A 58,490-nucleotide genomic window follows, 5' to 3' on the forward strand; every position below is an offset into this window, starting at 1 on the left:
TGACTCCCAGAGTGTCTTGGAGAAAGCTCTGAACAGTCTCTGCGTACTCGAGAGAGCGGTGCAGCGCACATTCAGTCGGCCTGCAGCGACGAGGCAGAGACCAACGGGCCAGCAGCACCAATTCCAGGCTGCCTGGGGTCATCCAGAGCCCTGGTCAAGGACCCAGTCCAAAGGCAAAAGTTCTGTGGTGTTATTTATTTAAACAGTCGCGCGCCGATGAAAAAAGCCCGTTGAGTGTTATAGCTCACCCGGTAGAGCGGGCGCTCTTACCGCGGTAGGCCGGGGTTCGAATCCACCTTTCGGCATATTTCATTTAGCCAAGGATTTTGCCTTGCATTCCCCTTGTGTTTAAAAGGGCGTTTTCATTTCCCCCTTAAACCTCTGTGCGCAGTAGGTGGGATTGGTTATTTGTTCCCCCTTGTACGTCCGCGTACAGGAAAGGGGTGATTTTAGTTCTTATGAGCAGTATTTTTGTTTATACCTTTGAGCCAGCGAGTGCATATATCCCCATTGACTACTGGGGGCAGGTGGATACTCAGTCTCAAATCCTGGCCGCCATTCGTGGTCTGGCAGACAGGGTGAGTAGAATGGAGGCTCAGAGAGCAGCTCCACTGACTGCGGCTTGTTCGGAGGGGATCTCCCCTAGGGACTTGCCGGCATATGGAGAACATCAGGCCGATCACCCTGATGCTATATCACTCTATGCACAGGGTTCTCCCTTGGAGGACGAGGGTCACCCAGAGATTGCTGAAGAGTCACATTGCCTTAGCCTATCTCACACAGGTGAATCTGCGTCCGTAGACGATGGTACTGGCGATTCTGTTCCCAGTGATGTGTTTTCAAAGGTTTTGAGTGCGGCTAAGATTATGGGCCTTTCAATTCCAATCGAAACCCCTAGCTCATCGGAGGGAGTCTGGGCCGGCATCTCGCAGTCTCGCCCCTCAGTGACTATTCCTGCAGCCGAGGATTATTGTCAGATGTTAAGGAGGTCATGGAATAATCCTGGTAGCGCCCCTCAGTTTAATTCGGGGTGCGGGAGGCTAGCCAAGGCACAGTACCCCCATGAGTCCGGTTTGGGCGATATGCCGCCTGTAGAGAGGGAAATGGCAGCTTTAACCCCTCTAGGCCCAGATAAGGTGACCACTAATCCACACTGTCCTCGTAAGGAGTGCAAGAAGACAGACCACTTGGTTTGTAGGTCCTATAATGCAGCCGCCCGCGCGGCGCGTGCAGGAAATGCACTCGCTCTCTTGTTAGCAGCGCTCAGAAGGACCGCTAGTGCGGGTGATCAGGACACCAGAAACCTGATAGATGCGGCACTGTCCACACACTCTCAGCTTACTCGTGACATCGGTTCCGCTATGTCGTCAGCCATGATGGCCCGCAGACAGATCTGGCTAGCTCAGACAACCCTCCCCGAGAACATCAGGAAGGAGCTCAGCAACATGCCGGTGGTACCGGGTAGAGTCTTTCACTCTGACTCCCAGAGTGTCTTGGAGAAAGCTGAACAGTCTCTGCGTACTCGAGAGAGCGTGCAGCGCACATTCAGTCGGCCTGCAGCGACGAGGCAGAGACCAACGGGCCAGCAGCACCAATTCCAGGCTGCCTGGGGTCATCCAGAGCCCTGGATGCGTGGCAGGCGCCAGGGCTCAGGTGCACAAAGTTCGGGTGATGCTGCAGGAAGACTGCGACTGCAGCATCAAGGGTTTCAGCCCCGGCGTACAGCAAGAGGGGCTCCTCAAAGGAGACGCCCCCCCAAAGGTCCAGGGACCCAGGGGGCCTCTGCATAGGAGTGGTGGGGAAGCCGCCAAGGTTCACTCCCAGCTACGCCTGGACAGCTGGGAGAAGGAAGTCTCAGACCCCTGGGTAGTGGCTACTGTTGCAAGGGGTTACAGAATTCAATTTCGGCGGCGGCCCCCACCTTTTTCCAGGGTCCAGATGACGTTTGTCAAGGACCCATTCCAGGCAAAAGTTCTGTCCGAGGAGATTGCAATCCTCCTTCAGAAGAACGTAATTGCGAAGGTAAGGCCCAGCGAACAGCAAGCTGGCTTTTATTCAACATATTTCCTTGCTCCCAAAAAGGATGGTGGGATACGTCCCATCCTGGACCTCCAGCGCCTAAATACCTACATAAAGGTTCTGCCGTTCAGAATGCTGCACACACGGCACATTCTAGAGTCGATAGAGCAAGGGGAACGGTTCACCACTATCGATCTAAAAGACGCGTACTTCCACGTCCCCATTTGTCGATCTGTCACCACTCCAGAGTGCAGGCTTAAAGATCCTGCCACACCTGGACGACTGGCTGGTCTGCGCTTCATCTCGCGAACAGGTCATGCAGCATACCGGGAGGGTCTTAGCTCATGTCCAATCCCTTGGTTTCAGGGTGAACTTAAAGAAAAGCAACCTCGAACCGAGGCAGGAAACAGTATTCTTGGGGCTTTGCCTGAACTCACTTGTGATGAAGGCGTCCCTTACCCCTCAGAGGGTTGCGAGAATCCTAACGGTCTTGCGTATCTTCCGACTGGGCAAACGCCTACAGTTGCTTCACTTTCAGAGACTGCTGGGGTTGATATCATTAGCAGTGTTGGTGATTCCGCTGGGCCTGCTCAGGGCTCGGCCCCTGCAGCGGTGGCTGAATGCGTTCAACCTCCATCCACGGAGGGACAGGCATGTGAAGCTCAGAGTGACTCAGTCATGTCAGAGAGCTCTGAGCCCATGGAGGGACCGCAAGTTGCTCACACAAGGTGTACCCTTGGGCAATCTGCCTTCAAGGAGGACTTTGGTGTTCACAGATGCCTCCAGGACAGGCTGGGGAGCAGTCTGGGAGGGCAGAATGGCGAGAGGTGTTTGGAAACCTCCATGGGACACCGAACACATCACGAGTGGCCGAAGCTTTTTTTTCTAAAAAATGTATAAAAAAAAGTCTGAAAAGTATTCGAAAAAAAAAAGTCTGAAAAATGTTGGAAAAAAAAGTCTGAAAAATGTCCGGAAAACAAAAGTCCGAAAAATGTCAAGAAAAGTTTAAAAAATATATATAAAAAAAAAGTCTGAAAAGTTTTCGAAAAAAAAAGTCTGAAAAATGTTTGAAAAAAAAAAGTCTGAAAAAAAAGTCTGAAAAGTATTTGAAAAAAAATGTCTGAAAAATGTCCAGAAGCAAAAGTCTGAAAAATGTCTGAAAAATGGCTTAAAAAATTGTATGTAAAAAAAAAAAGTCTGAAAAATGTCTTGACACAAAAGTCTGAAAAATGGCAAGAAAAGTCTGAAAATATGTATAAAAAAAAAAGTCTGAAAAATATTCGAAAAAAGAAAAAGTCTGAAAAATGTCCAAAAAAAAGTCTGAAAATGTCTGAAACAAATGTTTGTTTGAAAAATACTGGAAAAAAAAACTGAAAAAAAGTTTGAAAAATGTCTGAAAAAAAGGTTTTGAAAAATGTCTGAAAAAAAAGTCTAAAAAAGTTTGAGAAAATCAAGCAATGTCTGAAAAGGTAAAAAAAAAAAAAAAAAAAAAAAAAAAAAGTCTGAAAATGTCCGAACACAAAAGTCTGAAAAATGTTAAGAAAAGTTTGAAAAATATATATATAAAAAAAAAGTCTGAAAATTATTTGAAAAAAAAAGTCTGAAAAAGTCCAGAAGCAAAAGTCTGAAAAATGTCTGAAAAAGGTCTAAAAAATGTTATGTAAAAAAAAAAAATCTGAAAAAGTCCAGAAGCAAAAGTCTGAAAGATGTCTTTAAAATATTTGAAAAAAAAAATCTGAAAAATGTCCAGACACAAAAGTCTGAAAAATGTCCAGAAAAGTCTGAAAATTATATATATATATATATATATAAAAAAATGTCTGAAAAATATATAAAAAAAAAGTCTGAAAACTGTCCAGAAGCAAAAGTCTGAAAAATGTCCAGAAGCAAAAGTCTGAAAAATGTCTGAAAAAAGGTCTAAATGTCCAGAGCAAAAGTCTGAAAAATGTCTGAAAAAAGGTCTAAAAAATGTTATGTAAAAAAAAAAAAGTCTGAAAAATGTCCGGACACAAAAGTCTTAAAAAATGTCAAAAATCTGAAAATATATATAAAAAAAAGTCTGAAAAAATATCCGTAAAAAAAAAATGTTTCAAAAATATCTGAAAAAAAGGTTTGAAAAATGTCTGAAAAAAATGTCTAAAAAAAGTTTGAAAAATGTTGGAAAAGAAAAGTCTAAACAATGTCTGAAAAAGGTAAAAAAAAAAAAAAAAAAGTCTGAAAAATGTCTGACACAAAAGTCTGAAAAATGTCAAGAAAAGTCTGAAGATTATATATATATATATATATAAAAAAAGTCTGAAAAATGTCCAGAAGCAAAAGTCTGAAAAATGTCTGAAAAAAAGGTCTAAAAGATGTTATGTAAAAAAAAAAGGTCTATAGCATGTTAGGTATGTTAGGAATGTTAGCTTAGTATAGTACGTGATGAAAAAAGTCGTGTTAAAAAAAAAAAAAAAAAAGTCAATAGTATAGCATGTTAGGTATGTTAGGAATGTTAGCCAAGTATAGTGCGTGATGAAAAGATTTCGTGATAAGTCAGGATGTTAGGTTAGGTTTTTTAAAAAAAAAAAATTTAAAAAAAAGTACGTCATGTAAAATGTCAGTTAGGAATGTTTGGAAAATGTAATAAAAAACAATGTATTTTCACTTTTTGGACATCAGTGTAATTTTGGATGTTAGCAGTGGACTTTTCACCATCATTTGAAAAGTAAATGGTTACGTCACAATATATAGTTTCAGTGCCTTGCTTTTGGCACACTTCAGCACAGTGGAAGCTTGAGAGTAAAACCAGGTCTTCTGGTTCAGGGCCAGTCTCCCAAATCACTGTACCAACCTGCTGTATGGAGTATAATCATTTGCATTGAACACAATTGTATGAATCATAAATCTTTAATAAATAAATAAAATTAAATGTTATCAGATCTCAACCCTGTTTAAGCTGCATTGAAAAGGTGAACTATCTGCTGCTCTTAAAGCTTCTGAGCTCAATATACAAAGTGAATCCTTTGGTTTATTTCCATTGCTTATTTCATTTTTCATTTCATTTCAAAATTTATTTCAAGCATGTAGAATACAAAAAAAAATAAGGAAAAAGAATGATCATACCAACAAGTGGACAGTCAGAAACAAGTAGTATTTATATACAATGAAAAGTAAATGATTGATGCCTTGATTTACATATTCGAAAAGGAGTGAGAAGAAGTATAAACTTATTTAATCCCACCCCTTCTCCATAAGTCAATTATTAATTATTAACCAGCTTCCTTATTGAGCCATACATATACTCTAATTACATTTTCCTGAATTTGTCTAACTATACTTTTTATTATTTATAATTATTGTAACTATAATTATTACCTTTAATCTGTGTCTTACAGAAATATAAATGAATTACTGATGTAATTATCCTTATCAAAATTTAAATTTGTTATCAATCCAGAATACCAAATCATTACTTATAATATGACTTTATCACAATACCAATTCATTACTGATATATTTATCTTAATCATATTGACTATTTGTTATCTTTTCTCCCAGTAGACCACTTACACACCAAAAACTGACAATTACCTGATATTTTTCAGGTGGAATTTCATTCATTCATTTCATTCTCACTGTAAGAGCCAAAACATGATGTATGATGTATGCTGGCATACAGAGGTTGTAGTGTAATTCACTTTTAGGAACACTAGGTGGCGCTGTGTTAATTGATTGACCCAGCCACGGGTATATAGGTAAGGAGGTGTGTTGTTGGCGTCAGGGTTTAGCCCGGAAGGGCAAAGGGTTTTGACCGCAGGGACGCTGAATTGTTTGCCGTGTTGTTATTGTTTACTCGTTGCTATGGTAACTGGACTTGCTTCTTTAATACCATATTAAGAATAAATGAACTGTTATTGTAAAACCAACGAGCGGACTCAGGATCACTTTTGTACAGCACAACAGACAACTAAAGGTACCATCTACAGCGAAAAGCGCGTCAGTCCAGGGCTAATCACCTCAGTAGCTACAGTTGTAGACTTTAGCTCCTACACTCACTGTGCAATATCATTTTCCACTGGTGCACTTTTGTTAATAGTTTGTTTATTGTCAATACTGTATATACTGCTCCTATTTTTATACTTCCTTCTATTTAAATGGTTCGTATTTTGTTACACTTTGTTTAGCTCTTCTTTTTTTTTACCGTGTTAGCTGATGCAACTTGTTTTTTCAAATAGTAAGAAGAAATAGTTAGCTTGTGTTAAGCTGCACATGGCAGGTGTTGGATAACGTTTCATTTCATTTCAAAATTTATTTCCAACATGTAGAATACAAAAAAAAGAAAGAAAAAAAGGATCATACCAACAAGTGGACAGTCAGAAACAAGTAGTATTTACATGCAATGAAAAGCATAAGAAAAATACATTTTCAAACACTTGATGCCTTGATTTACATATTCCAAAAGGAGTGAGAAGAAGTATAAACTTATTTAATCACACCCCTTCTCCATAAATCAATTATTAATCATTAACTTTAGTGATGTAAAATGTCATAGTGTAGTATAGTATTTAGTATGTCATCAAAATGTCATCAAAAAATGTATAGCATAGTACATCCGAAAAATGGCATTGTAAAAGTCATGAAAACTAGATTTATATAGTATGTCAAAAATGGCACTAGTGGGCGCCTGGCTAGCTCAGTTGGTACAGCGGGCGCCCATGTATGGCTAAGGCTGAGCCTTAGCCGCGGTCGACCCGGGTTCGAATCCGGACCTGTGGACCTTTGCCGCATCTCTCTCTCTCTGTTTCCCCTCATTCCATGACTCTTAGTCACCAAAAAAAAAAAAAGGTCTATAGCATGTTAGGTATGTTAGGAATGTTAGCTTAGTATAGTGCGTGATGAAAAAAGTCGTGTTAAAAAAAAAAAAAAAAAAAGTCAATAGTATAGCATGTTAGGTATGTTAGGAATGTTAGCCAAGATAGTGCGTGATGAAAAGATTTCGTGATAAGTCAGGATGTTAGGTTAGTTTTTTTAAAAAAAAAAAAAATTTAAAAAAAAGTACGTCATGTAAAATGTCAGTTAGGAATGTTAGGAAAATGTAATAAAAAACAATGTATTTTCACTTTTTGGACATCAGTGTAATTTTGGATGTTAGCAGTGGACTTTTCACCATCATTTGAAAAGTAAATGGTTACGTCACAATATATAGTTTCAGTGCCTTGCTTTTGGCACACTTCAGCACAGTGGAAGCTTGAGAGTAAAACCAGGTCTTCTGGTTCAGGGCCAGTCTCCCAAATCACTGTACCAACCTGCTGTATGGAGTATAATCATTTGCATTGAACACAATTGTATGAATCATAAATCTTTAATAAATAAATAAAATTAAATGTTATCAGATCTCAACCCTGTTTAAGCTGCATTGAAAAGGTGAACTATCTGCTGCTCTTAAAGCTTCTGAGCTCAATATACAAAGTGAATCCTTTGGTTTATTTCCATTGCTTATTTCATTTTTCATTTCATTTCAAAATTTATTTCAAGCATGTAGAATACAAAAAAAAAAAAAAAAAATAAGGAAAAAGAATGATCATACCAACAAGTGGACAGTCAGAAACAAGTAGTATTTATATACAATGAAAAGTAAATTGTCAACATTTGATGCCTTGATTTACATATTCGAAAAGGAGTGAGAAGAAGTATAAAGTTATTTAATCCCACCCCTTTTCCATAAGTCAATTATTAATTATTAACCAGCTTCCTTATTGAGCCATACATATACTCTAATTACATTTACAGGTTTGAAAAATGTCTGAAAAAAATGTCTAAAAAAAGTTTGAAAAATGTTGGAAAAGAAAAGTCTAAACAATGTCTGAAAAAGGTAAAAAAAAAAAAAAAAAAGTCTGAAAAATGTCTGACACAAAAGTCTGAAAGATTTGAAAAAAAAAGTCTGAAAAATGTTATTTAAAAAAAAAAAGTCCAGAAGCAAACGTCTGAAAAATGTCTTGAAAATATTTGAAAAAAAAGTAAAAAAAAAAAATCTGAAAAATGTCCAGAAAAGTCTGAAAAATATATTTAAAAAAAAGTCTGAAAAATGTCCAAAAGCAAAAGTCTGAAAAATGTCTGAAAAAAGTCTGAAAAATATATATTAAAAAAAAAAAAGTCTGAAAATTATTTGAAAAAAAAAGTCTGAAAAAGTCCAGAATCAAAAGTCTTAAAGATGTCTTTAAAATATTTGAAAAAAAAAAGTCTGAAAAATGTCCGGACACAAAAGTCTGAAAAATGTCAAGAAAAGTCTGAAAATTATATATATATATATATATAAAAAAAAGTCTGAAAAGTATTCGAAAAAAAAAACGTCTGAAAAATGTTGGAAAAAAAAGTCTGAAAAATGTTGGAAAAAAAAGTCTGAAAAATGTCCGGACACAAAAGTCTGAAAAATGTCAAGAAAAGTCTGAAAATTATATATATATATATATATAAAAAAAGTCTGAAAAGTATTCGAAAAAAAAAAGTCTGAAAAATGTCCAGAAGCAAAAGTCTGAAAAATGTCTGAAAAAAGGTCTAAAAAATGTTATGTAAAAAAAAAAAAGTCTTAAAAAATGTCAAAAGTCTGAAAATATATATAAAAAAAAGTCTGAAAAAATATCCGTAAAAAAAAAAGGTTTGAAAAATGTCTGAAAAAAATGTCTAAAAAAAGTTTGAAAAATGTTGGAAAAGAAAAGTCTAAACAATGTCTGAAAAAGGTAAGGTAAGGTTAGAGTCTTTCACTCTGACTCCCAGAGTGTCTTGGAGAAAGCTCTGAACAGTCTCTGCGTACTCGAGAGAGCGTGCAGCGCACATTCAGTCGGCCTGCAGCGACGAGGCAGAGACCAACGGGCCAGCAGCACCAATTCCAGGCTGCCTGGGGTCATCCAGAGCCCTGGTCAAGGACCCAGTCCAAAGGCAAAAGTTCTGTGGTGTTATTTATTTAAACAGTCGCGCGCCGATGAAAAAAGCCCGTTGAGTGTTATAGCTCACCCGGTAGAGCGGGCGCTCTTACCGCGGTAGGCCGGGGTTCGAATCCACCTTTCGGCATATTTCATTTAGCCAAGGATTTTGCCTTGCATTCCCCTTGTGTTTAAAAGGGCGTTTTCATTTCCCCCTTAAACCTCTGTGCGCAGTAGGTGGGATTGGTTATTTGTTCCCCCTTGTACGTCCGCGTACAGGAAAGGGGTGATTTTAGTTCTTATGAGCAGTATTTTTGTTTATACCTTTGAGCCAGCGAGTGCATATATCCCCATTGACTACTGGGGGCAGGTGGATACTCAGTCTCAAATCCTGGCCGCCATTCGTGGTCTGGCAGACAGGGTGAGTAGAATGGAGGCTCAGAGAGCAGCTCCACTGACTGCGGCTTGTTCGGAGGGGATCTCCCCTAGGGACTTGCCGGCATATGGAGAACATCAGGCCGATCACCCTGATGCGTGGCAGGCGCCAGGGCTCAGGTGCACAAAGTTCGGGTGATGCTGCAGGAAGACTGCGACTGCAGCATCAAGGGTTTCAGCCCCGGCGTACAGCAAGAGGGGCTCCTCAAAGGAGACGCCCCCCCAAAGGTCCAGGGACCCAGGGGGCCTCTGCATAGGAGTGGTGGGGAAGCCGCCAAGGTTCACTCCCAGCTACGCCTGGACAGCTGGGAGAAGGAAGTCTCAGACCCCTGGGTAGTGGCTACTGTTGCAAGGGGTTACAGAATTCAATTTCGGCGGCGGCCCCCACCTTTTTCCAGGGTCCAGATGACGTTTGTCAAGGACCCATTCCAGGCAAAAGTTCTGTCCGAGGAGATTGCAATCCTCCTTCAGAAGAACGTAATTGCGAAGGTAAGGCCCAGCGAACAGCAAGCTGGCTTTTATTCAACATATTTCCTTGCTCCCAAAAAGGATGGTGGGATACGTCCCATCCTGGACCTCCAGCGCCTAAATACCTACATAAAGGTTCTGCCGTTCAGAATGCTGCACACACGGCACATTCTAGAGTCGATAGAGCAAGGGGAACGGTTCACCACTATCGATCTAAAAGACGCGTACTTCCACGTCCCCATTTGTCGATCTGTCACCACTCCAGAGTGCAGGCTTAAAGATCCTGCCACACCTGGACGACTGGCTGGTCTGCGCTTCATCTCGCGAACAGGTCATGCAGCATACCGGGAGGGTCTTAGCTCATGTCCAATCCCTTGGTTTCAGGGTGAACTTAAGAAAAGCAACCTCGAACCGAGGCAGGAAACAGTATTCTTGGGGCTTTGCCTGAACTCACTTGTGATGAAGGCGTCCCTTACCCCTCAGAGGGTTGCGAGAATCCTAACGGTCTTGCGTATCTTCCGACTGGGCAAACGCCTACAGTTGCTTCACTTTCAGAGACTGCTGGGGTTGATATCATTAGCAGTGTTGGTGATTCCGCTGGGCCTGCTCAGGGCTCGGCCCCTGCAGCGGTGGCTGAATGCGTTCAACCTCCATCCACGGAGGGACAGGCATGTGAAGCTCAGAGTGACTCAGTCATGTCAGAGAGCTCTGAGCCCATGGAGGGACCGCAAGTTGCTCACACAAGGTGTACCCTTGGGCAATCTGCCTTCAAGGAGGACTTTGGTGTTCACAGATGCCTCCAGGACAGGCTGGGGAGCAGTCTGGGAGGGCAGAATGGCGAGAGGTGTTTGGAAACCTCCATGGGACACCGAACACATCACGAGTGGCCGAAGCTTTTTTTTCTAAAAAATGTATAAAAAAAAGTCTGAAAAGTATTCGAAAAAAAAAAAGTCTGAAAAATGTTGGAAAAAAAAGTCTGAAAAATGTCCTGGAAAACAAAAGTCCGAAAAATGTCAAGAAAAGTTTAAAAAATATATATAAAAAAAAAGTCTGAAAAGTTTTCGAAAAAAAAAGTCTGAAAAATGTTTGAAAAAAAAAAGTCTGAAAAAAAAGTCTGAAAAGTATTTGAAAAAAAATGTCTGAAAAATGTCCAGAAGCAAAAGTCTGAAAAATGTCTGAAAAATGGCTTAAAAAATTGTATGTAAAAAAAAAAGTCTGAAAAATGTCTTGACACAAAAGTCTGAAAAATGGCAAGAAAAGTCTGAAAATATGTATAAAAAAAAAAAAGTCAATAGTATAGCATGTTAGGTATGTTAGGAATGTTAGCCAAGATAGTGCGTGATGAAAAGATTTCGTGATAAGTCAGGATGTTAGGTTAGTTTTTTTAAAAAAAAAAAAATTTAAAAAAAAGTACGTCATGTAAAATGTCAGTTAGGAATGTTAGGAAAATGTAATAAAAAACAATGTATTTTCACTTTTTGGACATCAGTGTAATTTTGGATGTTAGCAGTGGACTTTTCACCATCATTTGAAAAGTAAATGGTTACGTCACAATATATAGTTTCAGTGCCTTGCTTTTGGCACACTTCAGCACAGTGGAAGCTTGAGAGTAAAACCAGGTCTTCTGGTTCAGGGCCAGTCTCCCAAATCACTGTACCAACCTGCTGTATGGAGTATAATCATTTGCATTGAACACAATTGTATGAATCATAAATCTTTAATAAATAAATAAAATTAAATGTTATCAGATCTCAACCCTGTTTAAGCTGCATTGAAAAGGTGAACTATCTGCTGCTCTTAAAGCTTCTGAGCTCAATATACAAAGTGAATCCTTTGGTTTATTTCCATTGCTTATTTCATTTTTCATTTCATTTCAAAATTTATTTCAAGCATGTAGAATACAAAAAAAAAAAAAAAAATAAGGAAAAAGAATGATCATACCAACAAGTGGACAGTCAGAAACAAGTAGTATTTATATACAATGAAAAGTAAATTGTCAACATTTGATGCCTTGATTTACATATTCGAAAAGGAGTGAGAAGAAGTATAAAGTTATTTAATCCCACCCTTTTCCATAAGTCAATTATTAATTATTAACCAGCTTCCTTATTGAGCCATACATATACTCTAATTACATTTACAGGTTTGAAAAATGTCTGAAAAAAATGTCTAAAAAAAGTTTGAAAAATGTTGGAAAAGAAAAGTCTAAACAATGTCTGAAAAAGGTAAAAAAAAAAAAAAAGTCTGAAAAATGTCTGACACAAAAGTCTGAAAGATTTGAAAAAAAAGTCTGAAAAATGTTATTTAAAAAAAAAGTCCAGAAGCAAACGTCTGAAAAATGTCTTGAAAATATTTGAAAAAAAAGTAAAAAAAAAAAGTCTGAAAATTATTTGAAAAAAAAAGTCCTGAAAAAAGATTCCAGAAGCAAAAGTCTGAAAAAGTATGAAAAAAGGTCTAAAAAGTATATAAAAAAATAAATATCTGAAAAAGTCACAGAAGCAAAAGTCTGAAAGATGTCTTTAAAATATTTGAAAAAAAAAAATCTGAAAAATGTCCAGACACAAAAGTCTGAAAAATGTCCAGAAAAGTCTGAAAAATTATATATATATATATATATATATAAAAAAATGTCTGAAAAATATATAAAAAAAAAAGTCTGAAAACTGTCCAGAAGCAAAAGTCTGAAAAATGTCCAGAAGCAAAAGTCTGAAAAATGTCTGAAAAAAAGGTCTAAAAATGTTATGTAAAAAAAAAAAGTCTGAAAAATGTCCGGACACAAAAGTCTTAAAAAATGTCAAAAATCTGAAAATATATATAAAAAAAAGTCTGAAAAAAATATCCGTAAAAAAAAAATGTTTCAAAAATATCTGAAAAAAGGTTTGAAAAATGTCCTGAAAAAAATGTCTAAAAAAAAGTTTTGAAAAATGTTGGAAAAGAAAAGTCTAAACAATGTCTGAAAAAGGTAAGGTAAGGTTAGAGTCTTTCACTCTGACTCCCAGAGTGTCTTGGAGAAAGCTCTGAACAGTCTCTGCGTACTCGAGAGAGCGTGCAGCGCACATTCAGTCGGCCTGCAGCGACGAGGCAGAGACCAACGGGCCAGCAGCACCAATTCCAGGCTGCCTGGGGTCATCCAGAGCCCTGGTCAAGGACCCAGTCCAAGGCAAAAGTTCTGTGGTGTTATTTATTTAAACAGTCCGCGCGCCGATGAAAAAAAGCCCGTTGAGTGTTATAGCTCACCCGGTAGAGCGGGCGCTCTTACCGCGGTAGGCCGGGTGTCGAATCCACCTTTCGGCATATTTCATTTAGCCAAGGATTTTGCCTTGCATTCCCCTTGTGTTTAAAAGGGCGTTTTCATTTCCCCCTTAAACCTCTGTGCGCAGTAGGTGGGATTGGTTATTTGTTCCCCCTTGTACGTCCGCGTACAGGAAAGGGGTGATTTTAGTTCTTATGAGCAGTATTTTTGTTTATACCTTTGAGCCAGCGAGTGCATATATCCCCATTGACTACTGGGGGCAGGTGGATACTCAGTCTCAAATCCTGGCCGCCTAGGGACTTGCCGGCATATGGAGAACATCAGGCCGATCACCCTGATGCTATATCACTCTATGCACAGGGTTCTCCCTTGGAGGACGAGGGTCACCCAGAGATTGCTGAAGAGTCACATTGCCTTAGCCTATCTCACACAGGTGAATCTGCGTCCGTAGACGATGGTACTGGCGATTCTGTTCCCAGTGATGTGTTTTCAAAGGTTTTGAGTGCGGCTAAGATTATGGGCCTTTCAATTCCAATCGAAACCCCTAGCTCATCCGAGGGAGTCTGGGCCGGCATCTCGCAGTCTCGCCCCTCAGTGACTATTCCTGCAGCCGAGGATTATTGTCAGATGTTAAGGAGGTCATGGAATAATCCTGGTAGCGCCCCTCAGTTTAATTCGGGGTGCGGGAGGCTAGCCAAGGCACAGTACCCCCCATGAGTCCGGTTTGGGCGATATGCCGCCTGTAGAGAGGGAAATGGCAGCTTTAACCCCTCTAGGCCCAGATAAGGTGACCACTAATCCACACTGTCCTCGTAAGGAGTGCAAGAAGACAGACCACTTGGTTTGTAGGTCCTATAATGCAGCCGCCCGCGCGGCGCGTGCAGGAAATGCACTCGCTCTCTTGTTAGCAGCGCTCAGAAGGACCGCTAGTGCGGGTGATCAGGACACCAGAAACCTGATAGATGCGGCACTGTCCACACACTCTCAGCTTACTCGTGACATCGGTTCCGCTATGTCGTCAGCCATGATGGCCCGCAGACAGATCTGGCTAGCTCAGACAACCCTCCCCGAGAACATCAGGAAGGAGCTCAGCAACATGCCGGTGGTACCGGGTAGAGTCTTTCACTCTGACTCCCAGAGTGTCTTGGAGAAAGCTGAACAGTCTCTGCGTACTCGAGAGAGCGTGCAGCGCACATTCAGTCGGCCTGCAGCGACGAGGCAGAGACCAACGGGCCAGCAGCACCAATTCCAGGCTGCCTGGGGTCATCCAGAGCCCTGGATGCGTGGCAGGCGCCAGGGCTCAGGTGCACAAAGTTCGGGTGATGCTGCAGGAAGACTGCGACTGCAGCATCAAGGGTTTCAGCCCCGGCGTACAGCAAGAGGGGCTCCTCAAAGGAGACGCCCCCCCAAAGGTCCAGGGACCCAGGGGGCCTCTGCATAGGAGTGGTGGGGAAGCCGCCAAGGTTCACTCCCAGCTACGCCTGGACAGCTGGGAGAAGGAAGTCTCAGACCCCTGGGTAGTGGCTACTGTTGCAAGGGGTTACAGAATTCAATTTCGGCGGCGGCCCCCACCTTTTTCCAGGGTCCAGATGACGTTTGTCAAGGACCCATTCCAGGCAAAAGTTCTGTCCGAGGAGATTGCAATCCTCCTTCAGAAGAACGTAATTGCGAAGGTAAGGCCCAGCGAACAGCAAGCTGGCTTTTATTCAACATATTTCCTTGCTCCCAAAAAGGATGGTGGGATACGTCCCATCCTGGACCTCCAGCGCCTAAATACCTACATAAAGGTTCTGCCGTTCAGAATGCTGCACACACGGCACATTCTAGAGTCGATAGAGCAAGGGGAACGGTTCACCACTATCGATCTAAAAGACGCGTACTTCCACGTCCCCATTTGTCGATCTGTCACCACTCCAGAGTGCAGGCTTAAAGATCCTGCCACACCTGGACGACTGGCTGGTCTGCGCTTCATCTCGCGAACAGGTCATGCAGCATACCGGGAGGGTCTTAGCTCATGTCCAATCCCTTGGTTTCAGGGTGAACTTAAAGAAAAGCAACCTCGAACCGAGGCAGGAAACAGTATTCTTGGGGCTTTGCCTGAACTCACTTGTGATGAAGGCGTCCCTTACCCCTCAGAGGGGTTGCGAGAATCCTAACGGTCTTGCGTATCTTCCGACTGGGCAAACGCCTACAGTTGCTTCACTTTCAGAGACTGCTGGGGTTGATATCATTAGCAGTGTTGGTGATTCCGCTGGGCCTGCTCAGGGCTCGGCCCCTGCAGCGGTGGCTGAATGCGTTCAACCTCCATCCACGGAGGGACAGGCATGTGAAGCTCAGAGTGACTCAGTCATGTCAGAGAGCTCTGAGCCCATGGAGGGACCGCAAGTTGCTCACACAAGGTGTACCCTTGGGCAATCTGCCTTCAAGGAGGACTTTGGTGTTCACAGATGCCTCCAGGACAGGCTGGGGAGCAGTCTGGGAGGGCAGAATGGCGAGAGGTGTTTGGAAACCTCCATGGGACACCGAACACATCACGAGTGGCCGAAGCTTTTTTTCTAAAAAATGTATAAAAAAAATTCTTAAAATTATTCGAAAAAAAAAAGTCTGAAAAATGTTGGAAAAAAAAGTCTGAAAAATGTCCGGAAAACAAAAGTCCGAAAAATGTCAAGAAAAGTTTAAAAAATATATATAAAAAAAAAAGTCTGAAAAGTTTTCGAAAAAAAAAGTCTGAAAAATGTTTGAAAAAAAAAAGTCTGAAAAAAAAGTCTGAAAAGTATTTGAAAAAAAATGTCTGAAAAATGTCCAGAAGCAAAAGTCTGAAAAATGTCTGAAAAATGGCTTAAAAAATTGTATGTAAAAAAAAAAAGTCTGAAAAATGTCTTGACACAAAAGTCTGAAAAATGGCAAGAAAAGTCTGAAAATATGTATAAAAAAAAAAGTCTGAAAAATATTCGAAAAAAGAAAAAGTCTGAAAAATGTCCAAAAAAAAGTCTGAAAATGTCTGAAACAAATGTTTGTTTGAAAAATACTGGAAAAAAAAACTGAAAAAAAGTTTGAAAAATGTCTGGAAAAAAAGGTTTGAAAAATGTCTGAGAAAAAAGTCTAAAAAAAGTTTGAGAAAATCAAGCAATGTCTGAAAAGGTAAAAAAAAAAAAAAAAAGTCTGAAAAATGTCCGAACACAAAAGTATGAAAAATGTTAAGAAAAGTTTGAAAAATATATATATAAAAAAAAAAGTCTGAAAATTATTTGAAAAAAAAAGTCTGAAAAAGTCCAGAAGCAAAAGTCTGAAAAATGTCTGAAAAAAGGTCTAAAAAATGTTATGTAAAAAAAAAAAATCTGGAAAAAGTCCAGAAGCAAAAGTCTGAAAGATGTCTTTAAAATATTTAAAAAATAAAATCTGAAAAATGTCCAGACACAAAGTCTGAAAAATGTCCAGAAAAGTCTGAAAATTATATATATATATATATATATATAAAAAAATGTCTGAAAAATATATAAAAAAAAAGTCTGAAAACTGTCCAAGAAGCAAAAGTCTGAAAAATGTCCAGAAGCAAAAGTCTGAAAAATGTCTGAAAAAAGGTCTAAAAAATGTTATGTAAAAAAAAAAGTCTTAAAAAATGTCAAAAGTCTGAAAATATATATAAAAAAAAGTCTGAAAAATATCCGTAAAAAAAAAAGGTTTGAAAAATGTCTGAAAAAAATGTCTAAAAAAGTTTGAAAAATGTTGGAAAAGAAAAGTCTAAACAATGTCTGAAAAAGGTAAGGTAAGGTTAGAGTCTTTCACTCTGACTCCCAGAGTGTCTTGGAGAAAGCTCTGAACAGTCTCTGCGTACTCGAGAGAGCGTGCAGCGCACATTCAGTCGGCCTGCAGCGACGAGGCAGAGACCAACGGGCCAGCAGCACCAATTCCAGGCTGCCTGGGGTCATCCAGAGCCCTGGTCAAGGACCCAGTCCAAAGGCAAAGTTCTGTGGTGTTATTTATTTAAACAGTCGCCGCGCTGATGAAAAAAGCCCTGTTGAGTGTTATAGCTCACCGGTAGATCGGGCGCTCTTACCGCGGTAGGCCGGGGTTCGAATCCACCTTTCGGCATATTTCATTTAGCCAAGGATTTTGCCTTGCATTCCCCTTGTGTTTAAAGGGCGTTTTCATTTCCCCCTTAAACCTCTGTGCGCAGTAGTGTGGGATTGGTTATTTGTTCCCCCTTGTACGTCCGCGTACAGGAAAGGGGTGATTTTAGTTCTTATGAGCAGTATTTTTGTTTATACCTTTGAGCCAGCGAGTGCATATATCCCCATTGACTACTGGGGGCAGGTGGATACTCAGTCTCAAATCCTGGCCGCCATTCGTGGTCTGGCAGACAGGGTGAGTAGAATGGAGGCTCAGAGAGCAGCTCCACTGACTGCGGCTTGTTCGGAGGGGATCTCCCTAGGGACTTGCGGCATATGGAGAACATCAGGCCGATCACCCTGGATGCTATATCACTCTATGCACAGGGTTCTCCCTTGGAGGACGAGGGTCACCCAGAGATTGCTGAAGAGTCACATTGCCTTAGCCTATCTCACACAGGTGAATCTGCGTCCGTAGACGATGGTACTGGCGATTCTGTTCCCAGTGATGTGTTTTCAAAGGTTTTGAGTGCGGCTAAGATTATGGGCCTTTCAATTCCAATCGAAACCCCTAGCTCATCCGAGGGAGTCTGGGCCGGCATCTCGCAGTCTCGCCCCTCAGTGACTATTCCTGCAGCCGAGGATTATTGTCAGATGGTATAAGGAGGGTCATGGAATAATCCTGGTAGCGCCCCTCAGTTTAATTCGGGGTGCGGGAGGGCTAGCCAAGGCACAGTACCCCCATTGAGTCCGGTTTGGGCGATATGCCGCCTGTAGAGAGGGAAATGGCAGCTTTAACCCCTCTAGGCCCAGATAAGGTGACCACTAATCCACACTGTCCTCGTAAGGAGTGCACGAAGACAGACCACTTGGTTGTAGGTCCTATAATGCAGCCGCCCCGCGCGGCGCGTGCAGGAAATGCACTCGCTCTCTTGTTAGCAGCGCTCAGAGAGGACCGCTAGTGCGGGTGATCAGGACACCAGAAACCTGATAGATGCGGCACTGTCCACACACTCTCAGCTTACTCGTGACATCGGGCGTCTCTGCGTACTCGAGAGAGCGTGCAGCGCACATTCAGTCGGCCTGCAGCGACGAGGCAGAGACCAACGGGCCAGCAGCACCATTCCAGGCTGCCTGGGGTCATCCAGAGCCCTGGATGCGTGGCAGGCGCCAGGGCTCAGGTGCACAAAGTTCGGGTGATGCTGCAGGAAGACTGCGACTGCAGCATCAAGGGTTTCAGCCCCGGCGTACAGCAAGAGGGGCTCCTCAAGGAGACGCCCCCCCCAAAGGTCCAGGGACCCAGGGGGCCTCTGCATAGGAGTGGTGGGGAAGCCGCCAAGGTTCACTCCCAAGCTACGCCTGGACAGCTGGGAGAAGGAAGTCTCAGACCCCTGGGTAGTGGCTACTGTTGCAAGGGGTTACAGAATTCAATTTCGGCGGCGGCCCCCACCTTTTTCCAGGGTCCAGATGACGTTTGTCAAGGACCCATTCCAGGCAAAAGTTCTGTCCGAGGAGATTGCAATCCTCCTTCAGAAGAACGTAATTGCGAAGGTAAGGCCCAGCGAACAGCAAGCTGGCTTTTATTCAACATATTTCCTTGCTCCCAAAAAGGATGGTGGGATACGTCCCATCCTGGACCTCCAGCGCCTAAATACCTACATAAAGGTTCTGCCGTTCAGAATGCTGCACACACGGCACATTCTAGAGTCGATAGAGCAAGGGGAACGGTTCACCACTATCGATCTAAAAGACGCGTACTTCCACGTCCCCATTTGTCGATCTGTCACCACTCCAGAGTGCAGGCTTAAAGATCCTGCCACACCTGGACGACTGGCTGGTCTGCGCTTCATCTCGCGAACAGGTCATGCAGCATACCGGGAGGGTCTTAGCTCATGTCCAATCCCTTGGTTTCAGGGTGAACTTAAAGAAAAGCAACCTCGAACCGAGGCAGGAAACAGTATTCTTGGGGCTTTGCCTGAACTCACTTGTGATGAAGGCGTCCCTTACCCCTCAGAGGGTTGCGAGAATCCTAACGGTCTTGCGTATCTTCCGACTGGGCAAACGCCTACAGTTGCTTCACTTTCAGAGACTGCTGGGGTTGATATCATTAGCAGTGTTGGTGATTCCGCTGGGCCTGCTCAGGGCTCGGCCCCTGCAGCGGTGGCTGAATGCGTTCAACCTCCATCCACGGAGGGACAGGCATGTGAAGCTCAGAGTGACTCAGTCATGTCAGAGAGCTCTGAGCCCATGGAGGGACCGCAAGTTGCTCACACAAGGTGTACCCTTGGGCAATCTGCCTTCAAGGAGGACTTTGGTGTTCACAGATGCCTCCAGGACAGGCTGGGGAGCAGTCTGGGAGGGCAGAATGGCGAGAGGTGTTTGGAAACCTCCATGGGACACCGAACACATCACGAGTGGCCGAAGCTTTTTTTTCTAAAAAATGTATAAAAAAAAGTCTGAAAAGTATTCGAAAAAAAAAGTCTGAAAAATGTTGGAAAAAAAAGTCTGAAAAATGTCCGGAAAACAAAAGTCCGAAAAATGTCAAGAAAAGTTTAAAAAATATATATAAAAAAAAAAGTCTGAAAAGTTTTCGAAAAAAAAAGTCTGAAAAATGTTTGAAAAAAAAAAGTCTGAAAAAAAAGTCTGAAAAGTATTTGAAAAAAAAATGTCTGAAAAAATTACAGAAGCAAAAGTATGAAAAATGTCTGAAAAATGGCTTAAAAAAATTTTATGTAAAAAAAAAAAGTCTGAAAAATGTCTTGACACAAAAGTCTGAAAAATGGCAAGAAAAGTCTGAAAATATGTATAAAAAAAAAAAGTCTGAAAAATATTCGAAAAAAGAAAAAGTCTGAAAAATGTCCAAAAAAAAGTCTGAAAATGTCTGAAACAAATGTTTGTTTGAAAAATACTGGAAAAAAAAACTGAAAAAAAGTTTGAAAAATGTCTGGAAAAAAAGGTTTGAAAAATGTCTGAGAAAAAAGTCTAAAAAAAGTTTGAGAAAATCAAGCAATGTCTGAAAAGGTAAAAAAAAAAAAAAAAAAAAAAAAAAAAAGTCTGAAAAATGTCCGAACACAAAAGTCTGAAAAATGTTAAGAAAAGTTTGAAAAATATATATATAAAAAAAAAAGTCTGAAAATTATTTGAAAAAAAAAAGTCTGAAAAAGTCCAGAAGCAAAAGTCTGAAAAATGTCTGAAAAAAGGTCTAAAAAATGTTATGTAAAAAAAAAAAAATCTGAAAAAGTCCAGAAGCAAAAGTCTGAAAGATGTCTTTAAAATATTTAAAAAATAAAATCTGAAAAATGTCCAGACACAAAAGTCTGAAAAATGTCCAGAAAAGTCTGAAAATTATATATATATATATATATATATAAAAAAATGTCTGAAAAATATATAAAAAAAAAGTCTGAAAACTGTCCAGAAGCAAAAGTCTGAAAAATGTCCAGAAGCAAAAGTCTGAAAAATGTCTGAAAAAAGGTCTAAAAAATGTTATGTAAAAAAAAAAAGTCTTAAAAATGTCAAAAGTCTGAAAATATATATAAAAAAAAGTCTGAAAAAATATCCGTAAAAAAAAAGGTTTGAAAAATGTCTGAAAAAAATGTCTAAAAAAAGTTTGAAAAATGTTGGAAAAGAAAAGTCTAAACAATGTCTGAAAAAGGTAAGGTAAGGTTAGAGTCTTTCACTCTGACTCCCAGAGTGTCTTGGAGAAAGCTCTGAACAGTCTCTGCGTACTCGAGAGAGCGTGCAGCGCACATTCAGTCGGCCTGCAGCGACGAGGCAGAGACCAACGGGCCAGCAGCACCAATTCCAGGCTGCCTGGGGTCATCCAGAGCCCTGGATGCGTGGCAGGCGCCAGGGCTCAGGTGCACAAAGTTCGGGTGATGCTGCAGGAAGACTGCGACTGCAGCATCAAGGGTTTCAGCCCCGGCGTACAGCAAGAGGGGCTCCTCAAAGGAGACGCCCCCCCAAAGGTCCAGGGACCCAGGGGGCCTCTGCATAGGAGTGGTGGGGAAGCCGCCAAGGTTCACTCCCAGCTACGCCTGGACAGCTGGGAGAAGGAAGTCTCAGACCCCTGGGTAGTGGCTACTGTTGCAAGGGGTTACAGAATTCAATTTCGGCGGCGGCCCCCACCTTTTTCCAGGGTCCAGATGACGTTTGTCAAGGACCCATTCCAGGCAAAAGTTCTGTCCGAGGAGATTGCAATCCTCCTTCAGAAGAACGTAATTGCGAAGGTAAGGCCCAGCGAACAGCAAGCTGGCTTTTATTCAACATATTTCCTTGCTCCCAAAAAGGATGGTGGGATACGTCCCATCCTGGACCTCCAGCGCCTAAATACCTACATAAAGGTTCTGCCGTTCAGAATGCTGCACACACGGCACATTCTAGAGTCGATAGAGCAAGGGGAACGGTTCACCACTATCGATCTAAAAGACGCGTACTTCCACGTCCCCATTTGTCGATCTGTCACCACTCCAGAGTGCAGGCTTAAAGATCCTGCCACACCTGGACGACTGGCTGGTCTGCGCTTCATCTCGCGAACAGGTCATGCAGCATACCGGGAGGGTCTTAGCTCATGTCCAATCCCTTGGTTTCAGGGTGAACTTAAAGAAAAGCAACCTCGAACCGAGGCAGGAAACAGTATTCTTGGGGCTTTGCCTGAACTCACTTGTGATGAAGGCGTCCCTTACCCCTCAGAGGGTTGCGAGAATCCTAACGGTCTTGCGTATCTTCCGACTGGGCAAACGCCTACAGTTGCTTCACTTTCAGAGACTGCTGGGGTTGATATCATTAGCAGTGTTGGTGATTCCGCTGGGCCTGCTCAGGGCTCGGCCCCTGCAGCGGTGGCTGAATGCGTTCAACCTCCATCCACGGAGGGACAGGCATGTGAAGCTCAGAGTGACTCAGTCATGTCAGAGAGCTCTGAGCCCATGGAGGGACCGCAAGTTGCTCACACAAGGTGTACCCTTGGGCAATCTGCCTTCAAGGAGGACTTTGGTGTTCACAGATGCCTCCAGGACAGGCTGGGGAGCAGTCTGGGAGGGCAGAATGGCGAGAGGTGTTTGGAAACCTCCATGGGACACCGAACACATCACGAGTGGCCGAAGCTTTTTTTTCTAAAAAATGTATAAAAAAAAGTCTGAAAAGTATTCTAAAAAAAAAAGTCTGAAAAATGTTGGAAAAAAAAGTCTGAAAAATGTCCGGAAAACAAAAGTCCGAAAAATGTCAAGAAAAGTTTAAAAAATATATATAAAAAAAAAAAGTCTGAAAAGTTTTCGAAAAAAAAAGTCTGAAAAATGTTTGAAAAAAAAAAGTCTGAAAAAAAGTCTGAAAAGTATTTGAAAAAAAATGTCTGAAAAATGTCCAGAAGCAAAAGTCTGAAAAATGTCTGAAAAATGGCTTAAAAAATTGTATGTAAAAAAAAAAAGTCTGAAAAATGTCTTGACACAAAAGTCTGAAAAATGGCAAGAAAAGTCTGAAAATATGTATAAAAAAAAAAAGTCTGAAAAATATTCGAAAAAAGAAAAAGTCTGAAAAATGTCCAAAAAAAAGTCTGAAAATGTCTGAAACAAATGTTTGTTTGAAAAATACTGGAAAAAAAAACTGAAAAAAAGTTTGAAAAATGTCTGGAAAAAAAGGTTTGAAAAATGTCTGAGAAAAAAGTCTAAAAAAAGTTTGAGAAAATCAAGCAATGTCTGAAAAGGTAAAAAAAAAAAAAAAAAAAAAAAAAAATTCTGAAAAATGTCCGAACACAAAATTCTGAAAAATGTTAAGAAAAGTTTGAAAAATATATATATATAAAAAAAAAGTCTGAAAATTATTTGAAAAAAAAAGTCTGAAAAAGTCCAGAAGCAAAAGTCTGAAAAATGTCTGAAAAAAGGTCTAAAAAATGTTATGTAAAAAAAAAAATCTGAAAAAGTCCAGAAGCAAAAGTCTGAAAGATGTCTTTAAAATATTTAAAAAATAAAATCTGAAAAATGTCCAGACACAAAAGTCTGAAAAATGTCCAGAAAAGTCTGAAAATTATATATATATATATATATATATAAAAAAATGTCTGAAAAATATATAAAAAAAAAGTCTGAAAAACTGTCCAGAAGCAAAAGTCTGAAAAATGTCCAGAAGCAAAAGTCTGAAAAATGTCTGAAAAAAGGTCTAAAAAATGTTATGTAAAAAAAAAAGTCTTAAAAAATGTCAAAAGTCTGAAATATATATAAAAAAAGTCTGAAAAAATATCCGTAAAAAAAAAAAGGTTTGAAAAATGTCTGAACAAAAAATTTCTAAAAAAAGTTTGAAAAATGTTGGAAAAGAAAAGTCTAAACAATGTCTGAAAAGGTAAGGTAAGGTTAGAGTCTTTCACTCTGACTCCCAGAGTGTCTTGGAGAAAGCTCTGAACAGTCTCTGCGTACTCGAGAGAGCGTGCAGCGCACATTCAGTCGGCCTGCAGCGACGAGGCAGAGACCAACGGGCCAGCAGCACCAATTCCAGGCTGCCTGGGGTCATCCAGAGCCCTGGTCAAGGACCCAGTCCAAAGGCAAAAGTTCTGTGGGGTTATTTATTTAAACAGTCGCGCGCCGATGAAAAAAGCCCGTTGAGTGTTATAGCTCACCCGGTAGAGCGGGCGCTCTTACCGCGGTAGGCCGGGGTTCGAATCCACCTTTCGGCATATTTCATTTAGCCAAGGATTTTGCCTTGCATTCCCCTTGTGTTTAAAAGGGCGTTTTCATTTCCCCCTTAAACCTCTGTGCGCAGTAGGTGGGATTGGTTATTTGTTCCCCCTTGTACGTCCGCGTACAGGAAAGGGGTGATTTTAGTTCTTATGAGCAGTATTTTTGTTTATACCTTTGAGCCAGCGAGTGCATATATCCCCATTGACTACTGGGGGCAGGTGGATACTCAGTCTCAAATCCTGGCCGCCATTCGTGGTCTGGCAGACAGGGTGAGTAGAATGGAGGCTCAGAGAGCAGCTCCACTGACTGCGGCTTGTTCGGAGGGGATCTCCCCTAGGGACTTGCCGGCATATGGAGAACATCAGGCCGATCACCCTTAATTCGGGGTGCGGGAGGCTAGCCAAGGCACAGTACCCCCATGAGTCCGGTTTGGGCGATATGCCGCCTGTAGAGAGGGAAATGGCAGCTTTAAACCCCTCTAGGCCCAGATAAGGTGACCACTAATCCACACTGTCCTCGTAAGGAGTGCAAGAAGACAGACCACTTGGTTTGTAGGTCCTATAATGCAGCCGCCCGCGCGGCGCGTGCAGGAAATGCACTCGCTCTCTTGTTAGCAGCGCTCAGAAGGACCGCTAGTGCGGGTGATCAGGACACCAGAAACCTGATAGATGCGGCACTGTCCACACACTCTCAGCTTACTCGTGACATCGGTTCCGCTATGTCGTCAGCCATGATGGCCCGCAGACAGATCTTGGCTAGCTCAGACAACCCTCCCCGAGAACATCAGGAAGGAGCTCAGCAACATGCCGGTGGTACCGGGTAGAGTCTTTCACTCTGACTCCCAGAGTGTCTTGGAGAAAGCTGAACAGTCTCTGCGTGATGCGTGGCAGGCGCCAGGGCTCAGGTGCACAAAGTTCGGGTGATGCTGCAGGAAGACTGCGACTGCAGCATCAAGGGTTTCAGCCCCGGCGTACAGCAAGAGGGGCTCCTCAAAGGAGACGCCCCCCCAAAGGTCCAGGGACCCAGGGGGCCTCTGCATAGGAGTGGTGGGGAAGCCGCCAAGGTTCACTCCCAGCTACGCCTGGACAGCTGGGAGAAGGAAGTCTCAGACCCCTGGGTAGTGGCTACTGTTGCAAGGGGTTACAGAATTCAATTTCGGCGGCGGCCCCCACCTTTTTCCAGGGTCCAGATGACGTTTGTCAAGGACCCATTCCAGGCAAAAGTTCTGTCCGAGGAGATTGCAATCCTCCTTCAGAAGAACGTAATTGCGAAGGTAAGGCCCAGCGAACAGCAAGCTGGCTTTTATTCAACATAGTTCCTTGCTCCCAAAAAGGATGGTGGGATACGTCCCATCCTGGACCTCCAGCGCCTAAATACCTACATAAAGGTTCTGCCGTTCAGAATGCTGCACACACGGCACATTCTAGAGTCGATAGAGCAAGGGGAACGGTTCACCACTATCGATCTAAAAGACGCGTACTTCCACGTCCCCATTTGTCGATCTGTCACCACTCCAGAGTGCAGGCTTAAAGATCCTGCCACACCTGGACGACTGGCTGGTCTGCGCTTCATCTCGCGAACAGGTCATGCAGCATACCGGGAGGGTCTTAGCTCATGTCCAATCCCTTGGTTTCAGGGTGAACTTAAAGAAAAGCAACCTCGAACCGAGGCAGGAAACAGTATTCTTGGGGCTTTGCCTGAACTCACTTGTGATGAAGGCGTCCCTTACCCCTCAGAGGGTTGCGAGAATCCTAACGGTCTTGCGTATCTTCCGACTGGGCAAACGCCTACAGTTGCTTCACTTTCAGAGACTGCTGGGGTTGATATCATTAGCAGTGTTGGTGATTCCGCTGGGCCTGCTCAGGGCTCGGCCCCTGCAGCGGTGGCTGAATGCGTTCAACCTCCATCCACGGAGGGACAGGCATGTGAAGCTCAGAGTGACTCAGTCATGTCAGAGAGCTCTGAGCCCATGGAGGGACCGCAAGTTGCTCACACAAGGTGTACCCTTGGGCAATCTGCCTTCAAGGAGGACTTTGGTGTTCACAGATGCCTCCAGGACAGGCTGGGGAGCAGTCTGGGAGGGCAGAATGGCGAGAGGTGTTTGGAAACCTCCATGGGACACCGAACACATCACGAGTGGCCGAAGCTTTTTTTTTCTAAAAAATGTATAAAAAAAAGTCTGAAAAGTATTCGAAAAAAAAAATTCTGAAAAATGTTGGAAAAAAAAGTCTGAAAAATGTCCGGAAAACAAAAGTCCGAAAAATGTCAAGAAAAGTTTAAAAAATATATATAAAAAAAAAAGTCTGAAAAGTTTTCGAAAAAAAAAGTCTGAAAAATGTTTGAAAAAAAAAAGTCTGAAAAAAAAGTCTGAAAAGTATTTGAAAAAAAATGTCTGAAAAATGTCCAGAAGCAAAAGTCTGAAAAATGTCTGAAAAATGGCTTAAAAAATTGTATGTAAAAAAAAAAAGTCTGAAAAATGTCTTGACACAAAAGTCTGAAAAATGGCAAGAAAAGTCTGAAAATATGTATAAAAAAAAAAAGTCTGAAAAATATTCGAAAAAAGAAAAAGTCTGAAAAATGTCCAAAAAAAAGTCTGAAAATGTCTGAAACAAATGTTTGTTTGAAAAATACTGGAAAAAAAACTGAAAAAAAGTTTGAAAAATGTCTGGAAAAAAAGGTTTGAAAAATGTCTGAGAAAAAAGTCTAAAAAAAGTTTGAGAAAATCAAGCAATGTCTGAAAAGGTAAAAAAAAAAAAAAAAAGTCTGAAAAATGTCCGAACACAAAAGTCTGAAAAATGTTAAGAAAAGTTTGAAAAATATATATATAAAAAAAAAAGTCTGAAAATTATTTGAAAAAAAAAGTCTGAAAAAGTCCAGAAGCAAAAGTCTGAAAAATGTCTGAAAAAAGGTCTAAAAAATGTTATGTAAAAAAAAAAATCTGAAAAAGTCCAGAAGCAAAAGTCTGAAAGATGTCTTTAAAATATTTAAAAAATAAAATCTGAAAAATGTCCAGACACAAAAGTCTTAAAAATGTCCATAAAAGTCTGAAAATTATATATATATATATATATATATAAAAAAATGTCTGAAAAATATATAAAAAAAAAAGTCTGAAAACTGTCCAGAAGCAAAAGTCTGAAAAATGTCCAGAAGCAAAAGTCTGAAAAATGTCTGAAAAAAGGTCTAAAAAATGTTATGTAAAAAAAAAAAGTCTTAAAAAATGTCAAAAGTCTGAAAATATATATAAAAAAAAGTCTGAAAAAATATCCGTAAAAAAAAAAGGTTTGAAAAATGTCTGAAAAAAATGTCTAAAAAAAGTTTGAAAAATGTTGGAAAAGAAAAGTCTAAACAATGTCTGAAAAAGGTAAGGTAAGGTTAGAGTCTTTCACTCTGACTCCCAGAGTGTCTTGGAGAAAGCTCTGAACAGTCTCTGCGTACTCGAGAGAGCGTGCAGCGCACATTCAGTCGGCCTGCAGCGACGAGGCAGAGACCAACGGGCCAGCAGCACCAATTCCAGGCTGCCTGGGGTCATCCAGAGCCCTGGATGCGTGGCAGGCGCCAGGGCTCAGGTGCACAAAGTTCGGGTGATGCTGCAGGAAGACTGCGACTGCAGCATCAAGGGTTTCAGCCCCGGCGTACAGCAAGAGGGGCTCCTCAAAGGAGACGCCCCCCCAAAGGTCCAGGGACCCAGGGGGCCTCTGCATAGGAGTGGTGGGGAAGCCGCCAAGGTTCACTCCCAGCTACGCCTGGACAGCTGGGAGAAGGAAGTCTCAGACCCCTGGGTAGTGGCTACTGTTGCAAGGGGTTACAGAATTCAATTTCGGCGGCGGCCCCCACCTTTTTCCAGGGTCCAGATGACGTTTGTCAAGGACCCATTCCAGGCAAAAGTTCTGTCCGAGGAGATTGCAATCCTCCTTCAGAAGAACGTAATTGCGAAGGTAAGGCCCAGCGAACAGCAAGCTGGCTTTTATTCAACATATTTCCTTGCTCCCAAAAAGGATGGTGGGATACGTCCCATCCTGGACCTCCAGCGCCTAAATACCTACATAAAGGTTCTGCCGTTCAGAATGCTGCACACACGGCACATTCTAGAGTCGATAGAGCAAGGGGAACGGTTCACCACTATCGATCTAAAAGACGCGTACTTCCACGTCCCCATTTGTCGATCTGTCACCACTCCAGAGTGCAGGCTTAAAGATCCTGCCACACCTGGACGACTGGCTGGTCTGCGCTTCATCTCGCGAACAGGTCATGCAGCATACCGGGAGGGTCTTAGCTCATGTCCAATCCCTTGGTTTCAGGGTGAACTTAAAGAAAAGCAACCTCGAACCGAGGCAGGAAACAGTATTCTTGGGGCTTTGCCTGAACTCACTTGTGATGAAGGCGTCCCTTACCCCTCAGAGGGTTGCGAGAATCCTAACGGTCTTGCGTATCTTCCGACTGGGCAAACGCCTACAGTTGCTTCACTTTCAGAGACTGCTGGGGTTGATATCATTAGCAGTGTTGGTGATTCCGCTGGGCCTGCTCAGGGCTCGGCCCCTGCAGCGGTGGCTGAATGCGTTCAACCTCCATCCACGGAGGGACAGGCATGTGAAGCTCAGAGTGACTCAGTCATGTCAGAGAGCTCTGAGCCCATGGAGGGACCGCAAGTTGCTCACACAAGGTGTACCCTTGGGCAATCTGCCTTCAAGGAGGACTTTGGTGTTCACAGATGCCTCCAGGACAGGCTGGGGAGCAGTCTGGGAGGGCAGAATGGCGAGAGGTGTTTGGAAACCTCCATGGGACACCGAACACATCACGAGTGGCCGAAGCTTTTTTTTCTAAAAAATGTATAAAAAAAAGTCTGAAAAGTATTCGAAAAAAAAAAGTCTGAAAAATGTTGGAAAAAAAAGTCTGAAAAATGTCCGGAAAACAAAAGTCCGAAAAATGTCAAGAAAAGTTTAAAAAATATATATAAAAAAAAAAGTCTGAAAAGTTTTCGAAAAAAAAAGTCTGAAAAATGTTTGAAAAAAAAAAGTCTGAAAAAAAAGTCTGAAAAGTATTTGAAAAAAAATGTCTGAAAAATGTCCAGAAGCAAAAGTCTGAAAAATGTCTGAAAAATGGCTTAAAAAATTGTATGTAAAAAAAAAAAGTCTGAAAAATGTCTTGACACAAAAGTCTGAAAAATGGCAAGAAAAGTCTGAAAATATGTATAAAAAAAAAAAGTCTGAAAAATATTCGAAAAAAGAAAAAGTCTGAAAAATGTCCAAAAAAAAGTCTGAAAATGTCTGAAACAAATGTTTGTTTGAAAAATACTGGAAAAAAAACTGAAAAAAAGTTTGAAAAATGTCTGGAAAAAAAGGTTTGAAAAATGTCTGAAAAAAAAGTCTAAAAAAAGTTTGAGAAAATCAAGCAATGTCTGAAAAGGTAAAAAAAAAAAAAAAAAAAAAAAAAAAAGTCTGAAAAATGTCCGAACACAAAAGTCTGAAAAATGTTAAGAAAAGTTTGAAAAATATATATATAAAAAAAAAAGTCTGAAAATTATTTGAAAAAAAAAGTCTGAAAAAGTCCAGAAGCAAAAGTCTGAAAAATGTCTGAAAAAAGGTCTAAAAAATGTTATGTAAAAAAAAAAAATCTGAAAAAGTCCAGAAGCAAAAGTCTGAAAGATGTCTTTAAAATATTTAAAAAATAAAATCTGAAAAATGTCCAGACACAAAAGTCTGAAAAATGTCCAGAAAAGTCTGAAAATTATATATATATATATATATATATAAAAAAATGTCTGAAAAATATATAAAAAAAAAAGTCTGAAAACTGTCCAGAAGCAAAAGTCTGAAAAATGTCCAGAAGCAAAAGTCTGAAAAATGTCTGAAAAAAGGTCTAAAAAATGTTATGTAAAAAAAAAAAAGTCTTAAAAAATGTCAAAAGTCTGAAAATATATATAAAAAAAAGTCTGAAAAAATATCCGTAAAAAAAAAAGGTTTGAAAAATGTCTGAAAAAAATGTCTAAAAAAAGTTTGAAAAATGTTGGAAAAGAAAAGTCTAAACAATGTCTGAAAAAGGTAAGGTAAGGTTAGAGTCTTTCACTCTGACTCCCAGAGTGTCTTGGAGAAAGCTCTGAACAGTCTCTGCGTACTCGAGAGAGCGTGCAGCGCACATTCAGTCGGCCTGCAGCGACGAGGCAGAGACCAACGGGCCAGCAGCACCAATTCCAGGCTGCCTGGGGTCATCCAGAGCCCTGGATGCGTGGCAGGCGCCAGGGCTCAGGTGCACAAAGTTCGGGTGATGCTGCAGGAAGACTGCGACTGCAGCATCAAGGGTTTCAGCCCCGGCGTACAGCAAGAGGGGCTCCTCAAAGGAGACGCCCCCCCAAAGGTCCAGGGACCCAGGGGGCCTCTGCATAGGAGTGGTGGGGAAGCCGCCAAGGTTCACTCCCAGCTACGCCTGGACAGCTGGGAGAAGGAAGTCTCAGACCCCTGGGTAGTGGCTACTGTTGCAAGGGGTTACAGAATTCAATTTCGGCGGCGGCCCCCACCTTTTTCCAGGGTCCAGATGACGTTTGTCAAGGACCCATTCCAGGCAAAAGTTCTGTCCGAGGAGATTGCAATCCTCCTTCAGAAGAACGTAATTGCGAAGGTAAGGCCCAGCGAACAGCAAGCTGGCTTTTATTCAACATATTTCCTTGCTCCCAAAAAGGATGGTGGGATACGTCCCATCCTGGACCTCCAGCGCCTAAATACCTACATAAAGGTTCTGCCGTTCAGAATGCTGCACACACGGCACATTCTAGAGTCGATAGAGCAAGGGGAACGGTTCACCACTATCGATCTAAAAGACGCGTACTTCCACGTCCCCATTTGTCGATCTGTCACCACTCCAGAGTGCAGGCTTAAAGATCCTGCCACACCTGGACGACTGGCTGGTCTGCGCTTCATCTCGCGAACAGGTCATGCAGCATACCGGGAGGGTCTTAGCTCATGTCCAATCCCTTGGTTTCAGGGTGAACTTAAAGAAAAGCAACCTCGAACCGAGGCAGGAAACAGTATTCTTGGGGCTTTGCCTGAACTCACTTGTGATGAAGGCGTCCCTTACCCCTCAGAGGGTTGCGAGAATCCTAACGGTCTTGCGTATCTTCCGACTGGGCAAACGCCTACAGTTGCTTCACTTTCAGAGACTGCTGGGGTTGATATCATTAGCAGTGTTGGTGATTCCGCTGGGCCTGCTCAGGGCTCGGCCCCTGCAGCGGTGGCTGAATGCGTTCAACCTCCATCCACGGAGGGACAGGCATGTGAAGCTCAGAGTGACTCAGTCATGTCAGAGAGCTCTGAGCCCATGGAGGGACCGCAAGTTGCTCACACAAGGTGTACCCTTGGGCAATCTGCCTTCAAGGAGGACTTTGGTGTTCACAGATGCCTCCAGGACAGGCTGGGGAGCAGTCTGGGAGGGCAGAATGGCGAGAGGTGTTTGGAAACCTCCATGGGACACCGAACACATCACGAGTGGCCGAAGCTTTTTTTTCTAAAAAATGTATAAAAAAAAGTCTGAAAAGTATTCGAAAAAAAAAAGTCTGAAAAATGTTGGAAAAAAAAGTCTGAAAAATGTCCGGAAAACAAAAGTCCGAAAAATGTCAAGAAAATTTTAAAAAATATATATAAAAAAAAAAGTCTGAAAAGTTTTCGAAAAAAAAAGTCTGAAAAATGTTTGAAAAAAAAAAGTCTGAAAAAAAAGTCTGAAAAGTATTTGAAAAAAAATGTCTGAAAAATGTCCAGAAGCAAAAGTCTGAAAAATGTCTGAAAAATGGCTTAAAAAATTGTATGTAAAAAAAAAAAGTCTGAAAAATGTCTTGACACAAAAGTCTGAAAAATGGCAAGAAAAGTCTGAAAATATGTATAAAAAAAAAAAGTCTGAAAAATATTCGAAAAAAGAAAAAGTCTGAAAAATGTCCAAAAAAAAGTCTGAAAATGTCTGAAACAAATGTTTGTTTGAAAAATACTGGAAAAAAAACTGAAAAAAAGTTTGAAAAATGTCTGGAAAAAAAGGTTTGAAAAATGTCTGAGAAAAAAGTCTAAAAAAAGTTTGAGAAAATCAAGCAATGTCTGAAAAGGTAAAATAAAAAAAAAAATACTGAAAAAAGTCCGAACACAAAAGTCTGAAAAATGTTAAGAAAAGTTTGAAAAATATATATATATAAAAAAAAAGTCTGAAAATTATTTGAAAAAAAAAGTCTGAAAAAGTCCAGAAGCAAAAGTCTGAAAAATGTCTGAAAAAAGGTCTAAAAAATGTTATGTAAAAAAAAAAAATCTGAAAAAGTCCAGAAGCAAAAGTCTGAAAGATGTCTTTAAAATATTTAAAAAATAAAATCTGAAAAATGTCCAGACACAAAAGTCTGAAAAATGTCCAGAAAAGTCTGAAAATTATATATATATATATATATATATAAAAAAATGTCTGAAAAATATATAAAAAAAAAAGTCTGAAAACTGTCCAGAAGCAAAAGTCTGAAAAATGTCCAGAAGCAAAAGTCTGAAAAATGTCTGAAAAAAGGTCTAAAAAATGTTATGTAAAAAAAAAAAGTCTTAAAAAATGTCAAAAGTCTGAAAATATATATAAAAAAAAGTCTGAAAAAATATCCGTAAAAAAAAAAGGTTTGAAAAATGTCTGAACAAAAAATTTCTAAAAAAAGTTTGAAAAATGTTGGAAAAGAAAAGTCTAAACAATGTCTGAAAAAGGTAAGGTAAGGTTAGAGTCTTTCACTCTGACTCCCAGAGTGTCTTGGAGAAAGCTCTGAACAGTCTCTGCGTACTCGAGAGAGCGTGCAGCGCACATTCAGTCGGCCTGCAGCGACGAGGCAGAGACCAACGGGCCAGCAGCACCAATTCCAGGCTGCCTGGGGTCATCCAGAGCCCTGGTCAAGGACCCAGTCCAAAGGCAAAAGTTCTGTGGTGTTATTTATTTAAACAGTCGCGCGCCGATGAAAAAAGCCCGTTGAGTGTTATAGCTCACCCGGTAGAGCGGGCGCTCTTACCGCGGTAGGCCGGGGTTCGAATCCACCTTTCGGCATATTTCATTTAGCCAAGGATTTTGCCTTGCATTCCCCTTGTGTTTAAAAGGGCGTTTTCATTTCCCCCTTAAACCTCTGTGCGCAGTAGGTGGGATTGGTTATTTGTTCCCCCTTGTACGTCCGCGTACAGGAAAGGGGTGATTTTAGTTCTTATGAGCAGTATTTTTGTTTATACCTTTGAGCCAGCGAGTGCATATATCCCCATTGACTACTGGGGGCAGGTGGATACTCAGTCTCAAATCCTGGCCGCCATTCGTGGTCTGGCAGACAGGGTGAGTAGAATGGAGGCTCAGAGAGCAGCTCCACTGACTGCGGCTTGTTCGGAGGGGATCTCCCCTAGGGACTTGCCGGCATATGGAGAACATCAGGCCGATCACCCTGATGCGTGGCAGGCGCCAGGGCTCAGGTGCACAAAGTTCGGGTGATGCTGCAGGAAGACTGCGACTGCAGCATCAAGGGTTTCAGCCCCGGCGTACAGCAAGAGGGGCTCCTCAAAGGAGACGCCCCCCCAAAGGTCCAGGGACCCAGGGGGCCTCTGCATAGGAGTGGTGGGGAAGCCGCCAAGGTTCACTCCCAGCTACGCCTGGACAGCTGGGAGAAGGAAGTCTCAGACCCCTGGGTAGTGGCTACTGTTGCAAGGGGTTACAGAATTCAATTTCGGCGGCGGCCCCCACCTTTTTCCAGGGTCCAGATGACGTTTGTCAAGGACCCATTCCAGGCAAAAGTTCTGTCCGAGGAGATTGCAATCCTCCTTCAGAAGAACGTAATTGCGAAGGTAAGGCCCAGCGAACAGCAAGCTGGCTTTTATTCAACATATTTCCTTGCTCCCAAAAAGGATGGTGGGATACGTCCCATCCTGGACCTCCAGCGCCTAAATACCTACATAAAGGTTCTGCCGTTCAGAATGCTGCACACACGGCACATTCTAGAGTCGATAGAGCAAGGGGAACGGTTCACCACTATCGATCTAAAAGACGCGTACTTCCACGTCCCCATTTGTCGATCTGTCACCACTCCAGAGTGCAGGCTTAAAGATCCTGCCACACCTGGACGACTGGCTGGTCTGCGCTTCATCTCGCGAACAGGTCATGCAGCATACCGGGAGGGTCTTAGCTCATGTCCAATCCCTTGGTTTCAGGGTGAACTTAAAGAAAAGCAACCTCGAACCGAGGCAGGAAACAGTATTCTTGGGGCTTTGCCTGAACTCACTTGTGATGAAGGCGTCCCTTACCCCTCAGAGGGTTGCGAGAATCCTAACGGTCTTGCGTATCTTCCGACTGGGCAAACGCCTACAGTTGCTTCACTTTCAGAGACTGCTGGGGTTGATATCATTAGCAGTGTTGGTGATTCCGCTGGGCCTGCTCAGGGCTCGGCCCCTGCAGCGGTGGCTGAATGCGTTCAACCTCCATCCACGGAGGGACAGGCATGTGAAGCTCAGAGTGACTCAGTCATGTCAGAGAGCTCTGAGCCCATGGAGGGACCGCAAGTTGCTCACACAAGGTGTACCCTTGGGCAATCTGCCTTCAAGGAGGACTTTGGTGTTCACAGATGCCTCCAGGACAGGCTGGGGAGCAGTCTGGGAGGGCAGAATGGCGAGAGGTGTTTGGAAACCTCCATGGGACACCGAACACATCACGAGTGGCCGAAGCTTTTTTTTCTAAAAAATGTATAAAAAAAAGTCTGAAAAGTATTCGAAAAAAAAAAGTCTGAAAAATGTTGGAAAAAAAAGTCTGAAAAATGTCCGGAAAACAAAAGTCCGAAAAATGTCAAGAAAAGTTTAAAAAATATATATAAAAAAAAAAGTCTGAAAAGTTTTCGAAAAAAAAAGTCTGAAAAATGTTTGAAAAAAAAAAGTCTGAAAAAAAAGTCTGAAAAGTATTTGAAAAAAAATGTCTGAAAAATGTCCAGAAGCAAAAGTCTGAAAAATGTCTGAAAAATGGCTTAAAAAATTGTATGTAAAAAAAAAAAGTCTGAAAAATGTCTTGACACAAAAGTCTGAAAAATGGCAAGAAAAGTCTGAAAATATGTATAAAAAAAAAAAGTCTGAAAAATATTCGAAAAAAGAAAAAGTCTGAAAAATGTCCAAAAAAAAGTCTGAAAATGTCTGAAACAAATGTTTGTTTGAAAAATACTGGAAAAAAAACTGAAAAAAAGTTTGAAAAATGTCTGGAAAAAAAGGTTTGAAAAATGTCTGAGAAAAAAGTCTAAAAAAAGTTTGAGAAAATCAAGCAATGTCTGAAAAGGTAAAAAAAAAAAAAAAAGTCTGAAAAATGTCCGAACACAAAAGTCTGAAAAATGTTAAGAAAAGTTTGAAAAATATATATATAAAAAAAAAAGTCTGAAAATTATTTGAAAAAAAAAGTCTGAAAAAGTCCAGAAGCAAAAGTCTGAAAAATGTCTGAAAAAAGGTCTAAAAAATGTTATGTAAAAAAAAAAAATCTGAAAAAGTCCAGAAGCAAAAGTCTGAAAGATGTCTTTAAAATATTTAAAAAATAAAATCTGAAAAATGTCCAGACACAAAAGTCTGAAAAATGTCCAGAAAAGTCTGAAAATTATATATATATATATATATATATATAAAAAAATGTCTGAAAAATATATAAAAAAAAAGTCTGAAAACTGTCCAGAAGCAAAAGTCTGAAAAATGTCCAGAAGCAAAAGTCTGAAAAATGTCTGAAAAAAGGTCTAAAAAATGTTATGTAAAAAAAAAGTCTTAAAAAATGTCAAAAGTCTGAAAATATATATAAAAAAAAGTCTGAAAAAATATCCGTAAAAAAAAAAGGTTTGAAAAATGTCTGAAAAAAATGTCTAAAAAAAGTTTGAAAAATGTTGGAAAAGAAAAGTCTAAACAATGTCTGAAAAAGGTAAAAAAAAAAAAAAAAAAGTCTGAAAAATGTCTGACACAAAAGTCTGAAAAATGTCAAGAAAAGTCTGAAGATTATATATATATATATATATAAAAAAAGTCTGAAAAATGTCCAGAAGCAAAAGTCTGAAAAATGTCTGAAAAAAGGTCTAAAAGATGTTATGTAAAAAAAAAAGGTCTATAGCATGTTAGGTATGTTAGGAATGTTAGCTTAGTATAGTGCGTGATGAAAAAAGTCGTGTTAAAAAAAAAAAAAAAAAAAGTCAATAGTATAGCATGTTAGGTATGTTAGGAATGTTAGCCAAGTATAGTGCGTGATGAAAAGATTTCGTGATAAGTCAGGATGTTAGGTTAGGTTTTTTAAAAAAAAAAAATTTAAAAAAAAGTACGTCATGTAAAATGTCAGTTAGGAATGTTTGGAAAATGTAATAAAAAACAATGTATTTTCACTTTTTGGACATCAGTGTAATTTTGGATGTTAGCAGTGGACTTTTCACCATCATTTGAAAAGTAAATGGTTACGTCACAATATATAGTTTCAGTGCCTTGCTTTTGGCACACTTCAGCACAGTGGAAGCTTGAGAGTAAAACCAGGTCTTCTGGTTCAGGGCCAGTCTCCCAAATCACTGTACCAACCTGCTGTATGGAGTATAATCATTTGCATTGAACACAATTGTATGAATCATAAATCTTTAATAAATAAATAAAATTAAATGTTATCAGATCTCAACCCTGTTTAAGCTGCATTGAAAAGGTGAACTATCTGCTGCTCTTAAAGCTTCTGAGCTCAATATACAAAGTGAATCCTTTGGTTTATTTCCATTGCTTATTTCATTTTTCATTTCATTTCAAAATTTATTTCAAGCATGTAGAATACAAAAAAAAATAAGGAAAAAGAATGATCATACCAACAAGTGGACAGTCAGAAACAAGTAGTATTTATATACAATGAAAAGTAAATGATTGATGCCTTGATTTACATATTCGAAAAGGAGTGAGAAGAAGTATAAACTTATTTAATCCCACCCCTTCTCCATAAGTCAATTATTAATTATTAACCAGCTTCCTTATTGAGCCATACATATACTCTAATTACATTTTCCTGAATTTGTCTAACTATACTTTTTATTATTTATAATTATTGTAACTATAATTATTACCTTTAATCTGTGTCTTACAGAAATATAAATGAATTACTGATGTAATTATCCTTATCAAAATTTAAATTTGTTATCAATCCAGAATACCAAATCATTACTTATAATATGACTTTATCACAATACCAATTCATTACTGATATATTTATCTTAATCATATTGACTATTTGTTATCTTTTCTCCCAGTAGACCACTTACACACCAAAAACTGACAATTACCTGATATTTTTCAGGTGGAATTTCATTCATTCATTTCATTCTCACTGTAAGAGCCAAAACATGATGTATGATGTATGCTGGCATACAGAGGTTGTAGTGTAATTCACTTTTAGGAACACTAGGTGGCGCTGTGTTAATTGATTGACCCAGCCACGGGTATATAGGTAAGGAGGTGTGTTGTTGGCGTCAGGGTTTAGCCCGGAAGGGCAAAGGGTTTTGACCGCAGGGACGCTGAATTGTTTGCCGTGTTGTTATTGTTTACTCGTTGCTATGGTAACTGGACTTGCTTCTTTAATACCATATTAAGAATAAATGAACTGTTATTGTAAAACCAACGAGCGGACTCAGGATCACTTTTGTACAGCACAACAGACAACTAAAGGTACCATCTACAGCGAAAAGCGCGTCAGTCCAGGGCTAATCACCTCAGTAGCTACAGTTGTAGACTTTAGCTCCTACACTCACTGTGCAATATCATTTTCCACTGGTGCACTTTTGTTAATAGTTTGTTTATTGTCAATACTGTATATACTGCTCCTATTTTTATACTTCCTTCTATTTAAATGGTTCGTATTTTGTTACACTTTGTTTAGCTCTTCTTTTTTTTTACCGTGTTAGCTGATGCAACTTGTTTTTTCAAATAGTAAGAAGAAATAGTTAGCTTGTGTTAAGCTGCACATGGCAGGTGTTGGATAACGTTTCATTTCATTTCAAAATTTATTTCCAACATGTAGAATACAAAAAAAAGAAAGAAAAAAAGGATCATACCAACAAGTGGACAGTCAGAAACAAGTAGTATTTACATGCAATGAAAAGCATAAGAAAAATACATTTTCAAACACTTGATGCCTTGATTTACATATTCCAAAAGGAGTGAGAAGAAGTATAAACTTATTTAATCACACCCCTTCTCCATAAATCAATTATTAATCATTAACTTTAGTGATGTAAAATGTCATAGTTTAGTATAGTATTTAGTATGTCATCAAAATGTCATCAAAAAATGTATAGCATAGTACATCCGAAAAATGGCATTGTAAAAGTCATGAAAACTAGATTTATATAGTATGTCAAAAATGGCAATAGTGGGCGCCTGGCTAGCTCAGTTCGTACAGCGGGCGCCCATGTATGGCTAAGGCTGAGTCTTAGCCGCGGTCGACCCGGGTTCGAATCCGGACCTGTGGACCTTTGCCGCATCTCTCTCTCTCTGTTTCCCCTCATTCCATGACTCTTAGTCACCAAAAAAAAAAAAAGGTCTATAGCATGTTAGGTATGTTAGGAATGTTAGCTTAGTATAGTGCGTGATGAAAAAAGTCGTGTTAAAAAAAAAAAAAAAAAGTCAATAGTATAGCATGTTAGGTATGTTAGGAATGTTAGCCAAGATAGTGCGTGATGAAAAGATTTCGTGATAAGTCAGGATGTTAGGTTAGTTTTTTTAAAAAAAAAAAATTTAAAAAAAAGTACGTCATGTAAAATGTCAGTTAGGAATGTTAGGAAAATGTAATAAAAAACAATGTATTTTCACTTTTTGGACATCAGTGTAATTTTGGATGTTAGCAGTGGACTTTTCACCATCATTTGAAAAGTAAATGGTTATGTCACAATATATAGTTTCAGTGCCTTGCTTTTGGCACACTTCAGCACAGTGGAAGCTTGAGAGTAAAACCAGGTCTTCTGGTTCAGGGCCAGTCTCCCAAATCACTGTACCAACCTGCTGTATGGAGTATAATCATTTGCATTGAACACAATTGTATGAATCATAAATCTTTAATAAATAAATAAAATTAAATGTTATCAGATCTCAACCCTGTTTAAGCTGCATTGAAAAGGTGAACTATCTGCTGCTCTTAAAGCTTCTGAGCTCAATATACAAAGTGAATCCTTTGGTTTATTTCCATTGCTTATTTCATTTTTCATTTCATTTCAAAATTTATTTCAAGCATGTAGAATACAAAAAAAAAAAAAAAAAAATAAGGAAAAAGAATGATCATACCAACAAGTGGACAGTCAGAAACAAGTAGTATTTATATACAATGAAAAGTAAATTGTCAACATTTGATGCCTTGATTTACATATTCGAAAAGGAGTGAGAAGAAGTATAAAGTTATTTAATCCCACCCCTTTTCCATAAGTCAATTATTAATTATTAACCAGCTTCCTTATTGAGCCATACATATACTCTAATTGCATTTACAGGTTTGAAAAATGTCTGAAAAAAATGTCTAAAAAAAGTTTGAAAAATGTTGGAAAAGAAAAGTCTAAACAATGTCTGAAAAAGGTAAAAAAAAAAAAAAAAAGTCTGAAAAATGTCTGACACAAAAGTCTGAAAGATTTGAAAAAAAAGTCTGAAAAATGTTATTTAAAAAAAAAAGTCCAGAAGCAAACGTCTGAAAAATGTCTTGAAAATATTTGAAAAAAAAGTAAAAAAAAAAAATCTGAAAAATGTCCAGAAAAGTCTGAAAAATATATTTAAAAAAAAGTCTGAAAAATGTCCAAAACCAAAAGTCTGAAAAATGTCTGAAAAAAGTCTGAAAAATATATATTAAAAAAAAAAAAGTCTGAAAATTATTTGAAAAAAAAAGTCTGAAAAAGTCCAGAATCAAAAGTCTTAAAGATGTCTTTAAAATATTTGAAAAAAAAAAGTCTGAAAAATGTCCGGACACAAAAGTCTGAAAAATGTCAAGAAAAGTCTGAAAATTATATATATATATATATAAAAAAAAGTCTGAAAAGTATTCGAAAAAAAAACGTCTGAAAAATGTTGGAAAAAAAAGTCTGAAAAATGTTGGAAAAAAAAGTCTGAAAAATGTCCGGACACAAAAGTCTGAAAAATGTCAAGAAAAGTCTGAAAATTATATATATATATATATATAAAAAGTCTGAAAAGTATTCGAAAAAAAAAAGTCTGAAAAATGTCCAGAAGCAAAAGTCTGAAAAATGTCTGAAAAAAGGTCTAAAAAATGTTATGTAAAAAAAAAAAGTCTTAAAAAATGTCAAAAGTCTGAAAATATATATAAAAAAAAGTCTGAAAAAATATCCGTAAAAAAAAAAGGTTTGAAAAATGTCTGAAAAAAATGTCTAAAAAAAGTTTGAAAAATGTTGGAAAAGAAAAGTCTAAACAATGTCTGAAAAAGGTAAGGTAAGGTTAGAGTCTTTCACTCTGACTCCCAGAGTGTCTTGGAGAAAGCTCTGAACAGTCTCTGCGTACTCGAGAGAGCGTGCAGCGCACATTCAGTCGGCCTGCAGCGACGAGGCAGAGACCAACGGGCCAGCAGCACCAATTCCAGGCTGCCTGGGGTCATCCAGAGCCCTGGTCAAGGACCCAGTCCAAAGGCAAAAGTTCTGTGGTGTTATTTATTTAAACAGTCGCGCGCCGATGAAAAAAAGCCTGTTGAGTGTTATAGCTCACCCGGTAGAGCGGGCGCTCTTACCGCGGTAGGCCGGGGTTCGAATCCACCTTTCGGCATATTTCATTTAGCCAAGGATTTTGCCTTGCATTTCCCTTGTGTTTAAAAGGGCGTTTTCATTTCCCCCTTAAACCTCTGTGCGCAGTAGGTGGGATTGGTTATTTGTTCCCCCTTGTACGTCCGCGTACAGGAAAGGGGTGATTTTAGTTCTTATGAGCAGTATTTTTGTTTATACCTTTGAGCCAGCGAGTGCATATATCCCCATTGACTACTGGGGGCAGGTGGATACTCAGTCTCAAATCCTGGCCGCCATTCGTGGTCTGGCAGACAGGGTGAGTAGAATGGAGGCTCAGAGAGCAGCTCCACTGACTGCGGCTTGTTCGGAGGGGATCTCCCCTAGGGACTTGCCGGCATATGGAGAACATCAGGCCGATCACCCTGATGCTATATCACTCTATGCACAGGGTTCTCCCTTGGAGGACGAGGGTCACCCAGAGATTGCTGAAGAGTCACATTGCCTTAGCCTATCTCACACAGGTGAATCTGCGTCCGTAGACGATGGTACTGGCTATTCTGTTCCCAGTGATGTGTTTTCAAAGGTTTTGAGTGCGGCTAAGATTATGGGCCTTTCAATTCCAATCGAAACCCCTAGCTCATCGGAGGGAGTCTGGGCCGGCATCTCGCAGTCTCGCCCCTCAGTGACTATTCCTGCAGCCGAGGATTATTGTCAGATGTTAAGGAGGTCATGGAATAATCCTGGTAGCGCCCCTCAGTTTAATTCGGGGTGCGGGAGGCTAGCCAAGGCACAGTACCCCCATGAGTCCGGTTTGGGCGATATGCCGCCTGTAGAGAGGGAAATGGCAGCTTTAACCCCTCTAGGCCCAGATAAGGTGACCACTAATCCACACTGTCCTCGTAAGGAGTGCAAGAAGACAGACCACTTGGTTTGTAGGTCCTATAATGCAGCCACCCGCGCGGCGCGTGCAGGAAATGCACTCGCTCTCTTGTTAGCAGCGCTCAGAAGGACCGCTAGTGCGGGTGATCAGGACACCAGAAACCTGATAGATGCGGCACTGTCCACACACTCTCAGCTTACTCGTGACATCGGTTCCGCTATGTCGTCAGCCATGATGGCCCGCAGACAGATCTGGCTAGCTCAGACAACCCTCCCCGAGAACATCAGGAAGGAGCTCAGCAACATGCTGGTGGTACCGGGTAGAGTCTTTCACTCTGACTCCCAGAGTGTCTTGGAGAAAGCTGAACAGTCTCTGCGTACTCGAGAGAGCGTGCAGCGCACATTCAGTCGGCCTGCAGCGACGAGGCAGAGACCAACGGGCCAGCAGCACCAATTCCAGGCTGCCTGGGGTCATCCAGAGCCCTGGATGCGTGGCAGGCGCCAGGGCTCAGGTGCACAAAGTTCGGGTGATGCTGCAGGAAGACTGCGACTGCAGCATCAAGGGTTTCAGCCCCGGCGTACAGCAAGAGGGGCTCCTCAAAGGAGACGCCCCCCCAAAGGTCCAGGGACCCAGGGGGCCTCTGCATAGGAGTGGTGGGGAAGCCGCCAAGGTTCACTCCCAGCTACGCCTGGACAGCTGGGAGAAGGAAGTGTCAGACCCCTGGGTAGTGGCTACTGTTGCAAGGGGTTACAGAATTCAATTTCGGCGGCGGCCCCCACCTTTTTCCAGGGTCCAGATGACGTTTGTCAAGGACCCATTCCAGGCAAAAGTTCTGTCCGAGGAGATTGCAATCCTCCTTCAGAAGAACGTAATTGCGAAGGTAAGGCCCAGCGAACAGCAAGCTGGCTTTTATTCAACATATTTCCTTGCTCCCAAAAAGGATGGTGGGATACGTCCCATCCTGGACCTCCAGCGCCTAAATACCTACATAAAGGTTCTGCCGTTCAGAATGCTGCACACACGGCACATTCTAGAGTCGATAGAGCAAGGGGAACGGTTCACCACTATCGATCTAAAAGACGCGTACTTCCACGTCCCCATTTGTCGATCTGTCACCACTCCAGAGTGCAGGCTTAAAGATCCTGCCACACCTGGACGACTGGCTGGTCTGCGCTTCATCTCGCGAACAGGTCATGCAGCATACCGGGAGGGTCTTAGCTCATGTCCAATCCCTTGGTTTCAGGGTGAACTTAAAGAAAAGCAACCTCGAACCGAGGCAGGAAACAGTATTCTTGGGGCTTTGCCTGAACTCACTTGTGATGAAGGCGTCCCTTACCCCTCAGAGGGTTGCGAGAATCCTAACGGTCTTGCGTATCTTCCGACTGGGCAAACGCCTACAGTTGCTTCACTTTCAGAGACTGCTGGGGTTGATATCATTAGCAGTGTTGGTGATTCCGCTGGGCCTGCTCAGGGCTCGGCCCCTGCAGCGGTGGCTGAATGCGTTCAACCTCCATCCACGGAGGGACAGGCATGTGAAGCTCAGAGTGACTCAGTCATGTCAGAGAGCTCTGAGCCCATGGAGGGACCGCAAGTTGCTCACACAAGGTGTACCCTTGGGCAATCTGCCTTCAAGGAGGACTTTGGTGTTCACAGATGCCTCCAGGACAGGCTGGGGAGCAGTCTGGGAGGGCAGAATGGCGAGAGGTGTTTGGAAACCTCCATGGGACACCGAACACATCACGAGTGGCCGAAGCTTTTTTTTCTAAAAAATGTATAAAAAAAAGTCTGAAAAGTATTCGAAAAAAAAAAGTCTGAAAAATGTTGGAAAAAAAAGTCTGAAAAATGTCCGGAAAACAAAAGTCCGAAAAATGTCAAGAAAAGTTTAAAAAATATATATAAAAAAAAAAGTCTGAAAAGTTTTCGGAAAAAAAAGTCTGAAAAATGTTTGAAAAAAAAAAGTCTGAAAAAAAAGTCTGAAAAGTATTTGAAAAAAAATGTCTGAAAAATGTCCAGAAGCAAAAGTCTGAAAAATGTCTGAAAAAAAGGTCTAAAAAATGTTATGTAAAAAAAAAAAAAGTCTGAAAAATGTCCGGACACAAAAGTCTTAAAAAATGTCAAAAGTCTGAAAATATATATTAAAAAAAGTCTGAAAACATATCCGTAAAAAAAAAAAGGTTTGAAAAAGGTTTGAAAAATGTCTGAAAAAAATGTCTAAAAAAAAAATTCTGAAAAATGTCCGGAAAACAAAAGTCCGAAAAATGTCAAGAAAAGTTTAAAAAATATATATAAAAAAAAAAGTCTGAAAAGTTTAAGAAAAAAAAAGTCTGAAAAATGTTTGAAAAAAAAAAAGTCTGAAAAAAAAGTAAGAAAAGTATTTGAAAAAAAATGTCTGAAAAATGTCCAGAAGCAAAAGTCTGAAAAATGTCTGAAAAAAGGTTTAAAAAAAAAAAGTCTGAAAAATGTCTTGACACAAAAGTCTGAAAAATGTCAAGAAAAGTCTGAAAATATGTATAAAAAAAAAAGTCTGAAAAATATTCGAAAAAAAAAAATGAAAAAGTCTGAAAAATGTCCCGAAAAATGTCTGAAACAAATGTCTGTTTGAAAAATACTGGAAAAAAAGACTGAAAAAATGTTTGAAAAATGTCTTAAAAAAAAGGTTTGAAAAATGTCTGAAAAAAAAGTCTAAAAAAAGTTTGAGAAAATCTAAACAATGTCTGAAAAGTTAAAAAAAAAAAAAAAAAAAAAAAAAAAAGTCTGAAAAATGTCCGAACACAAAAGTCTGAAAAATGTTAAGAAAAGTCTGAAAAATATATATATATAAAAAAAAGTCTGAAAATTATTTGAAAAAAAAAGTCTGAAAAAGTCCAGAAGCAAAAGTCTGAAAGATGTCCAGAAGGAAAAAGTCTGAAAAATGTCTGAAAAAAGGTCTAAAAAATTGTATTGTAAAAAAAATTCTGAAAAATGTCCAGAAGCAAAAGTCTGAAAAATGTCTGAAAAAAGGTCTAAAAAATGTTATGTAAAAAAAAAAATTCTGAAAAATGTCCGGAAAACAAAAGTCCGAAAAATGTCAAGAAAAGTTTAAAAAATATATATAAAAAAAAAGTCTGAAAAGTTTTCGAAAAAAAAGTCTGAAAAATGTTTGAAAAAAAAAAGTCTGAAAAAAAAGTCTGAAAAGTATTTGAAAAAAAATGTCTGAAAAATGTCTGAAAAAAGTTTTAAAAAATTGTATGTAAAAAAAAATGTCTGAAAAATGTCTTGACATAAAAGTCTTCAAAATGACATGAAAAGTCTGAAAATATGTATAAAAAAAAAAAGTCTGAAAAATTTTCGAAAAAAAAAATGAAAAAGTCTGAAAAATGTCCCAAATAAAGTCTGAAAAATGTCTGAAACAAATGTCTGTTTGAAAATTACTGGAAAAAAAGACTGAAAAAAAGTTGGAAAAATGTTGGAAAAAAAATTCTGAAAAAATATCCGTGAAAAAAAAGGTTTGAAAAATGTCTGAAAAAAAAGTCTAAAAAAAGTTTGAGAAAATCTAAACAATGTCTGAAAAGGTAAAAAAAAAAAAAAAAAAAAAAAATCTGAAAAATTTCCGAACTCAAAAGTCTGAAAAATGTTAAGAAAAGTCTGAAAAATATATATATAAAAAAAAAAAGTCTGAAAATTATTTGAAAAAAAAAGTCTGAAAAAGTCCAGAAGCAAAAGTCTGAAAGATGTTTTTAAAATATTTGAAAAAAAAAAGTCTGAAAAATGTCTGGACACAAAAGTCTGAAAAATGTCCAGAAAAGTCTGAAAATGATATATATATATAAAAAAAAGTCTGAAAAATATATTTAAAAAAAAGTCTGAAAACTGTCCAGAAGCAAAAGTCTGAAAAATGTCTAGAAGCAAAAGTCTGAAAAATGTCTGAAAAAAGGTCTAAAAAATTGTATGTAAAAAAAAATTCTGAAAAATGTCCAGAAAAGTCTGAAAAATATATATATATAAAAACAAGTCTGAAAAGTATTTGAAAAAAAATGTCTGAAAAATGTCCAGAAGCAAAAGTCTGAAAAATGTCTGAAAAAAGGTTTAAAAAATTGTATGTAAAAAAAAAAAGTCTGAAAAATGTCTTGACACAAAAGTCTGAAAAATGGCAAGAAAAGTCTGAAAATATGTATTAAAAAAAAAAGTCTGAAAAATATTCGAAAAAAAAAATGAAAAAGTCTGAAAAATGTCCCAAAAAAAGTCTGAAAAATGTCTGAAACAAATGTCTGTTTGAAAAATGTTGGAAAAAAAAGTTTGAAAAAATATCCGTGAAAAAAAAGGTTTAAAAAATGTCTGAAAAAAAAGTCTAAAAAAAGTTTGAGAAAATCTAAACAATGTCTGAAAAGGTAAAAAAAAAAAAAAAAAAAATAATCTGAAAAATGTCCGACAAAAAAAAAATTCTGAAAAATGTCCAGAAAACAAAAGTCCAAAAAATGTCAAGAAAAGTTTAAAAAAAATATATAAAAAAAAAAGTCTGAAAAGTTTTCGAAAAAAAAAAGTCTGAAAAAAGGTCTAAAAAATGTTATGTAAAAAAAACAAATCTGAAAAATGTCCGGACACAAAAGTCTGAAAAATGTCAAGAAAAGTCTGAAAAATATATTTAAAAAAAAAAGTCTGAAAAATATTCGAAAAAAAAGTCTGAAAACTGTTTGAAAAAAAAGTCTAAAAAAAAGATTGAAAAATGTTGGAAAAGAAAAGTCTAAACAATGTCTGGAAAAAAGGTAAAAAAAAAAAAAAAAATGTCTGAAAAATGTCCCCAAAAAAGTCTGAGAAAAAAAAAGCTTGAAAAATGTCTGAAAAAAAAGTCTGAAAAATGTCTGAAAAAATGTCTGAAATTTTTTTTTTTAAAATGCTGGAAAAGAAGACTGAAAAAAAGTTTGAAAAAATATCCGTGAAAAAAAAGGTTTAAAAAATGTCTGAAAAAAAAGTCTAAAAAAAGTTTGAGAAAATCTAAACAATGTCTGAAAAGGTAAAAAAAAAAATAAATAAATAATCTGAAAAATGTCCGACAAAAAAAAAATTCTGAAAAATGTCCGGAAAACAAAAGTCCAAAAAATGTCAAGAAAAGTTTAAAAAAAATATATAAAAAAAAAAGTCTGAAAAGTTTTCGAAAAAAAAAAGTCTGAAAAAAGGTCTAAAAAATGTTATGTAAAAAAAACAAATCTGAAAAATGTCCGGACACAAAAGTCTGAAAAATGTCAAGAAAAGTCTGAAAAATATATATAAAAAAAAAAGTCTGAAAAATATTCGAAAAAAAAGTCTGAAAACTGTTTGAAAAAAAAGTCTAAAAAAAAGATTGAAAAATGTTGGAAAAGAAAAGTCTAAACAATGTCTGGAAAAAAGGTAAAAAAAAAAAAAAAATGTCTGAAAAATGTCCCCAAAAAAGTCTGAGAAAAAAAAAGTTTGAAAAATGTCTGAAAAAAAAGTCTGAAAAATGTCTGAAAAAATGTCTGAAATTTTTTTTTTTAAAATGCTGGAAAAGAAGACTGAAAAAAAGTTTGAAAAATGTTGGAAAAGAAAAGTCTAAACAATGTCTGAAAAAGGTAAAAAAATATCCGTAATAAAATGCATTTTCCAGCTAATCCAAGGGGATATTAAGTCGTTTATTACGTTTAAGAAAAAGGAGAATCTTCTCAACCCATAAAGGGACACTTAATCCTTCAGTTTATCAGAAACATTTACATTCAAAATCAACAATTTTGGAGATACTGTAAGTGATTTTCACTGGACAGGAAGGGTATGAAGTTGTAATCTGAAAAGTAAAAATAACTTCCAAACAAATGAGGTTGAGAAAAAATTACAATAGTTGCTTTTGAGATGTAGGCTACTGAATTAGAAGTCTAAAGTTGCATAAAAGGGGAAAGGAAGGTAGCCGACCTCAAATTTGTACAGTACTTGAGTAAATTAATAAATAGCTAGTTTCAGTCTCTTGAAGACAGAAACAACAGGGGTCAACCTCAAACCAAAATCTTTTTAAAGTTTCTACAGCTGCATAGTATCTTCTTTAGCCTTGGGAGAATCTGGTAATTTTAAATATTTTGAATAATTATCTGAGATTGTTATACTGTTGTCACTTGTTTCGGATTTGCGCGTCTTATAGCTATAATAATGAAAAAAATAAATTTTATATTTTCCCCTATATCCTTTATTACACTTCCTATAATTGATGAGCATCTGACTAATTTCTAATAGTTCTGTTGTTCCACAAGGTGGAGCCATGTGGAGTAAAGTTATGGGTGAATATCATCTTCTAGTATCGTAGAATTTATGAAATTCTGACAACTCATAACAAAACATTTTTCATGAATATTTTTCTGGCTGACATAAAGGCTTTTATAGATTCAAACTCAGGACTTTTCAAACCTCCTTTGTTATATTCTCTGACCATTTGGCATTTGTATGTAATGCTACATATTTGGTACTCTATCTAATCCCATTCTTTTCCCTGTAGTATTTCTACTTCACAATGTTAGTCATAACATGGTTTTATTATAAATTCTGTCATGCAAATTGACATATTAAATGACACAAATCTGACAAAGACTTAGTTTCCAAAGGTGGTTTCATTGTACATTCAGTTCATAAAAGTTCTGTAAAAAATGTGACATCCACCCAATTATTTAATAACTCTTACTGATTAATTCTAATCTGAAATACAAAGGTAGTTCTGTGTCCTCACATTAAGGATTTAAATCTTTAACATTATTTATTAATAGTAGGATTTAGAGTGGTCATTTAAGTATAATTACAAACTATTACCTAATTCTTACAACAGTTACCCAGTTAAAACAAAATTCACACATTCCTGTGATCTGATTCGGTGTACTTCTGAACGAATCTTCCAGGGCAACAACCAAAAGCCAATATACCAACATGTGTATCATCCAGAATGGCATTCTGAAGTGCACCAGGAGCAAAAACAGGACACATGCATCATAGAAATGTTTACATAAGCATTAATATTTTAAAAGTCAAAGCTCTTGAGTCAATCATCCCATTGTTATTGCTGGTGCATCTACAGATGGACTCGAGCTGACATGTGACATACAGTCAGATAAGAAATAACAGATTCCCGTCTCTCCGATTCTATGTCATCTATATACTTATTTTGTTTAATGTTTTTAATTAAACTGCCAACAAACATCTTCAGACTACAGTTCTACATGTGAATTTAGTTTCAGGGCTTCAAACAAACTAGACATTTAATAAAGAACATGTATCCATGTCATATCTCAGTAGTACAATCGTCTCCTTAAATTTTTAATAATTTAGGACTTGATTTCTGTATGGCTACTGCCCGTAAAATTTAAGAGGAAAAAATAGATCAAATACTCTAGAATTTAACTTTATGCACACAACTATGAATAAACACAAACCATTGCAGAAAAAACCCATTACAGTTGCAGTCAAAAACATAATTGCCTTCATCACTTCAGTATCACCTTGTAAAGGTGGACACATGCCAGGAGTGCACATATGGCGCTTGCCCTTGAGAGATTTTGGCTAACCAGTCAGTGATCCGCAAGTTCCCCTCAGTACGAGGGTCTTTTAATGGAACAAAGACCATGCGTTCAGCATTTTTGTACTCCTGTGCTACACGACAAGTAGCATCATGCATGCTGAAACGGAAGCAATATTTGTCTGCATGTCCAGGGTTCTCTGGACTGAGTCTTTTAGCACAGATCCAGGACGGACTTGTTGATCACAGGGTTGGTCCAGTCGTTTCTCAGATCATCCAAGTGATTGTCAAAGTCAATCAAGTTCTCGTAGGACCTGCCCTCTAACAGAGCAGATGTGATCTTCTGTGCTTCGCTCCAGTCCTCAAAACAGTCACTGGAAGACAAAAACACAATTTTGGCAATTAACACCTGAAACATATCTAGACAATGTACACTGTTTTGCTAGTTAATGAGAGGGACACAGAGAGCTTGTATGCCAGAAGCTGTGGTTGAGGTTGCACAAGTACAGTCTTAAGTTAAATAGCTTGAAACAGAGACACTTACGAAGTTACTTCTCTGTTTTTCCACTTGTTTTCATGATGGTCATAGATAAGCACAATGGGCTCAAAACAGCTCATTGTTAATCTACTGTTGTCCACCTGAGGGAAAATAAAACAGAACAGAGAATTTACAAGGGATTTAGTGGCATACAGACCTGTTGGGTATAGCTTCACAGGACCAGACCATTGTATCACATGTTTCAGGGAAATCCCTACTAATTATGTATACTTTACAATGCTGCTAACCATTTAAAATATATAAATATTATAGCATTTTAGATTGGGTTTCTACCATCTTCCAGGCAGCCAATTGCATTAATTTTGTTTGATCATTATTAAAATATAATTTTGCAGAAACTTGCTTTATGTATTTAACCAATCAGTGAAAAATACTGTTACTTTTAAACACTATCATTGGATGGTGATCCAGTTTAAGAGACACAGACTGGAGAAATATTCAGAGTCGGTACATGTAGGAGGTAGTGGGACATCCCAAACTTGAGAGGAAGCTGATTAGAAGCTGATTAAAAGCAGCCAAATCAATGCAGGAACATACTAAACTCACATCATCCCTTTCAGAATGTTTGTACAAAATGTTCCTTTTTGTCCCCCAACAACAGTCTGCAGCTACACATCAAATATCAGATTGTGGAGCTAAATGTCTGTGGTGACAAATGACCCATTTCAGATTTTCAGACTGTAAATTGATTTTTATATACAATACTCAATTAAAACAAGTGGCTGTCTTCCTGGAAGGTAGGATGAACACATTTGTTAAACTAAAAATTCACCACATGCTTTGAAAAATCAGAAAGTCTGCAGTAAAGTATCTACATAACTTGAGGTAAATGGACAAAACATATAGTCCATTAACACCAGCCTAAATTATTTACTATTACCATAACAATAGCTGAATCACTGAAGTTGTCACAAATCCTGGCAGCCACTTTTTCTGCAACTTGGTTGGGTCTGCAAGAGAGAGAGAGGACCAAAAAAATGAGTGCATCAGAGTCAAGAGTAGTTTGAGGCATGGTTTATATGATTGTTTTTCTGAAACAGCAGGTGTGTTGGTGTCCATTTGGTTTGTCTGTACCTTGAATCCTTTGTGCGTTCATTGGCTTGATAATATCCAGCAATGACGTAATTGTTTTCTTTACACCAAGTATCAATCTGAGATAGAAGCCGTGGAGCCAACATGAAAGGACAGAAGGACAGTCAGTCAGATCACATTTATCTTCAACAAGAGAAAAACATGTATACTTCATTAGGGACACACAACGCTAAATGAATGCAATCTAAAACGACCCTGCAATAAACATAGTTTAGTGGACTGTGGCAAGTGAGCCCCGAATACAAAGAGTAGTCAGTATTTATACATTTAAAGCATAACACGAAGATAAGTGCAAAGAAGAAAAGAAGAGAAGGATAGAAAGTGTATCAATGCGTCAGCACACAGCAGACAACAGAGCATCACAAGACATAACAAGTATTTCAGCAATCTATTGTTTGCAGTTACAGAGATCTAAAATGTCAGGTCACTGTCCTATGGTGACGAAGTTGAACATGTGAGGCCCTGAGATTGTCTAAAGGTACAGTGTTAAACTGCAGATATGAAAATTGCCATTACACTTGATAATATCCAGCAATGACGTAATTGTTTTCTTTACACCAAGTATCAATCTGAGATAGAAGCCGTGGAACCAACATGAAAGGACAGAAGGACAGTCAGTGAGATAACATTTATCTTCAACAAGAGAAAAACATGTATACTTCATTAGGGACACAAAGCTAAATGAATGCAATCTAAAACGACCCTGCAATAAACATAGTTTAGTGCAGTGTAGATTAAACATAGTGCAGTGTAGTTAAATAACTACAATAACTAGTTAATAAACATAGTTTATTGCAGGGTTGTTTTAGATTGCATTCATTTAGCTTTGTGTCCCTAATGAAGTATAGGGACACAAAGCTAAATGTGTCCCTATACTTCATTAGGGACACAAAGCTAAATGAATGCAATCTAAAACGACCCTGCAATAAACTATGTTTATAGAGTAGTTTGTGGTGCTATTTTTGTTAAACTGAGAGGTGTTTATAATATTTAGACTACCCTCAATGGGGGAACAAGTGGATATTAAAACCACCTGTTCAACAATTCAGCAGCACCACAACTACAGCCCACTAAATGACCATGAATCAAACAGTTTAAACAAAAAACTGAAATGTTGTTTTGCAGCACTGGTGTATTAGACTGCATTAGTTTACAAATGTGCAACATGCAACTGTATATATTTGACTTACCAGTGTTAGAGCTACTTCAAGCATCGGTGCCAGAGCAAGTGTACCGTGAAACAGCGGAACACAGTCCACACACAACACCGGTTCACCGTGGCTGTCTTTCTTCTTCTCCTTCGTTTTCTCTGCCACCAGCAGCCCATTCACGGCGCATTGAGGATACTTGGCAGCATGTAAAACCATTTTACAGTAAGCCTGACTTGTCAGCTGAATAGGCATGATTCAAGAAAATCGTGCAGAATCGGTAAAAGAAAGAAAACAAAGACAGATCTTGAGAAGTGAAGTCTGCAGGATGAGGAGGAGACTGCTGCCTGCTATACCGTTAGCTAACAATAATGCCCAGAGAAAAGTAGAGATCTACCTCAGCAGTCACCTTACTGCCAGAATATGTGGTTGACGCGAACATGTAAGCTTTACAATTAGCAAAAATCACAATGGTCTTTATGCAAGTTGAATTACTATATGGCGAAATTTAGCAGAGCTAATCTGACTTCCAGCTTCTCCACCACTCGTTTCTGCAGCACCGGTGGTGCCGTAAATCAGAATGGAAATATCGTAAAACAGGATCATCATCCATCCGGTTTCACCTCTTTGTAAATGTGACTTACGTGTTTCCGGTCACAAATCTTTATTATCTCTTTAACAAATAAGGTAAAAGAGACTCCTATCACACCTCGTATCCCACAACTTTTAGTTGGTGACTGTGACTTTAGTGAAATCAAAATCCCAAACAAAACAATTATGTATGTACATATATGTATGTGTATGTATATGTATATGGATATTTGACCAGGAATATTTCAAAGGAGAAGTGCCCTAAATGACAGGGTGTAACGTCCTAGACCTCTATCAATTTATCATGATTTATGTTTATTTATTATTATTATTATTATTATTATTATTTTTTATTTTATTTTATTTTTTTTAATTTATTTATTTATCTATGTATTTATATTCATTCTTGTACACTTTATATATATATATATATATATATATATATATATATATATATTTTTCTGAGTGCCCTCTGGGTATTGTCATGGGTGGGGGGTGGGTGGGATATATACCAGTCCAAACATGTTTGTGTAATGGATTGTAAGAGTTGTATTAGCAAAATGTATAAATAAACTCTGTTTAAAAAAAACAAAAAACAATTAGAAATATGTTTAATCACATCTCATACTCTATAGTATCTTACAGAAACTCAATTTCACAAATCTATCAGAAAGAAACTATTCTCATGTTACGAACTAAATATATAAAATCCCCCATAACTCCCAGAGCAAAATAAATCCATTTTAATATATCAAATGGAGTGTATCACCATCCATCAAGGGATTTGTTGCGACAACGATTTGGAATTGAAACCAATAACTGTGTATTTTGTGATGATACTGAAACTACTGATCATTTATTTTTTCATTGTATGTATTCTGGAGCTTTATGGCTTTATGATATACATGAATGGCTTTTCCCCAAAGTTTCTCATCTGGGAAACTTCTCTCTAAAGAACATTGTTTAGGACTTGTCATGGACAATAACAAAGATGACTTTCTGGTGAATAACATTCTCATTCTTGGAAAATTTTATTTGCACAAATCCAAGTTTATGAAAGTGAAACCTAGGTTTAATGTATTTCATTCTGAGTTTATTTCTTACATAAATGCCCTTAAAGTCATGAAAAACAAAAATGCATTGAAACTTCTTAGTGTAATAGAAGAATATGAATTACAGGTACAGCCCTATAGCCCTTAATTTCCATCCATCCATCCATCCATCCAAGTTGTGAGTGGAAGAGACTCACCAGTGGTTTTTATTTTTGAAAGCTCACCCTGCTAAACTTTAATATACTTAACTCTGTTGTTGAGTAACATTTGCCAATGTCAATTGTTTTGTCTTGTACAATTTCTCCATGAAGATGTTCTATTCTGCATTGAGTATGGACTGCACATAACCCTTAAACCTTTAAAGCTCACAGATTTCATCCTGATAAGTTAAATGCTTTGAATTAATTTAGATTCCCAAGTGACTGTTTTACAAAGAAGCAGGTATTAGTTCAACTTGTATTGTTACAACTGTGGTTTGGGGGATCAGTAAGAAGCTAGTTTCATTTATTATAATTTCCATGTATAATTTTACATATTTTATTTGTTCTTGTTCTGTATTTATACTGTCGTCACACCGGTGGTGGTGCCGTAAATCAGAATGGAAATAACGTAAAAACAGGATCATCATCCATCCGCTTTCACCTCTCTGTAATGCGACTTACGTGTTTCTGGTTGCACAATCACACTTCCTGTAAGATCATCAGCTAGCGGCAGCGAGGAAGAGACAGTAGGTTGTATTCTTAATTTATTATATCAATAACACCCTCTAACTATATAGAAATACATCACACTGTACTAACACACTCTTTGACATTGTATGTAGTCAAAGAGTAAATAATACCCCAAGATAAATGGTGTTTAACCGAAATAATCGGTTTTGTACAGGTGACTTTGTCAGAGCTAACCGGAGCTAGCACGATGAGCTAACGTGCCTGCTAGCTGTGGTTAGCTTCGTTATCATCAGATCTGTGATGGTGTGTTGCTCAGACAGTAGTTAAATGTTATAGGTTTGTATGCATACAGTTTTAGTAAATGTGGAAGTGTTGGTTTGTGCAGTATTGGCTCAATACAACTGGTATATCTGTGGTTATTTCTCCAGGGCGCTATGACCTTGTGTTTGCAGCTAAGGCTATCTAACAATAGACCTCTGGTTTGGGCCATAGACATAGAATAGGATTGGACACACAATGTCATCATCAACAAAGTAATTTAACGTACATGTAAATAAATAGTTTTTTTTATGCAAGCTACTTGACTTAGTCTGAATGCTGTCAAATGCAGGAAATCGTATTATATATTACAGATTTGCCACCAAATAATTGTTCTTTAAGTATCAATTATATCAGTAATTAATTTATATTTATGTAAGACAGAGATAAAAGGTAATAATTCGTTAGAATAATTATAAATAATAATTATTATAGTTAGACAAATTTAGGTAAATTTAATTAGAGTATATGTATGGCTCAATAAGGAAGCTGGTTAATGATTAATAATTGATTTATGGAGAAGGGGTGTGATTAAATAAGTTTATACTTCTTCTCACTCCTTTTGGAATATGTAAATCAAGGCATCAAGTGTTTGAAAATTTATTTTTCTTATGCTTTTCATTGCATGTAAATACTACTTGTTTCTGACTGTCCACTTGTTGGTATGATCATTCTTTTTCCTTTCTTTTTTTTTTTTTGTATTCTACATGCTCGAAATAAATTTTTAAATGAAATGAAACGTTATCCAACACCTGCCATGTGCAGCTTAACACAAGCTAACTATTTCTTCTTACTATTTGATATACTTGGTCACTAGAAGAAACAGGATAATTTGTCATGGTAACATTAGTTTGTTGAAAGTTCAAACGGATTGTAAGGAGTATGTGTAAACATGCTGATGTGTTTGAATGTATGTAAGTGTGAGTTTGCTCATATCTTTCATATGACCTCCTCAACAGAATGCTGGCCACCAGAGCTCTTCGCCTTGTTGGCAAACGTGCCATTTCCACATCTGTCTGTGTACGTGGAGGACATGGTAAGTGTGGCCTGAACTGACATGGAGTATTTTCTATTTTTGGCAGGGGGGGGATAACACTAGATTAATATTGCGCCTCATATAATCGTCGTTTTTACATTACATTGGAATTACAGAGCAAAAAACCCAGTGTTCTTTCACAGTGATCTTTAAGGGACAATAATGTTTGTTTATCTCACAATAATGCACCCAAATGTGTTTAGAGTAAAGCAAAGTCCTTTAATAAATTGGCTTAGAGTGGGGCTGGAATTCAATGGAAATGTTTTCCCCCAAAATTATTCAGTATTCATGTTAACTTGTTTATATAAACATCACTTTTATCTGTCAGTCCCAACAACACATTTCCATCCTGTAATGTACATCTGGCTGGTGTAAAGAATACACTTTATCTTTCCTCTCATCTCACCACTACCTGACACCTTAATCTCAACCTCAACCAAATCTGAACAAACTTTGTTTGTTTTCTTAGTTAAATTTCATTAACTAATGAAACCATTCATAACTAACCTCTGATGTGGTTATAAGTGACAGAGTAATCAAACCAGAGGGGGGATTTGCGGACCTTATTATGTGCAACAAAAACATCTGTGTTTTATATACATTTCAACAAATATTGTTGAAATATATTATTTCACTATATTTTGACAAGATTCAGAGTTAGGCTAAAATAGTGACTTACTTCAGAAGCTGAGGAATATTGTAGGTGTTGTGGTGCAAGAGTGACATGACAAAGAACACAGCAGTGCAATGCTCACAGCAGTCAGCACAGTACCTACTCTTTCAGTGTTTAACAGCACAGTCTTACAAAAACAAAACTTGTTAGTCTTGGAATACACATCACATTTCAGAGAAGGTTAGCGTGAATCTAGGCATTTGGTGTTAGTGAAACTTATTTGATGAGGTATTCTTTGTCATCCCTTGCAGGTGTCGCTAAGGTAGAGGACTACACTCTCCCTGCCTACTTTGACAGGCGGGAGAATCCTCTTCCAGATATCTGCTATGTGCAGAACCTGAGTCCAGAGCAGGCATCCCTGAAGGAGAAGGAGAAGGGCGCCTGGGCTGCACTCTCTGATGATGAGAAGATTGCATGTAGGACTTAACTGCACTGCACTCTGCTTTTTTGAAATGCTCATAATTATTTTTCAAACTGAGTTTGTTATCAGAAAATATTGTATTAATGTAGTAATGTGTTAATGATAAAGTCATTTTTCATCTGATCTATTACAATTGTAATCATCTAGTTTTTGTGTTTCCAATGTTCAGTGTACCGCATCAGCTTCAAACAGAGCTTTGCTGAGATGACCCAGGGATCGTCAGAGTGGAAGTCTGTGGTTGGAGGGATGTTTTTCTTAATCGGCTTCACTGGCCTGATTGTGCTCTGGCAGAGAAAGTATGGTATGTCTGCCCAAAAAGTGTAACAGCAAGATTGGCAATGATGTGTGCAAATCTGTTGAAGATTTAATGTAGTGATGCCTCTGTTTTCCATATATAATCAATTCAAACAGAGAGGAATGCAATTATGTATTACACTTATTTGCTTGCAGTTTCATTAAGCACATTACTTAACACATATTGTCTCTTTGCAGTGTATGGACCCGTCCCACACACATTTGAGGCCGAGTGGAAAGAGAAGGAGCTGCAGAGGGTGTTGGACATGAGAATGAACCCAGTGGAAGGCTTCGCATCCCAGTGGGACTACGAGAACAAGCAGTGGAAAAAGTAAAGGCCCCAGAGGATCATAACGCATACTTGAAAATAAAGTCAGACCAACTCAAAGATACAAGAATAGCTATATTTCTGTATTCATCAATTGTTCACATTACCTCAGTCTGTGCATTTTGGAAGACCTCTTCCTCTTAAGGTCATCGTGTATTATAGAAGTGAGAATAAAAATGGTTAAACTTATAAAGCTTCTCAGTTGTAATGTGTTTACTCTGAACTCCTATGTAATGAATGTTTTTACATTAAATGACTGTTTCATATAACAAATGGAAGAGTGAAGGACTATAACTCACCCCATTTAATTTGTGATTTTAATCTAAAATTGGTGTAGTTGTCTTCCATCAAAAGTTAATTAATAATTATATTTTTATGAATTAATTTTTATATATGGGACATTTAGCTCAAAATCTCTTTAAAAGAGGTTAAAACTGAATGTTATTTAAGTGAAATTGACTTGAGAATTTCTCTTACGTGGGCCAGTTAACCACAAATATTAGCTTCATCTGCAAATAATTGACTGTAATTTAGAATAATTTAAATAGCAGTGTGTCTTTATCAGTTGGTCATCATATGGGTTACTCTAACTTGTCATAGAAAAAAAAAGCCCTTTAAATAGTTGGCCAGGGACACTACACAACTAACAGTTTCTCTGTTTGTAAGCATAAAACCTTGACAAATAATTCAAATATAACATGACCATGTAGTCATCTGAAGGTGATTGTAAAACTATGGTCGGCGGGTAGTGATTTTTAAAAATAGGTATATCCAAGGGTGTAATTTCCGATAGGGATGGTGGGACTCGTCCTCACCTCTAGTTTCCTCTACCTCTAGATTTTCTTACCAAACAGGTACTGCTGAATACATTTTTCAGCCTAAACAATCATTTAATCTATATTTTTTTTACTTACAGTTAGTCCTAATTGTCCTAAAAAGATGCTACATGAGAAAATATTTGAAGTAGTATATAGTATTTATACTTTTTCAGTTATAGTTCCATTATTATAGAATGTGCAATAAACAATTTCATCATAACATGGTTATTTTTTAAACCAATACGCCCTTGGGTGTACATGACCTTTGTACATGTTAGCAACAGCATCATTTCCTGTTATTGACACTCAAGTACAATTTTGTTGTACTAATGAAGGCTTTGTCTATCTATCTATCTATCTATCTATCTATCTATCTATCTATCTATCTATCTATCTACCCATCCAGTGGTGGAATAAATAATAATACAATTTCACTGGAGTGAAAGTATAAGCATTACTTTCCACCACTCTCATATGCTGTTGACTGAATAGTTTATGGCAATGCATCATATTTTTCTACCATATTATCAAGTTCATCATATGACTTGAATGTAAAATATTGATTTGTAAAGTAAC

At 38.7% G+C, this 58,490-nt stretch overlaps 2 protein-coding genes and 2 long non-coding RNA genes across 9 annotated transcripts in view; 3 read left to right on the forward strand and 1 right to left on the reverse strand.

The window, feature by feature from the left end:
- Window positions 1–4,943, forward strand: part of LOC119500111 — a 14,105-nt gene extending 9,162 nt beyond the window's left edge. For 2 of the 3 annotated variants that reach the window (XR_005209551.1, XR_005209550.1), the window contains exons 3-4: window positions 4,477–4,563; window positions 4,696–4,943. This is a non-coding gene — a long non-coding RNA (uncharacterized LOC119500111). Of the gene's footprint in view, window positions 1–2,895; window positions 2,914–3,488; window positions 3,520–4,476; window positions 4,564–4,695 lie in introns of those variants that run through there. The other variant, XR_005209549.1, reaches the window with a different exon arrangement.
- Window positions 4,944–6,707: 1,764 nt separating this feature from the next.
- Window positions 6,708–36,016, forward strand: LOC119500033. Of its 2 annotated transcripts, none has more exons than XR_005209503.1 (3): window positions 6,708–7,016; window positions 11,139–11,195; window positions 35,947–36,016. It is a non-coding gene; the product is annotated as an uncharacterized LOC119500033 (long non-coding RNA). The 2 variants fall into 2 exon arrangements; XR_005209504.1 differs by lacking the exon at window positions 35,947–36,016 and adding an exon at window positions 11,329–11,576.
- Window positions 36,017–47,923: 11,907 nt separating this feature from the next.
- Window positions 47,924–52,323, reverse strand: emc8 (ER membrane protein complex subunit 8). 2 transcript variants are annotated; one of them, XM_037755924.1, is made up of 6 exons: window positions 52,110–52,323; window positions 51,755–51,955; window positions 50,547–50,623; window positions 50,353–50,422; window positions 49,458–49,552; window positions 47,924–49,287 (listed from the first exon to the last, which is right to left on the reverse strand). In XM_037755924.1, exons 1-6 carry the CDS (start codon window positions 52,152–52,154, stop codon window positions 49,128–49,130), a joined length of 648 nt encoding a protein of 215 aa, XP_037611852.1. In that variant the 5' UTR covers window positions 52,155–52,323; the 3' UTR covers window positions 47,924–49,127. The 2 variants fall into 2 exon arrangements, with proteins under 2 accessions (XP_037611852.1, XP_037611862.1); XM_037755934.1 differs by having other exon boundaries at window positions 51,755–52,319.
- A 1,636-nt stretch (window positions 52,324–53,959) lies between these two features.
- LOC119502933 lies at window positions 53,960–57,293 on the forward strand. Of its 2 annotated transcripts, none has more exons than XM_037794257.1 (5): window positions 53,960–54,086; window positions 55,304–55,380; window positions 56,305–56,469; window positions 56,644–56,775; window positions 56,967–57,293. In XM_037794257.1, the coding sequence occupies exons 2-5, from the start codon at window positions 55,305–55,307 to the stop codon at window positions 57,101–57,103; spliced, it is 510 nt and encodes a 169-aa protein (XP_037650185.1). In that variant the 5' UTR covers window positions 53,960–54,086; window position 55,304; the 3' UTR covers window positions 57,104–57,293. The 2 variants fall into 2 exon arrangements, with proteins under 2 accessions (XP_037650185.1, XP_037650192.1); XM_037794264.1 differs by having other exon boundaries at window positions 54,006–54,082.
- The last annotated feature ends 1,197 nt before the right edge of the window (window positions 57,294–58,490 follow it).

The sequence above is a fragment of the Sebastes umbrosus genome, chromosome 2 (assembly GCF_015220745.1).
Source record: "Sebastes umbrosus isolate fSebUmb1 chromosome 2, fSebUmb1.pri, whole genome shotgun sequence".
NCBI lineage: Eukaryota > Metazoa > Chordata > Actinopteri > Perciformes > Sebastidae > Sebastes > Sebastes umbrosus.

What these genes read in the sequence shown, in the direction of transcription:
- emc8 (XM_037755924.1), bottom strand. Translation starts at nt 52,154, where the DNA reads ATGTTCGCGTCAACCACATATTCTGGCAGTAAGGTGACTGCTGAG. An exon ending in TTGAAGTAGCTCTAACACTG is followed by an intron (nt 50,624 to 51,754) that starts GTAAGTCAAATA and finishes CTTCTATCTCAG; the next exon opens with ATTGATACTTGGTGTAAAGA. An exon ending in GAACGCACAAAGGATTCAAG is followed by an intron (nt 50,423 to 50,546) that starts GTACAGACAAAC and finishes TCTCTCTTGCAG; the next exon opens with ACCCAACCAAGTTGCAGAAA.
- LOC119502933 (XM_037794257.1), top strand. Translation starts at nt 55,305, where the DNA reads ATGCTGGCCACCAGAGCTCTTCGCCTTGTTGGCAAACGTGCCATTTCC. An exon ending in CTGTGTACGTGGAGGACATG is followed by an intron (nt 55,381 to 56,304) that starts GTAAGTGTGGCC and finishes CATCCCTTGCAG; the next exon opens with GTGTCGCTAAGGTAGAGGAC. An exon ending in TGATGATGAGAAGATTGCAT is followed by an intron (nt 56,470 to 56,643) that starts GTAGGACTTAAC and finishes TCCAATGTTCAG; the next exon opens with TGTACCGCATCAGCTTCAAA.